We start from the raw sequence: 72,089 nt of genomic DNA, 5'->3' as shown, positions 1-72,089 counted from the left end.
CGTATATCACTGCATTCCGCGTCCGAGCAATGACAGTGCCAGTCCAACTAAAGGGACAGGGGCCTAGGAAGCAGGTTAAATGTAATTCCGCCTTGTACAGTTTCATAAGAACGAAACGTGCTGTTAGTACATTACATGTCTAAGCGACATAGTGTGCATTGTTTTTGCTATAGTAAGAAACTCAATAATACTTATAAACAATAGGAAAATATTACATTTTGAAGATTTGTTGATTCCTACATGTTTATTTTTGTGACTTTATGCTAATAAAGTTCTTCTCGTTTCAACATTAAAAGAAGTCGTGAAGAGGTATTATTACCTCCTGAGGAGTGAAGGGGTTGGTGGTTTTATGATGTGCTATGTAGCAATACCTCTTTATCCTTGAGCCTGGATGAAAATTGTTCCCCTTCATTGTGGCCAACAAAGCAAAACATGTTCACCATATTTCGAAACATTGATTGCAATGACTGAATCTTGTCAACAGAGTTACAGGAAACATGGGGCTTCTCACTTACTCAATCATGTACATTTGAAAATAATCTTGGAACGTTCACAAATGGGAAACTGCATGTTCAATCAAATAGTGCAACAGAGCCACATACAGGGTAACAATGAAGATATGGGATTGTAGGGATACAGTCAGACATCCTCACTCCAAGCTCTGCCCCATGTTGCCTATATGTTGGGAACCAGAGGCATGTGCAGCCCCAGTCAGTATACCAATACCGCAGAGAACCTTCGAGACAAGATATCCATTGAGTAAACCCTACCTAAATGCACAGAGACATAGTATTCTTTTGGATGAAGTACCGGAAGAAAGGTACCTTTAAACAAAGAAAGGAGCCTGATGACGTCATATGAAATAGGAGTTGATGTATCTAGAGGTTGGATGTAGAAAAGGTATGCAACAGTATTCTCTAAGAATTGAAGAACAGATGGCACAGATGAGCAACATTTCGGGCTCCAGATGAAGATGCTCATCCTACAGAAACGCTGAAGATTATGTAAATCAGTTTACACATGTAGAGTGCTGAAATGCAAGTAGGGAAACATATTCATAAGGCTTGCTACATAGTGAATTAGATTTCAGTGATATGCCAATGTATATACATAGTAAAGTATATAACCTGGATGTTTCCACAATGCACTTTAGCAGGCCTGAACCCCAATGAACAAGAAAAAGACTTTCAAAATGAGTGGCACAGATGGAAATTACTGATGGTAAGTTAAGTTTCAGAGAAGATGGGGCTGGCCCAGAACCAAGGAAATAAGACCACAGTGAAACTGATGCCTGTCAAAAAGGCTACAGCAAATGTAAGAAAGGAACACCTTTCTGTTTGAAGCAGTATGAAAAAACACCAAAGGTTTCTACAGTTCATCATTTAATAGGCTTCAATGCTGCAAAAGCTTGAAAAGAGTGGTCTTCATGTCACATGGGTGAGATCGAAATGGCTTGGGTCAGGTTGTACCAAAACTAAAAGACAGATTGAATTTATACACCCTTTATTTCCCAGACAAAGTCAACAGTTACAAGGCCAAGTTCAAAAGCCTAATGTCTGACAAACTGAAGGAGTGTTGATGGATAGTGAGTTAATTGGAGGAGATGCATGATCACATCGAGCTTCCATGCACCTGGGATGGTAGTCTGCATGCTGCTAGCATATGGAAAATTCTAGAGGGGTACAAGGGTGCCAAACCAATCATAGTGGGCCATGCAATGAAGAGCCCTATAGTTTGAAGAAACAACTGATTGTTGTGTATTTAGTGACAACAATGATGACCAGTTATTGGGGGTGGGTTTTGATGCACAACTGACTTAGGTACCCAATTATAACCAGTGGCTACATACGTAAATGTTCACTGAAAGCCAACCACAGGTACTCATAAATTTTGAAGTTTGCCACATAGTGTGACGTCAGCAGTAACACATTTTTGTTATAAAAGAGTTGTTTTTTAATTAAATGTTTCGAGATCGAGCTGTGCGATGTTGGATGATGCGCGTTGTACTCCCTGTTTTAGGTAATTGATCTTAAAACAGAAGTTCACTTTGCCAAACTTCCTAAGTCGTTTTGATTATTGATGTTTGAGTAACATCTGCATCCCCATCCACTTCTGAGTATTGCTACATCATCTTAAAGGGCTCTTAGGAGTAAGAGTTCACTATCTGCCTTTTAATCAACACTAAGATCTTCAGCTGGACCAGGTGGAGGCAGGAATTCAACCACAGCTGAAGTTGAGTATGTCACAATGGCCATAAGAGCATCGCCTCCCCATCCCTTTTCCTTGTCCCTGTCCTTACATTTTTAGGTAAACCCAAGAAATGAACTAATAATTGTACTGCCTATATCACCCTGGGGGGTATAACACTTTCACTTACGTAGAATCTGCTTCTTTTATTTTCTAACTTTGATATAGAGACTCAGTTATCTGCTGGTCAGGTTCACTTAATATGGATTTCCTTTCTCCGTGGGGCATGAGAGGCATACTGTTACAGTGTCCGTCCTGCTCCCCACTGACTTAAACGCCCTTCACACACTGCACTCTGCAACACCAAAATAACCAGAAGGGAGACTAGAAGTAGAATGGCTGGCATTTATTGAAAGTAAGAACCAAACGGTTGGGCGAACTGCTCTTTCACCTAAAGCCAGTTGCATCCTTATATACAAACGAGGTGGCTACCCCAGTCTTCATCACACATGTTACGGTTTGCCTGTGAGCTGAATCCAGGCCCTTGTAAGTCATGCCAAGGAAAGACGGTGACAAATGATAAAAGTGTCCAAGTTCTTAGAATAATGTCTTGAGGAACGAGGAATGAGGGTCTCATATACAATGCTCAAAATGCAAGGAAATAGGGAGAGTGGAGACCATGCTAGGTGAGGGTATCATATGGATCACTCAGAGCACAAATTAGAACAGACGCTGTGGCACTGCACTCCTGCAGGATGAGAGAGGGCAGCAACAAACAAAGGTTGAATAACCTATTACTGGAAGTGTAGGGGAAGGTTTTGGATTAGGTAGGAGCATTCATACCCATGTTTCATTTTTTCTTTTCTTGGTGATATGTGATATAGCCGCAGCTCAGGTAATGGCACATATACCTACTGGGTGATCTTGTGCATTAGTTCAATGTCCTCAAGTTTTCTGTTATGCAGTGCTAGAACAGGTGAACATGAATCAGGTCATTCAAATTGCACATCTAATGTAGGCATGCTCAGTGAGCTTTTCAGGGGATTATAAAATATATTTGAATACTGTGTACAATATCATGAAGAGATATCAGCAGTATGTTTGTTTTCTGCCAGTATGATGAGTGCAGTACAGGAATGGGAGAGTGCATGTTTAAAGAAGCCTGCTGAGAAGGTTTCACCATACTCATTGGCATCTTCCACATCCCCTATCAGAATTAAGAAGAACAAGATTCTTCTTCTTCTTAGAAAAAATATGATATTAATGAGGATCCCAAGATGAACTGTCTGTATAAAAAGACTTGTATTGTGACATCTTGAAAAGTGCATGCTCCCACAAATAAACCCAAAAAACCTTGAGGGCCCAAGATCAGGCAATTGCATCACCCAGTATGCCTGTGGATTCTGCTCATATTACCGGTCAATAATGCAACATTTACACTGAAACCAGTTTCATCACAATTTAAGACATTACATGCGGCTAATGAGATTGGACCTAACTGGGCTGCTACTTGAGAAGGTATGCAACATTAGTTTACATTCCAATTAGGGCTGGCAGTCAGAAAGGTCAGGTCCACCATTCTGATATGGTGGCTTCAATTTTGTATTGTGGGCATATTCGCATTATCTCCAGAAATTCAATCTCCAATCTGAAGATTGGAATATTGATGCGTCCCCAAAGGTTGATGTGCATACATTCCCATTTCAAGTTACAAACCTATTGGGAGAACATATGGAAGAACAATGGCAATAGGTAAGTGTTGTACAGTTTGCCATGGTTATACGGAGTGTTTTCAGGTGACAGGCATTATGTTTCAAAAGCCCCTGGTTGGATTAACAGGCAGACAAGAGTGATTTATTGATGCCAGCAATAAAATGATAGGTGCAGTACTCTTGCAGGCATGGAGTGATGAAAAACGAAGAAATTGTATCTCATGCATCAAGAGTGTTGCGGGGTGCTGGGAAAAGTTATTCCATTTTGGAGAAATAAGCATGTTCCTGGGCTGTTACAAAATTCAGGAATTTTGTGTGGGCTGTTGGTAACTCCACTTTTATAGAGGGTAAGAGTAAGGAGTCTTTTCACACTAAGAGTAAATTGGCTGACAGCATACAAGGAGCATTCTCAATGAGAGTTGCCCATGGGGGTCATGTTTTCTTCACTCCCCGAGACAGAATAATGACAATCATTCACACCAGCTATCTCAAGGGATAAATCCCGAGGTAAATCTTTTCCTGTCTTGGACACTTAAATTGTAACGCTGGATTTTTTATTAACAACGTTAGTCAGTCATAGTGAAAGATCCCACACCATCTTAAATGAACATACCAAACTGCTAAAGGCTATTATTTTTAAAATAATTTTTATTAAACCACCGATTATTGTGTATTGTGACATTAGAATGGAAGTGGAAAAACATCAACAGCAGTTGAGACGTAATTTATGCAACAGTACAAGGCAATGCATACTATTCATTCTTAGCCCACTATTATTATAAAAACATAGGCGACATTTCCTAATAACAACGACTGCAATCCCATCGATGACCAATCGGATTAGCAAACAAATAACTATATCACCAATAGACCCAAGTTAAAGAATAAAAGGTGAAAGAATCTTGTAAACTATAAAAGTAAAGACAAATGAAGATGCATCCACAGAAAAGAGACTGTGGCAGACGGCTTCAAGGACCCTGCTTCATCCACCATTATGCTAATTCCTAGTGGGGCAGATTTATTCTCTCCTGCAGAAAAAGTCAGTCTACTTAAGGGAAAAAAGTCCCTCAAGTTTATAATGACTACCGGTCAGAAAATACATCAGAATCCCAAGAGGGAGTAAGGCAGAGCCGCCCTGGATGATAGGAGAGTAGCAAGGTTTTGAAATGGAGAGAAGGGGACTTGCTAACAATGCCAGCGTTTTTCCCTACTTAAGCACTTAAGCAGCCCTCCAGCCTCTTTTCCTTTGCAGTTGGTGAAAAGGTGCAAGTGGACGTATTTCACATGGTCTAAGCCCCGTCCACCTGTCAATCAGTGCTAAACTGTTGGGGCCTTCCTGTTTTGCCACCCTTTATTTCTACTTAAGCAGCCCTCCAGTCTTTTTTTCCTTTGCAGTTGGTGCGCAGGTGCAAGTGGATCTAGGTTACATGGCCTATGCCCCACCGACATTCTTAGCCCTACCTCTTCCTTTCTGCTCTTAACTCTTAGGTCAAGGGAGTCTATCACCTGGGCGTACAAACTGAAGGGCAGAAGAAGAAAAGGGCAATTCCTGTTGGGACCTGTTTGGACCAGGAGGACAAAGGGACTGACACCCCTCCTGTAAAAAACAGTTAAGCGCACGCTGAAACGTGTTTTCTCCCTCCATCCCCACAGACAAATCGCCACCATCACATGGCAACCCCAGCGTCATTGCCCCTCCTCTAAGTAATTGAATCCGCAATACAGCAACCTCACCCACATACTCCTCAAGCACATCAGCACCCCATCACCATCCACAACACAAAAGCTGATGCTCACCAACTTCCGCTCATCTATTTCCCATGCAGCAGACATCGCCAACCTCATCACTACCTATGACCTTGATGCATAATCATCAATATGACCTGGCTGAAACCCACCTCCACCCACATCCTAGACGTTTTTGTCCCTGAGGCTTACAGCATCCAACACAGAGACTTTGTGTCCCCGCACCAGACTTAACATCAACAACATTTGCTGCTTCAAAGTACTCTCCTGCCAATTCCCCCTCTCGTGATAGACACAGTCACCTTATATCGCATCCATAGACCACCCAAACCCAACACCACCTTCATGGGAGACTGGCCATCATGCCAACAACACCTTCCTAGGTGACTTCAACCTCCCAGGCAAAAAGGACACTAAACTGATGAGAGAAGCTCTCCACAGCCTTCTCGACACCCTCAGCCTCACACAGCACATGAAAGACTCAACGCATGAGATAGGTAACATCCTGGACCTAATCATCATCGCACTACCTTCCCTCCACTACAGCTCTCTTCTCCTGCTTGACTGGTCTGACAAAAAGGCCATCTCTTTCAACATTCTGTACACCACCCCAGGCAAGCACTCCAGCAGAAACCTTCAATAACTTCCCAGTGTAAGGCCTCAAAGAGGACCTTTCCAACCTCCACCTCACATTGACCCAATACCCCGAACCAAACTGCGATTCTCTACTGGAAGTATTCAATGGCACCATCTCAGTCTCCATCAGCCGAAATATGCTTCTGCAACAACGCACCTGCAAATGAAAACCATCAGCACCCTGTTACATGCACTGCACTGGACCACATCTGACCTGGCATTCCTGAAGGAACTATAAGCAACCTGCTGACAACTAATCAACACAGAATTGGACTCCTCCTATCAGAACACCATAGCAAAAGCTAGCTACAAAAGCATAGCCATCTTCAAATCGGTCAAGCACTGCGTCAACCCACTACCCAAATCCTGCCATACCACAACTCCATTGAATAATCCATCGCCATCAACACCTTTTTCCTCGACAAAACAGCATGATTTGCCAGTACATAGACACCAGCACTGCACCCACAGCCCACATCACTTATTACCTTGTGAAATCTCCACACCCTGGACAAAATTCAAGACCCTCTCTGCAGAGGACCTGGTAAAAACCGTTGCCACCCTCAGAGTCACATAAAATACAGACAACATCCTTCCAGAATCCATGCTGAAGACTCTCTCTCTAGAAGATCTCCTTCCCCATCTGGAGATCATAAACAGCTCCCTAGTTCAAGACACCTTGCCATTCACCCTAAAGACAGGACACATCCTCCCTCCACTAAAGAAACCCACTCTGGAACACATCAATCTAGCTAACTATTGCCCATAACCCACCTTCTCTTCCTAGGTAAGATCATTGAGAAAGCGGTAGCTGCGCAACTTCAGCAACACATCAACACCAACAATCTCCTCTAAATCTGCCAATCTGGGTGCAGACCCAGATGCAGCACAGAGACAGCAACCATGCAGGTAGTTGACAATGCCCTCAACATCCATGACAATGGTCACTCCTGACTGCTGTTGGCAGAGTAGACCAGCAGGTGCTCACGGACACACTACATCGGCACATGGGGATCAAGTCTTACCTCCCCGACTGCCAGCAGTTTGTTCAGATGGACTTCTCTAGATTGCCAATGCTACCCATCACCTATGGAGTCCCGCAGGGTCCCATCCTCTCCCCAGTGATCTTTAATCTGTACATGGAGCCACTGGGAGCCCCCATAGCCACACAAAACATCCACATCCACCAATACACCAACAACACACAACTGTACCTCAAGATTGACTCCATCAAGGACTTCCACAGGCTCAATACCTGCCTCTATCCAGACTTGGATGTCCAGTGCATATTGGAAGCTCAACCCCTCCAAGAACAAATTCCTACTCCTCACCAACAACACTGAACACCCAGACGTACAGACATGGCTACTAACAATTAACCCTGAGGGCTTCACACCCACGCTCATCTCCTTTGCCAAGTCCTTTGGGTTCCACATCAAAAAATGCCTCTCCTTCAAAACACAAAAATAGCAAAGCATACTCAGACAGCTTAGTAACAGCTCTCCCTCCTGTGGAAAATATTATGCCCTCCCTCCGGACAACTTTTGATCCACCATTCAAGCACTGCTTCTATCCCACCTGGATGGAGGTAATGCCCTCCTTGAAGGCCTCCTGTTGTCCTCCCTTGTGCCCCTGAGAAGTGTCCTACACGATGATGCATGCCTCATCAAGGATCAACACAGATATGAATACATGACCCGGCCCTCGTTGACCTTCACTGGCTTCCACTGCATGCATGAATAACCTTCGAGTCTTGCTGCATCATCTATAAGGCAGTTACCCTCAAGTCACTCAGCTATTTTTGGGGTGGTTGATAATGGTTTCAATGGTAAAAGGAAGAGTTCATGTTGCGTGCACCATATTGGTGACTGGGGCATATGCGAGGCTAGCACGATGGTGCGATTTAGTCTGTATCTAGTGTAGTTAATGAGAATGGGATACGTGTTACTATTAGTGTTACTTTGTATATAGTTGATACATTTTAGATTTGCACCCATGTAGCAATATAATGACAAGTCTTCCAATACAATATGAACACAATGTAGTTGTGTGGCATGTCAGATTGTGCCTAAAGATGAGAAGCAAGTAGCTTTATATGCTCACTCGCAAAAAGAGTTTTGCGGGTGGAGAAGCCACTGTGAGGGGATGCAGTGGTCTTGAACATGCATGCAAAGACATATATACACACAGGTTTTCATGGAAATGTCTTTGGGACAGTTGGGGAACAAGGGGTCCATGACAAATACATGAACATAAGGAAAGGCTGCATATCATGGGTCCCTCATATTTGGGGTTTGTGTAGGTGGCAGAACCCTGTATTGGCAAGATAAACTCTATGCAACATGGGAAGTTGGTTGATCGAGGACGAAGGATGGGGGAAGGCGGCTAGCTGCGTTCAGGCAGCTGCGACAACAACAATAAACTTGGTTCACAGTGTGCTCAAGGGAAGTGTTGGGAAATGGTTCATGGGTTTCAATCAGGTTCTCAGAAATTACCAGGATGTGGTCAGAGGCCATGCATACTGAAATGGTAGCCATTCTAGATTAGCATGAAATGAGAAACACTTGGGATGACAGCAAGTCTGAGCGGATAAGATGACTATCACAGTTCAAAGGGAACTTGTTTGGTTCTCTCCCTCCTCATATTATTGAAGTGCCCTTGTAAAAGCCAAAAAGCCATGTGCATCACAACCTAGGGTTAAAAGTCCCCGACCAGATGTAACCTGTAATGAATTAGGTACAATATGGTAAGCGTGGTTTCCCTCACCAACCGCGCTCACAACCTGGTATTTAACTGTCCATTAGTAATGCAGAGACATTACTGATTTACAGACAATACAAGTATTTATTCCAGGACTTAAACTGCACACCAATACTATAAGCAACTTATAGTATTGTTGGCCACTTTACATCCTGGAATAATTACTTATGCTTATGGATAAACATGTATTTGAGTAATGTATCTGCCTTACTAATGGACAGGTTGTGAGTGTGGTTAGTGAGGGAAACCATGCCTACCATATTGTACCTATTCAGTTGGTAGTGAGAAACCAATTGTTCCCCACTTCTGCTGCTCCTGATGATTTATCTAAATCACCTCTAAAAAATAGGTTAGTTGCGCACATCCCAAACAAGGTTTCTCACACTCCACTTTCCCTTTAATGAATTAAGTGTGTTGTACATGAATATGTAACTATGTGATGATGTCACAACTGACCATGGAAAGATCCTGAAAAGGGGTGTGCTGTAAAAATTAGTTAATGCAAAAGAAGGTTGAAAGGGGTTGATGATTAAGTGACTGTATCCAATGAGACGTGTGGTAATTCAGGTGGATTATATTTCCTTTTATAGGGTTGACTAATATTGTTTGAGGGAATGACTTTCTAACAGAATATGTGGGAGTGTGTTAAATGTTCCAAATGTATATCACATGTAACTTTTTGTGTGGTTCAGAGAGAATCAGGTTAGTTCTGACACAAAGGTGTCATCTAGCACCTCTCGGCTGTTTAAATACAATAAACTTGCTTCATGGACAAACGTGAGCTTGCTTCTTATGATGTAGGTCTATTTTGGGTAAGGAGATCAGAGGTCCAGCTCCCACACTATCTTGTGGAGAAACTCAGCATCTCCAGCAGACAGTGATCCACCAGAAGCCAGGACACATGCAAACTTGAAATCCACAATTACAAAAAGGAAAGGACCATAAAAAAGCCTTCTCTGCCTACGCCCCAAGACTATTGAACCTCCTCCCAGTCAGCATCAGACTTTTCCCAAAACTCATGCAATTCAGAAAACAACTCAAGACCCACCTCTTGAGGTTGCCATTAATGCAATCCTGCATCAATGGCATCTGCAATGGCCATTTCTCTTTCGCAGGCACCACCATCTCCATCTGGAGGGCCGGGGCAGGAGAACAGGGGCAGAGCTATAGATGAAGATCAGGAGGAAGATGAAGAGGAGGTAGAGGAACTGCCTGGCTCCAGTTCCAGAAGTGAGTCATGGCTGTGGCAGTTTTTCAATACTATTTGGGGGGTACCAAAGGCTTGGGCAGCTGTGGTGAGATGCACTGAGTGCAAGGTCATGGAATACCTCGGCTGTACTCCAATGTGACCACCTCCATGCAGCACCACACCAGATCCAACCACCTGTGTGCTCTGAAGAACACTGTTCCTTTTTCGGGGAGTAGTAGGCTATCTTCCTCTACCCGTTCTTCCTCAACCGCTCCTGCTACCGCACAGGGTATTTCTTTGGGGCAGAGGATCCCACCGTCTGCTTCGCAGTCCATAAAGTACACTGTTGACCCTTACCATTCGAGGATCGCAGTTTTATGTTTGTACTGCGATCCACCAATATGTAGGGAGATCAATTTTGTAGTGCTTTCGAGGCTGCGGTCAAGGAGCAAGAGAATCACTGCCCCATCTAAGGTCTGCCCAACATCTTCATCTGCCCCTCCATCTCTGTGGTTGGTGTCCCTTCCTGTTCTCCCCCACCTTACCTTGCCTCTCCTAAATTCCTTAAAAAAAAAAGCAAAACAAATACAAAAGCAAAAGAAGAAAAGGGAACATTGTCTTTTTAGGAGCCACCTTTCACAGTTGAAAGATAGAACTTCAAAAAAATAATCACAGGCCCCTTTGCAGTCTTTATAGTTTGTGGACCGTGAGGCAGTCCTCAAACATCTGGAAAATTCCAGGTGTGGGGTGGTGGAGAGAAAATCAGTTTCATTGTTTTTCACACAAAAATGGTGGCTCCAAAAAGAACCTTTTTTTCTTTTTACTTTTTACTAGTTTTTATTTTTATTTAATGCAACTTCTAACAAATACTTCAATCCACAGAGTTGACAATATAAAATTCAATGTTTTCATTATGAAAAGATGTCATTCCAACACCTCGCAGAAAAGCACATATAGCTTTATTCACATTGCGCCTTGCGTTTTCCATTTGTGGACAAAATTAATTCAAACGCATCCACATTTTTCTATAAGCAATCCAAGAAAACATAATTTCTGAATGTGGAAACAGTTCCATTAACTTTTTTAAATGAATCCTTCATTGCAAACTGTAATAGAATTCCGGTAACGTAGCCCAAACTATTCCCTCCACAGTGAATAACAATTATTTCCGGATGTTTCAAGCGAACAATATTCTCACAAAACAGGAGGAAATACACCAACTTAATTCCTCGCACCCCATACCACAACACTTGAAATTCATGGAATCCAAGATTTTCAGCCACTCCACAGTGCTCAGAATAGACCTTTAGCCAATGTATTTAATAGTCCCCCAAAATCCATATACTCTGCCTCCTCAAAGACATAGCCATGGTCATCGTCAGTGCTCTCACCAAACAAAACTCCTGCTACCCTCTCTCCCTGTACAACATGCCATGAAACCTTATTGGTGATACCCCATGTGCCTGGACATCCACGACTGTCAGCGGTGTCCACAGTCCCCTTTCCATGCCAGGCATCCTTAAAAGACCCGGATGGTATGCCCGGTGTCTGCAGACTACCACAATCTTGCAGACAGAATGTCCTATTGAAAGGCACCGGGAGGATCACACTTAACTACTGCAGTGTCCACGGATGCCGTAGCCAATCAAAGTGGTGGGGGGAGTTTAAACACAATGGGCCTCATTACGAGTATGGAGGTAGCCATGGTGCTATTAGCGCCATGGCTGCCTCCATACCAAGCTCCAATACTGGGTTCCTTCAATGAGGAATAACCGGGTCATTCCAACATTGGAGGACCCGGTAATTCCTCCTTGAAGGAACCATTCCCCATTCCCATTTGAGCCCCCATAGGGCTCAATGGGAATGGGGAGGGACGTAATAACGGACACGTTACTAACGGCCTGTTATTAGCTCCCTCATCCCCTCGCGGGACCCATAAAGGACTTCTGGTTTTACCAGACGTCTTTTCCGGGTCCCGCAAAGGGAACCTCATAATAGGCGCTCCTGTAATGAAGGGTGTCGGTCCCTTACCGGCATCCTTCATTACGGGAGCTCCAGGGTCGTAATGAGGCCCAATATCACTTATCTAATCTTGAATGGTGGCTATGAAAAGAACCTTTGTTGTTGTTTTTTTTTTTTGGGATTGTTAAGAAACACCTTTTTTCCCTTTTTTTGCTTAGATTTATAGTAGTACTGTACAATGTTCTTACAGGAACTGTTTAAACGCATTCATAACATTGTAAATAAAAATCGCATTTCTGATATCTGTGAAATGAACTCCAATTTAACAAAAAAGATTCACACCATCAGGCCTTATATTGTCATTCTCAAATGATGACCTTCCTGCAGCATATAAAAAAGCAGATACAGTTGTATTCACAAGCCACCTAGATTCTTCCATTTGTGGACTGAAAATGTTTGCACATCTCCATATTTGCCTCTGATTCATTTCCGAAAAAAAAAATAATCTTTGCAGAAGGAAACCGTTCCATTAGGCCTTTCCAAAAATCCTTCAGGAAAAACTGCAAATACATTGCATTTTTAACATACCTCAAAGTGTTCCCTCCACAATGCACATTTAAAATGTCTGGACAATTAAAGTGAGCCATACTGTGACAGAATGAGAACATGCTTGCCCAGTTTACCCCACACACTGCATGCCACAAAACTTACACTTCTTCCTATCCAATAGTTCCAGAGATGCCATGGTTTTCAGCATACACCTTTAATAACTGAATTGAACAATCTCCCAAAATCCACACCCTCTGCCCCCTTATGCCATATCAATAGTCATCTTCACTGCACACAACAAACACAACACTTCCTACCCTCTCTTCCTTTACTCGACACCCAGGAAACCTGATTGGGTAATCCCCACGGACCCCTCCCCAGGGGTGGACTGGGAAACAAAAGAGGCCCCAGAAATACTTTTCAAAGTGGTCCAAATTACACATTTTCAGCGAGCCCAACTCTTTTTCTATGAGAAAAAGTGTAAATATCACACAAAACAGGCCCATGGTGCACAGGCCTACTGGAAAATCTCTGGAGTTCCCGATAGGCCAATCCACCCCTGACCTTTCCATGCCAGGAATTCATAAAATACCCAAATGTGCACGTGCTGTCCGCAGACCTTCACGATGTGTGTGGACCCCGTACCACAGGGCACCCGTTTTACCCTTTCCACTTTCATGTTTGTAACACTCCCTCATTGGCTGATTTCATCCATCCATCCAACAATCGCATTCAAAAACTCAACACGTAACCCTTTCACCTCAGTTCAACACTTCACATGTACACTTGTACATATCTCCTGTTAATCACAGCCATCAGTATCAAAAACTACTGTGAATCTCTCCAACATTTATATTTCCAGATTCATTAACATCTGCATCTGTACAGGTATGCTTGTTTTTTCTCCAACTCTTTTACAAATATATATATATACATATATATATACAGGGCTCCTGCTACTTGCCCTGTAATAAGCTTGTCAATACGCATTCTCTCTTTTTTAACCACTCCACCAAAATCCATGCATTACAGCATTCAGCAACTGCTCACATCAAGCAGCAAATATTTACAATGCTGTGTATTTAAACATGTTTCTTTTTACGACCAATTTGTTCAAAGTTAAACAAATAATATGCCCAATTATAGCAGCACTGTGTGTAACTATTTTCTAACAGAAAGAAAAAGCCGATGCAAAACATGTCTAGAACACTAGGTGTGTGCAAGTTTAATATGTTGGCAGTACATGCCAACATGACCCATTCCAATATGCAGTTTTAATTTATTTCTTGGAATTTTTTGACTTGTAATTCCATTTCAATCATTATAAAACTCAGACTACAAGTCCCACATGCAAAGAAAAAAGCAGGTCTAGAATGGAATATTTGAAAATGGCACATTTATATTGAATGCAAAATATAAAATACAGTGTGTTTAACAATGTTTCTTTTTAGGAGCATGTTCATGTAGGTTAAAACATGCATGTGTTCATTTATAGCCGCACTGTGTGTAACTTTTTCCTAAAAGAAAGAAAAAGCAGATGCAAAACATTTCTACAACATTTTTCAATGGCACTTGGTATGTGGAAGTGTTAGGGAGAATTCTCAAGAATGTGCTAATTTCCCTTACCTTTTGAGACCCCCAGCAACTTTGCTGGATTTCTAGGATTTGATTTTTTTACCTGGAAAGAGTGTGAGCCTTTTTTCCCACTCTTTCATTTCATGTATTTTGATGTGTGTTTTACTTTTGTGTTCTTTAGTTATGGAGTTTTAAGACAACTCTATAGGCATCATCTTTTTCTGTGTGTCACACAGCACCTTCAGTGCAGTGGCACAGGGATGTCTTTCAGACATCCCAAGGTTTGAATACCTTCTCTGGGAAGGACTACTATCTCCCAGAGAATGTAAAGTTAAATTGACTTTACAAGTCTCTTTACATTTACAGACCCAGCACACACTATTTTCCTATAGAGTGCTGGAGGGGTTGCCAAGCTTCCCCTGAGTCAAAACAGTCATGTAACAGTCACATTTTTCCCTTTCCTACTTTAAATGGCTGGTGGCAGTGGTTTAGATCAAACTACCATGATTTTTCCCAACCGCAAACAACGGTAGCTAATAATCGGGTCAGCCATGTTTTTCAATCTTTTTGGCCATTGAGAAAGTTTGTGGAAACTTTCTCAACTTCGAAGGCTTGTCCTTCCCTAAACATTTGTCTAACTCTTCACCTAGTCATATTCTTCTAAACTCTGTGGCAAAGACTTAACCGTTTACTACCAGAACTGTGCTATCCTATAAAAAGACTCTGAACCATTGATATTGGCCCAGGCCTATGAACTGAATTCCTGGTTGTAGTTAAATGAAACCCTCTGCCCTGCCTATGCAAGTATTTTTGCTGTCTATTCTTATAACCTTGTCTTTTTACCCCTTTTTAAAGTATCTGAAGTGCCAATTTGCTCCCACTTCAGGGGAGCTAAACTTGTTCATTTACTTACCGGTTTGGGATTTCTGTTTTATCAGTGTGTGATATTGAGCTGCTCTTGCTAGTGCAATGTTTTCAAACTGAATGTGTAAATAAATGTATATTCTTTTACCAAGAAACCTTGAGTAAGTGTTTGTTTGAATCACTGTGATTGTATGTCCTTTGTGTAACTTGTTCTACTGCTCACTTTACTCTTTAGATACATCTGGCTGCGCAGCCATCGCTGCCATTTTACTGTGTATTACAGGCTTGTACCAAAGGTGAAATTGTATTTACACTTTTAGTATTAATTGTGTGCTGTGTTCTCAAAGGATACTGCAGGTGATTCTACCAAACAGGAATTATGATATCCTGGCAGTACATGAATACTTGCTAACATAATCCATTCCAATCTGTAGGTGCTTATCCAGTCCTGTTTTCTTTTTTCCATTGCAATCTGCATCTTGTAGTCCAAGTTTTATAATGGGAAAAGTGGAACTACAAGTCCCAAAATGCAAACAAGAAAACTAGGTCTACATATTAGAATAGATTATGTTGACAAGTATGTATGTACTGCCAACATATTAAACTTACACAAACCAAGTGCTTCAAATCTTTTCCATCTGCATTTATTGTACGCGGACGATGTAATTTTGATCGATCAGACGAAAGTGGGCCTACAAAGAAAATGACGTAACTTGGAGAACTACATTGCTGAAAACCACCTGGAGCTAAACAAAACAAAGACAAAAATTCTGGTGATGGAGAAAGTTCCCAGTAAATCGACGAAAAAACCAAATTTGTTCCTCGACAACACCAGAATCGAAATAGTAAAACATTTCAAATATCTAGGGATTCAAATGGACAGTTCCAGAACAGAAAAGAGTCTCCAAAACCAACTATGGGAAAAAGCGAAATGCCTGACCGCCCAAATAAGAGCAGTTGATCGCAAGTTCGGAAAATTCACACTGATACGTGCAATAACCTTTTACAAAGCCAAAGTGGTTCCTGCTTTGGCTTATGGAATGGAGGCCTCGCTATACTTCCCACATAACACCTGGAGCAAATTAGAAGGCTATGTTTGGAAAAAGGTGTTGGCCCTTCCTAAATCAACTGCAATGCCGGCTATCAGGAGAGAGCTGGGGCTTGTGTCATTAGCGTCCATGGTAGATCAAAGTGCGATGCGTCTGTATAGAAGAATAATCATGTTGGACATGCTCCCCATCTTTAACATCATAAAGGATGAAATGGAAACAGGCAAATGTGAGGCTCTGAAAAAATGGGTAAAATCTAGAAAGGATGATCTGGCAAAAATTGAATGTACTGAAAAAGAGCTGAAAAAAAATCCAGATCGAATTAAAAGAAAAACGGAAGAAACGGACTGGATTCTAACAACAGAGAAAGCGGTGGCGAATAAACTTCTAAACCACCTGCCTCCAACATTCAATAAGGTGAAAAAAACACTAAACTACTGTGCCAAGTTCCCGGACAAGAACCTGAGAATCTGTATTATGAGAGCAAGACTCAACCTACTGCAAAATAGAGAGATCATAACAATCAGAGGAACTTCAACCGACAAGCGATTCTGCCTTTGCAAAAAGGAATCTTACATCGTAACATTGAAGCACCTTGTGATAGAGTGCGTAAAAATCAACGAAAACAGAAACATCTACCTCCCCTCGCTGGCGGAAAACCTCTGGATATTCCAAATGAACGATCTGTGGAACAGATTAATTTCTGGCGAGAACACAAGATGGACCACAGCTTTGGCCAAACTTATTGAACTTGCTTTTGATCAGATTAACCGTCTACAGCCCGACGGCTGCACTTTGCAGGACTTAGACCCAGGACAAAGACATGAAGAATCAGGAAGTTAAGCAAGCTTAAGTGGCTTGGCCAGCTTTGGGGAGGTTTCTGCAGTTTCTCAGAGAACAAGATCCTGAAGATGTGGAAGTTTTGACAAAACGTACATGGTAATTCATGGAAATTCACACAAAAGTGGCGCAGGCGGCTGGCGCACAGTGTTCACGTGCGATAGACTGTGCCAGCCGTGTGTGATAAAATCCATTTCAGCGAACAGTGTATTAATGAATTTTAGCCTCCAAAACCAGCCGTGGCGCAGAGTGGGGCAGCGACCCTGCAGCAGCGCCAGTTACGCCCCCAAGAACGCCCTTGCGCAAGGAAAAGGCCTCAAAATCCCCAATCCAGCGCAAAGGTCTGTGCCAACCCAAAACCAGTTTACCGGACTGCCAAACAGCAAGCGCCATGCGGGGAACGTGTATTACGGGTTTCGCGGTAACCTTCATACGCGAAAGGGCCTGTGCGAGCGGGGTACGTGTATAACTGGGGTTCGCGGGAAGTTTCACACGCGATTGGCCTGGGTAAGTGTATTTCAGGGGTGCACGGGAAGTTTCACACGCAAATGGGCTAGGTACGTGTATTTCAGGGGTGCGCAGGAAGTTTCACACGCGAATGGGCTGGGTACGTGTATTGCAGGGGTGCACGGGAAGTTTCACACGCGATAGGCCCTGTGCGAGTGGTGTACGTGTATTCCTGGGGTTCGCGTGAAGTTTCACACGCGAATGGGTTGGGTACGTGTATTTCAGGGGTGCACGGGAAGTCTCACACGCAAATGGGCTGGGTACGTGTATTTCAGGGGTGCGCAGGAAGTTTCACACGCGAATGGGCTGGGTACGTGTATTACAGGGGTGCACGGGAAGATTCACACGCGACAGGCCCTGTGCGAGTGGTGTACGTGCATTCCTGGGGTTCGCGTGAAGTTTCACACGCAAATGGGCTGGGTACGTATATTTCAGGGGTGCGCGGGAAGTCTCACACGCGAATGGGCTGGGTATGTGTATTTCAGGGGTGCGCAGGAAGTTCAACACGCGAATGGGCTGGGTACGTGTATTTCAGGGGTGAGCGGGAAGTCTCACATGCGAATGGGCTGGGTACGTGTATTTCAGGGGTGCACGGAAAGTCTTACACGCGAATGGGCTGGGAACGTGTTTTGCAAGGGTGCACGGGAAGATTCACACGTGATAGGTCCTGTGCGAGTGGTGTACGTGTATTCCTGGGGTTCGCGTGAAGTTTCACACGCAAATGGGCTGGGTACGTGTATTTCAGGGGTGCACAGGAAGTCTCACACGCAAATGGGCTGGCTACGTGTATTTCAGGGGTGCGCGGGAAGATTCACACACGAATGGGCTGGGTACTTGTATTTCAGGGGTGCGCGGGAAGTCTCACACAAAAATGGGCTGGGTACGTGTATTTCAGGGGTCCGCGGGAAGATTCACACGCGATTGGCCTGGGTACATGTATTTCAGGGGTGCGCGGGAAGTTTCACATGCGATTGGCCTGGGTACGTGTATTTCAGGGGTGTGCGGGAAGTCTCACACGCAAATGGGCTGGGTACGTGTATTTCACGGGTGCGCGGGAAGTTTCACACGCGATTGGCCTGGGTGCGTGTATTTCAGGGGTGCGCGGGAAGTTACACACGCGATTGGCCTGGGTACTTGTATTTCAGGGGTGCGCGGGAAGTTTCACACGCGAATGGGCTGGGTATGTGTATTTCAGGGGTGCGCGGGAAGTTTCACACGCGAATGGGCTGGGTACGTGTATTTCAGGTGTGCGCGGGAAGTCTCACACGCGAATGGGCTGGGTACGTGTATTTCAGGGGTGCGCGGGAAGTTTCACATGCGAATGGGCTGGGTACGTGTATTGCAGGGGTGCACGGGAAGATTCACACGCGATAGGCCCTGTGCGAGTGGTGTACGTGCATTCCTGGGGTTCGCGCGAAGTTTCACACGCAAATGGGCTGGGTACGTATATTTCAGGGGTGCGCGGGAAGTCTCACACGCGAATGGGCTGGGTATGTGTATTTCAGGGGTGCGCAGGAAGTTCAACACGCGAATGGGCTGGGTACGTGTATTTCAGGGGTGAGCGGGAAGTCTCACATGCGAATGGGCTGGGTACGTGTATTTCAGGGGTGCACGGAAAGTCTTACACGCGAATGGGCTGGGAACGTGTTTTGCAAGGGTGCACGGGAAGATTCACACGTGATAGGTCCTGTGCGAGTGGTGTACGTGTATTCCTGGGGTTCGCGTGAAGTTTCACACGCAAATGGGCTGGGTACGTGTATTTCAGGGGTGCACAGGAAGTCTCACACGCAAATGGGCTGGCTACGTGTATTTCAGGGGTGCGCGGGAAGATTCACACACGAATGGGCTGGGTACTTGTATTTCAGGGGTGCGCGGGAAGTCTCACACAAAAATGGGCTGGGTACGTGTATTTCAGGGGTGCGCGGGAAGATTCACACGCGATTGGCCTGGGTACGTGTATTTCAGGGGTGCGCGGGAAGTTTCACATGCGATTGGCCTGGGTACGTGTATTTCAGGGGTGTGCGGGAAGTCTCACACGCAAATGGGCTGGGTACGTGTGCCGGGGAGTCCTACACGTGAATTGGCAGTGTGGGTCCTCCCAGGTGTTCCCTCTACACCCTCCACGGCCCCTGCAGGCAGCCCACACCACAGGGGACTACCCTGCAGCCCTGGTCATGTCCCGCAGGCAGCCCATCTACCATGGCCATGCCCCCCAGCAAAGCCACATGTGACCTTGCACTACTGGTCACCAACTCATGTCCCCCCGCACCTCCACCCCCCAGCAGTGCGGGGCACCTGCCAGCAGGCCCCCACTCATGTCCCCCTGCACCCCCACCCCCAGCAGTGTGGGGCACCTGCCAGAAGGCCCCCACTCATGTCCCCCTGCACCCCAGCCCCCAGCAGTACAGGGCACCTGCCAGCAGGCCCCCACTCATGTCCCACTCATGTCCCCCTGCACCCCCACCCCCCAGCAGTGCGGGGCACCTGCCAGCAGGCCCCCACTCATGTCCCACTCATGTCCCCCTGCACCCCCACCCCCAGCAGTCAGGGGCACCAGCCAGCAGGCACCCACTCATGTCCCCCTGCACCCCCACCCCCAGCAGTCAGGGGCACTTGCCAGCAGGCCCCCACTCATGTCCCACTCATGTCCCCCTGCACCCCCACCCCCAGCAGTGAGGGGCACCTGCCAGCAGGCCCCCACTCATGTCCCACTCATGTCCCCCTGCACCCCCAGCAGTGAGGGGCACCTGCCAGCAGGCCCCCACTCATGTCCCACTCATGTCCCCCTCCATCCCCACCCCCAGCAGTGAGGGGCACCTGCCAACAGGCCCCCACTCATGTCCCCCCGCACTCCCACCCCCCAGCAGTGCGGGGCACCTGCCAGCAGGCCCCCACTCATGTCCCCCTGCACCCCCACCGCCCAGCAGTGTGGGGCACCTGCCAGCAGGCCCCCACTCATGTCCCCCTGCACCCCCACCCCCCAGCAGTGCGGGGCACCTGCCAGCAGGCCCCCACTCATGTCCCACTCATGTCCCCCTGCATCCCCACCCCCCAGCAGTGCGGGGCACCTGCCAGCAGGCCCCCACTCATGTCCCACTCATGTCCACCTGCACCCCCACCTCCAGCAGTCAGGGGCACCTGCCAGCAGGCACCCACTCATGTCCCCCCTGCACCCCCACCCCCAGCAGTCAGGGGCACCTGCCAGCAGGCCCCCACACATGTCCCACTCATGTCCCCCTGCACCCCCACCCAAACAGTCAGGGGCACCTGCCAGCAGGCCCCCACTCATGTCCCACTCATGCCCCCCTGCACCCCCACCCCCCAGCAGTGAGGGGCACCTGCCAGCAAGCCCCCACTCATGTCCCACTCATGTCCCCCTGCACCCCCACCAGTGAGGGGCACCTGCCAGCAGGCCCCCACTCATGTCCCACTCATGTCCCCCTGCACCCCCACTCCCCAGCAGTGAGGGACACCTGCCAGCAGGCACCCACTCATGTCTCACTCATGTCCCCCTGCACCCCCACCCCCCCAGCAGTCAGGGGCACCTGCCAGCAGGCCCCCACTCATGTCCCACTCATGTCCCCCTGCACCCACCCCCCCAGCAGTCAGGGGCACCTGCCAGCAGACCTCCACACATGTCCCCCAAACACCATGCCATACAGACCCATGGCCCTAATGCCAACCCAAATCCCAACCCTCCACCCCCCAGTGCAAACACCCAACGATCCCCTGCACCCACTCCCTAGTAAATCACCCATTCCATGATAGTCTGAAAAGAACCAGCATGTCCATCAGCAAATGTCCTACAGAGCCACACAGTTGCAACATATGACTGTGCCAATGCTCATGGAGACATGCACCAAACCATCACTGTACACCACATCAATAATGTAGAATAAATAAATGTATTAAAAAGTACAACAAATGTCAAAATGAAAAGCACACATGCAAAAGAAGATATAATTTTTGAAATAAGAAAAAGAAAGTCAAATCCAAGCAAGAAAAGAAATCCAAAAAATTAAAAAATATAAGTGGTGCATCCCCAAAGTCCATAGAACGAAATCCAAAGATAAAAAGCATAAAAAAACATTACTCCATGTGAATATGACTAAAAGAAAGTATATTTATGTCCTGAAAATTGAAAAAGAAAGTCTGAAGGGTCCATTATCCCAAAAGCAAATGAAACCTAACAAAAACCCTATCTAAAATACAACTATATACAAAAAGTGGAGCAAAGTCCTTGGACTCCTAATCATAATAATAAAGAAATGAAACCTAAACCTAAATAACTATATACAAAGGCGGCTGCCAGTCCGACGGCTCACTGGTTGATGTCATGGGCCAGGGCATCATCGAACTCCTGTTCAATGGCTTGGAGGCGGGCATGTTCACTGTCCCCGAGGTCTCGCAGGGGTAATGCAGTATCCAGCTCCAACTCCCTGCAAATACCCTCGAGACACTCAGCCTTCTTCAGTGCCCTCCACATGGAGTTCTCCGTCCTGACCATTGTGAGCCGTTCCTCCTCCGCCCGCCGCCGCTCCGCACCTATCTGCTGGCCCAACCGCTCCCACACGGAAGACACTCCCATTCCATGGTTCTCCTGCCCTCCGGCCGATGCCTGCCCCTCTGATGTTGATGGCCCTGAGCCATGATGCCTCCCATGTCGAGCCTGCTGCTGCCTCTGATGCACCTGCCTCTGCCAGCACAACGGCATCCAGGCTGATGGAATCCACTGACGCCGTCGTGCACGTGCCCTGCCCGATGATGCCGTCACATCCTCCATCTGCTGGGGTCCAGTTGCTAGTGTGTCCACCCCTGCTGGACCTCCGACTCCCGACTGTGGCAGGGATGGGATCCCCACCGAGCTGGCTGCGTTGGTCGGGGCAGGTCCACAGGGGGCCCTGGTGGCATCTGGGCCAGAAGACGGCATGGAGAACGACTGCCGCATAGCCTCCACAGAGGAGGAGAGGGTCGCCAGAGTGCCTGACACATGTAGGAAACCCCTGACCATGGTCGCTCTCAACTGGGCCATGTTGGCACGGTGCTCTTCGTGATGACGTGCGTGCTCCCCCCGGAAAGCACGCACCTCATCATGAATGACACCCGTGCGCAACGAGACACCAATCAGGACCTTCTCCATAAGACCAGGGGTCCCCTCGTCCACAGGTAGAGGAGTGTCAGATAACATGGACATCCCCCCTACCTGCGGACGGGCCTGGAATGGTGCATCCCTGCTGGTGCATGGTGGTGCAGTCAGAGTGTCAGGGACAGTGACATGCACAGGCCCCTCCACGGTGACCTGTGCTGCCTCCTGCCCCTGGACTGCACCACTTGCACCAGCAGGGATGCCCCCAACAGGCCCCATGTGCGGCTCAGTAGCGGCCTCCTCCTCCTCTGTGGAAACCACCAACCTGGATGGCTCCACACCGTCTTCCGCCATTGCAAGCCCCTGTGGGGGCTCACCCACCCCTTCCGCTGCAGCCGTGGGGGCATCCCCGCCGCTTTGCTCCACAGCGCCATCTCCGCCCTCTTCTTCACTTGGCACTGTGTAGAGGGAGACAAAGAACACAAGCATCAGGGTAATGTACAATGGTCCCCTAGACAGGAAGCAATAGCAGATGATTGGCACTGTCAAACATTAGTTCCATCATGTCCCTCCACAACACATGGGTCAGTGCAGGCAAAACACATGCAGTAACAGGCATGGCGCATGCCATGGACATTAGCATACATGCCCAAGGGACTCTTGAAACATATAATGTTGGTTTGAAACTCACATGCATCATGGTTCATGCCTATCACATGCACACACCTCACCGTAGTTTCATCCATCTGGACTCGTACACCCCAGACACAGTGGATATAAAGATAACTAGGCTGCATCAGTGAATCCAAACATTGTCACAGACATGTGTCATGCATCCATGGCATTTACAAGTCACAGACATGCAGGTCAGACACACAGACATAGACACCATACATGTACATGGCATCAGCACCCATCCCTCACCCCCACCCATGTCCAGGAACAGAGACTGGCATGCTTTCATGTGTCCATTCCGCATAGAGCTCCCCATGTTGCATTTCAACACATGCACCAACCATGTGGTTCACACATTACTGGTCACACATGCATGACCATGATGTCCCTGCACACACACATACGTACATGGCCTATGTCACACATACAGGCAAGTATCAGACAACCAGCACACTGCAACATGCCCTGTCTCAAACGGCAATGCGTGGCCACTTACCACTCAACTCTAGGCTGGTCTGCCTCTCAAGGATCTGGGCGTGGAGCACTGGGCATACGCGTTCCAGGACCCTCAGCTGGATGGTACTCATGGTGCCCCGGCCCCCCTCCACGAGGCGCCGGGCCTTCATGAGGGTCCTGGACCTCAAGTCCTCCCAGCGCTTCTTCACTTGCTTGATGTTGCGGGTTGCCACCCCCTCCGTGTTGATGGCAACCACAAAGTCGTCCCAGATCCTGTCTCGTCCTTCCTTGTTGGCGCGTGATGATCCGAAGAGGGCATCATAATGCCCCAGGACAAGCTCCACCAGGACACCAACTTTGGTGGCAGTGAAGCTGGTGCCCCTCTGCCTCTCTGGCTGGGGGTTGCCAGTGCTGCCAGGTGGTGGTGTGCCCGACATGGCAACCCCAGAGGCAGGCGTGGGTGGGCAACTGGGTCCTGGGGCTGGGCTGTAGAGCGATGGTATCCCAGTCGGGAGTCTTCAGTTCCAGTAGGGGTGGACACAGCAAATGGACCCCTGCAGATGGCTGATGTGCAGGCACCAAATAGTAGGGCACGTGGCCAGCAGGCAGTCAGGCAGCAGCAGATGGCAGGTGGGAGGCTGCTCGGGGCTCTGGGGGGCAGTGATTCGGCCTTTTGGGCAGGAGCGTGGTCTTCCATGTGTTTTCGCGTGGTCAGCTTGATATGGAGTGATTTGGCACGTGAAAAAATTGCTCGTCAGCGTGTGATTCGAGGAAAGGCCCTTAGCGCGTAAGCGCGTCAGCACGCATACGCGATTTCATTGGACCAAAGGTCCTTAGCGCGTAAGCGCGTCTGTGACGTACTGTGCACGGGCGTTGCCCTTTCGCGTTTAGAACTTCCCGCGAACCCCGTAATACACGTACCCTGCAGAAATCGCGGGTAAAACTTCCCGCGAACTCCAGTAATACACGTACCCCGCTCCAACAGGGCCCTTTCACATGTGAAACTTCACACGCACCCCAGGAATACACGTACCATGCTCCAACAGGGCCCTTTCGCGTGTGAAACTTCATGCGAACCACAGGAATACATGTACCCCGCTCCAACAGGGCCCTTTTGCATGTAAAACTTCACGCGGACCACAGGAATACACGTACCCCGCTCCAAAGTGCCCTTTTGCATGTAAATCTTCACGCGAACCAGAGGAATACACGTACCCCGCTCTTTGCCCTACTGATCACCAACTCATGTCCCCCTGCACCCCCACCTCCCAGCAGTGAGGGGCACCTGCCAGCAGGCCCCCACTCATGTCCCCCTGCACCCCCACCCCCCAGCAGTGAGGGGCACCTGCCAGCAGGCACCCACTCGTGTCCCACTCATGTCCCCCTGCACCCCCACCCCCCAGCAGTGAGGGGCACCTGCCAGCAGGCCCCCATTCATGTCCCACACATGTCCCCCTGCACCCCCACCCCCCAGCAGTGAGGGGCACCTGCCAGCAGGCCCTAGCTCATGTCCCCTTGCCCCCAGGTCATGACGATCCTAAATCATGTCCCTTATGGCCAGCCTACCCAGCACAAAGACCCAACCAAGTATTGCATCCACTCACATAGAAAAGGCAATTACATGATACAACCCCAATGGCAAGTAGGTAAATGAACACCTGTCCGTGACACACACACAATGGGTGCAAGTGAATCTCAAAACCAAAATCATGACATCCATGAAACCAATGAGATAATACCACAAATGGAAGTATTAAAAACATATATTAAAGATAACATGAACGTAAATCAAATCAAACACACAACAATGGGAATAACAAAAGAAATGGTCCATGTCCGGTAAATAATGAAAAACAAGAAATTATAAGCCAAAGAAATCCAAATAGAAATGGTGTCCAAAGTCACAGTCCAAATAATAAAATGCAAGGTTGAAAACAAAGTAAAAACCATTGCTCCATGGTGAACACAAAAAAAAAAATATAAAAAAAGATGAATCCAATGTAGAACTATGTACAATCGAAGAATTCAGGGTCCATGAGCCCAACTCAATAAATGAAACCTACCAAATACTACTACCTAATAAAAAAACTATATACAAAAATGTGGTTCAGTGTTCAAGTGGTCCAATATAAAGAAAAAACGAAAGGAAACCTAACACTAACTAACTAACTAACTATTTACAAGGGCGGCGGGCAAGTCCAACGGCTCACTCGTTGATGTCCCGGGCCAGGGCATCATCGAACTCCTGCTCAATGTCCTGGAGGCGGTCCTCTTCCATGGCCCTGAGGGTTCGCAGGGACGATGACATCCAGATCTTCAGGTCCCTGCGAATGGCCTCGAGGCACTCGGCCCGCCTCAGGGCCCTCCGCATGGAGTTCTCCACCCTGACCATCATGAGCCGTGCCTCTTCCGCCCGCTGCCGCTCTGCATCTATCGCATGGCCCAACTGCTGCCACACGGAAGATACTTCCCGTCCAGGGTCCTCCTGCCCTCCAGCCGATGCCTGCCCCTCCGATGATGAAGGCCCCGAGCCATCATGGCTCCCACCTTGTTGCTGCTGCTGCTGTGCCGCTGCCTGTGCCCTGGCTCTTGCTGCCTGCACATCCTCCTCCGGCTGGGGTGCAGATGTTGATGTGGCCACCGCTGCTGGACATACGACTCCCGACTGTGGCAGGGATGTGTCCTCCACCAGCCTGGCCACAGGGTCAGAGGCAGCTCCACAGGCTACCCAGGTGATACATGGGTGGGAAGATGGCATGGAGGACGACTGGGGCATAGGGGTTTCAGTTGAGGGGGGGTCGGAACAAGGTCCAGAAAACGGAGGAATCCGGCCCTGGTGAGCTGTCCCAGTGGGTCAACGCGGTCAACGAGCCATGCCAGAAGACGTGCAGTCTTCTCACGAAAAGACTGCAGGTCAGCTCGCATGGCCCGTTGATGCAACGCCACCCCACCCAGGATAGGCTCAACATGGTGCTGGATAGCCACAACCGCAGGGAGAGGAAAGCCAGTTGGTGTAAGCCAATCCCCTCCCTGGGAACGGGTCTGGACGTAGGCATCCCTGCTGGTGCAAGATGATGCAGTGACAGGATCAGGGACAGGATTGCACACAGGCACCTCCGCGGCGGCCTGTGCTGCCTCCTGTCCCTGCCCCTGCACTGCACCACTAGCACCAGTGGAATCCCCACCTCCAGATCCCGTCTCTGTCCCTTGCACGGCCTCCTCCTCCAGCAAACCGCCCACCAACCTGGATGACTCCTTGCCATCTTCCTCCGTCAGACCCTGTGGGGTCTCAGCTGCCCCTTCTGCTGCCAAGGAGCCCAACTCCGACCTCCGCCTCTTGGACCTCCCCTTGGCAGCTGCGACCTGGGATGCGGCACCGGACTCCTCACTCCCCGATGAGATGACAACCTGGGAGGGGAGCCGGGTCTTGCGTCTCCGGCTGGCGGTGCGATCCCTGCCGCTGTGCTCCACAGCACCCTCTCCGCCCTCTTCATCAGTTGACGCTGCAGACAGGGAGATATAGGAGACAGGCATCAGGGCACTGTACAATGGACTCATACACACATGACAGTTGCACACGAGTGTCATTGTCAAACTTCAGACATGGCATCACAATCCCCAACACACATGTCATTTAAACTCACACACATGAGCTATTCCACAGCCATATTGCAACAGCCAGCACCATCCATACACATAGAACAGCATGAACAGCCAAAGGTGACCCTGACATCACATGAAACACAAGGGGTGCACTAGACATGCACACACGCCACCACACTCACATGCATGTGTACACCTCCTACGACTGTCGCAGTGATGAGATTTGCACCCATGTGACATCTGGCAATCAGTCTTCTACACATCAGTGTCCCAGGCATCCATGTTGCATCACTGTTGCACCCTTGTCAAATACACACACATGCACATGCACACGGTGCAGACACATTCAGCTGGAACCGACATCCATGTGTGACACCACAACCATCCCAAATTACATACACAGTCATCCAAACATGTGTGTCCACACATGAGAGGCCTCGCATGTGTCAGCCTCACGGCCCTGTACATACATGGCCCGACAATAACACATGTGCAACCTGCACACTACTGGCACACCACCACATGTACAGCATACAATCAGTATGCATTAACACTTACCGCTCGACTCCAGACGGGTCTGCCTCCCAAGGACCTGGACGTGGAGCTCTGGGGATATGTGTTCCAGGACCCTCATCTGATCTTCCGACAGGTGGCCCCGGTGCCCCTTAGCATCCGCTGCCTTCAAGAGGCGCTGGGCCTTGCTGAGGGTCCTGGACCTGAAGTCCTCCCAGCACTTCTTGACATGATGGAATAGGTGGACTGCCACCCCCTCCGCGTTGATGGCAGACACGATGTCCGTCCAGATCCGGGTCCATCCTTCCTTGTCGGCGCAAGAACTTCCGTAGAGGGCATCATACTGCCCCAGGACTTGCTCCACCAGAACACCAACTTCGGTGGCAGTGAAGCTGGTGGCCCTCTGCCTCTCTGGCTGGGGGTTGCCAGTGGTGCCAGATGGTGTAGTGCCCGACATGGCTACCCCAGAGGCAGGAGTGGCTGGGCAACTGGGTCCTGGGGCTGGGTTGTGGAGAGAGATGGTACTCCAGTCGGGAGTCTTCAGTTCCAGCAGGAGTGGTCACAGCAACTGCACCCCTGGCTGATGTGCGGGCAGCAAATAGCAGGGCACGTGGGCAGCAGACAGGCAGGCAGCAGCAGATGGCAGGTGGGAGCATGCTCGGGGCTCTGGGGGGCAGTAATTCGGCCTTCTGGGCAGGAGCGTGGTCTTCCGTGTGCTTACGCGTGGCCAGCTTGATACAGAGTGATTTGGCACGTGAAAATCTTGCACGTCAGCGTGTAATTCGAGGAAAGGCCCTTAGCGCGTAAGCGTGTCAGCACGCGTACGCGATTTCATTGGACCAAAGGCCCTTAGCACGTAAGCGCGTCTGTGACGTGTGTGCGCAGGCATTTCCCTGTACACGGGTGCATGTTACACGTCCAAGAACAGCACATCCGAGTGTCAGGTCATGTAATTGGAGGATAGGGCCTTAGCGCGTATACGCGGAAGTGACGTGGGACGTGTGGGTTGGTTCAAAAGGCACGTGTAGGACGTAATTTCCTTGTACGTGCTTTTCATGGAGAGCGAGTGGGTGAATTCGTACTCCCTGTTACCTCTGACAGCTTTTTTCTGATTTTCTGTTGGGCCTGTTTCCTCAAACAACGTTCACTTCTTCTTTTGTCCTGTCTCCTCAGACAGTGTACAATTCTTCTTTTGGCGGGGGTGTTGCCAACGCGCACACTTGTGTATTTTTCACGCTCATTTTCCAGGCAGACGGTGAGTCGCGGACGTATTTACCAACTGTGCTTGCCCCGTGTGTCGCGTACCCCTTCAGAGGTCATTGTAGTCTGTGTGTAACATGTATACGTTCATTTTTGTGTTTCTGGGTGCCACAGCATATTGCGGGTTCATGTTTCCACGCATGTGGTCTACGAGAGGTTGCGTGCACGTTATATTCTGTTTTTGGGGTGCCTGTGCGTTGCGTGACCCGTCATCTTTCCCCAGGGGTCACATACAGCCTTGCTAGAGCACTAGGGTACGAATTCCATCTAGTACCCTACCCCTTTGACACCCAATTGCCCAGGACAATAGTTTACTGCAACTCCCATACGCACAACAACATCAGTGCCATGGTTGGGAGGCGACCAAGCGGTAAGGGTGGTAAAGGTGGCTGAGCCTCAAGAGGTGGCCGTGGTGGGTGCGGTAGGGGACGTGGCCGGGATTTGCAGGGTACCCCTAGCCCCCGATGTGTGGAGGACCAGTCAGGGACACCCATGCCCCCCCCATAGAAAAAGAGGAAGAATGCTCGTCAACTACAGGTTGATACCCCAGACACGACTAAGCATTCCGGCACGCAAAGGAAGCCTAGCTTCAATGAAGCCGAAAGTGATGCACTTGTGCAGTATGTGTCCGCACACGACAGCGAAATGTTGATAACTGCAGGGTGCACGACCACACCTGCTCAACGTCAGGCACACTGGCAGACCGTCACAGACATCATAAGTGCCCTTGGATCAGTGAGGCGCACAGCTGGTGAGTGCTACAAGCGCTGGAATGACCTTAAGCGCAAGGCAAAGAAAAAGCTGGCCTCAAGTCATGCCGCTACTCTGGTGACTGGAGGTGGGTCTCCACAAGAGGACATTGAACTCACTGTACATGAGTCTGTTGCAGGGACCTATGTCACAGAGGAACAGATCCAAGGTGTGGGAGATCTGCCATATTACGAGGAATTGTCCGGTGAGTGCACATGCATGTGTGTGTGATCCATGTGTATGTTGTGTGTGTGAGGGGTTCTGATTGAGTGCCAGGTGAGGGTGTGTGTGCCTGAGTGGTTTGGGTCACCCATGTGCTTCATCCATAACATTCTGCGTCCCTGGATTTGGGTATTACAGTATCCCTTCTGCCCACAGTAGACTTTTTGTGCAACATCACGCCAGTTGCCTTTGAAGTGGCATCTTGCAACAACATTGTTCCGTATTTCTCATTGTTCATTCAGGCTGATTGTTTCGATCCCCCCACTTTCACTACACATATCTCAGCCCTATTGTCAAACGATATGTGGCATGCCTATGGTACATGCCATCTGTGTGATGGCATGTGTCATGTATGTGGATTGGACGTGCCACTCACAGGCCAATGTGTGATGGCTCTGCTAGCCAGCATGCAGCTAATGTTTTGCTCTTCCATCTTGGTGTCATCAGTGTCTGACATTTTCCTCCCCTTCAAACTCAGTGACAGTGCATGCATGGGAGGGTTATAGTCATGTGGGACATGTGTCAATCAAGTACTGGTTCTGTACCTCATGAGGCCTAATTGTGTGCCATGGTGCTAATGCCTGTTTCCATTTTTTCTCTTTCATGGTTCTGCAGGGGATGACACACTTGATGCTGTTGAGGGTGAGGAGATGGTGCAGACCCAGGAGGGATCTCAGGCACGACCGGGCACCAGTGGGGGACAGGGTGTGGTGGTGGGTGAGAACCCACTCTTGCTGCAGACCGTTCTCTCCAGGGGGACCTCTGGGTGCACATCACCAGACCTCTTTTCGGGTGTTGATTCGGATGATGAGACCTATGTGGCTTCGCAGGTAGGTGTTTCTGGGAGGGATTCTGTTCTGTCCGACCCACCTGCACCAGGGGTACAGCCCACTATGGGGATGCTGGTGTTGGTAGGTCTGCCTTTGGTGGTTACGGATGCAGGGCCTCACTCCGCAACATCTGATCCTGTTCCTGGGCCAGCAGATCAGATGGGGAAATGCAGTCCTGCAGCCTCAGGCAGTGCCGACACAGCAAGGCACAGTTCGCCTTGCCCCAGACAGGTGTGGTGCCCACAAACGCGGTGGCCATACGCCACCAGGCAATACCGCATGGGAGAGATCCATATACGGTATGGCAAACCAACAGTCAGCAGCATCTGAGATGATGGCTCAAGCTATGGAGAGGGTGGCCACTTCCATTGTCCCCCCAGAGAGGCAGATGGAGCAATTACAGCAGGCAACAAACTCCATTTGCCAATCACTCAGGGAGGACATGTTGGCGTCCAACAGGGACAGACGGGCGGCCCTGGACACTCTATGGGAAGCCATTTCTTTAGAGTCCCAGGGCCAGAGGGAAGCCCTGAGGGTAGAAGTCCGTCACATCAGGCAGACTCTTGTGGAGCTTGAGGCTTCCACTGTCACGAGGACAGAACAGCTGCTGGAGCGTGTCACATGTACGCTCTCAGCAGAGATGCAGGCAACTCACGAGGAGGTCCGGGCATCACGTCAGGTGGTGCATTGGGATCTCCGCACCATAATCCTCCAGAACGAGACTTTCCACACCTGCATGCTTGCTGCCATGGAGGACCAGACTAGGGCTTTGCATGGGCTGCCTCCGATAGCACAACCACCTCCTGTGGCGGCAGCAGCACAGGGTGATGAGAGTGACCACAGCGATTCTGAATCTCTCACAATAGCGTAGCCGTGCAGGCCATGAGCCCATGGAGGTTTTTTTTTTGCAACATCCACACATGTGGTTGCTGGTGTGCACCTTGTCCTCGGACCTCCTGGGGGGCCTCCCCCACCCCCCTGGCCCCCACATGGCCATTTTTGATATTTGATTTTTGATTTTTGTATTTTGGTTTTTGATTTTTGAGTTTTTGTTACAGTGTGTTGCCTTGTGTGGCTCCCGTGGGCATCCACTGTTTTGCGGCTGGGCACATGCAGGCTTGTCCTGAGTTTGGGTTAGATGCTTGGGTTCGTGAAACACACACCCCTCCTGCTTCCCGTTACCATGGGCTTGCAAAGGGTGTGCCCAAATGACAGTAAATTACACAGTGACGTTGGACTCCCATGACATGTGTGGGCAGTCTGTAGTCAATACTGTGTATACATTCCTAGTGCATATTGTTGTAGTATTGTACACTGCATGGTGTATTGATGTGTGCTTTCTGCAGGTGTTCTGGGCAGGTATATGTGCCTGCGTACTGATGGGCATGCAGTCATGATGGCCAAGACCTGGCGTAGGCAGCGTGACTGCATGGCCTGTGACACCCCCCCACTATGGTACTTGTCCGCTGAAATGATCCAGTGGCCAAGAAGTGCAGTACATTAAGGACCTTCACCAGGGGGCTGAGTGCTTGGGAGCAGAGGGTGGGTGATGTGAGGTCATCCTCCCACTCACTGACCAGGTCGAGTATTATGTCAGGTGGAAACCTGTACCTCCCATACACGTGGTCATCAGGCATCCCAAAAAGGTTGGTTCTGGGTGTAAAAATTCTGGCCCTGGCTATCCTCCTCCTCCTCCTGCGCTATCCCACGGCCACTGCTGCTAGGAACGGTATATTCATCCTGGGATCTGAGCTTGTTTGTTGTTTGCGCACACTTTTATGCAGCGCAGGTCGACGTACGCCTGCTTCCTGCTTGCGTACCTGTTTCTGGATTAGCGCGACTTTTTTTGCGTGTGGGCGTTCCGCGCATTTGCCTCCTGTACTTCCACGCCCACCACAGTGATACACGTACCCCGCTCGCCCAGGCCCAATCGCGTGTGAAACTTCCTGCGAGCCCATGCACTACATGTACCCCGCTCGCACAGGCCCAATCGCGTGTGAAACTTCCCGCGAGCACCCGAAATACACGCTATTTTTGACACAGCGGGTGTCCGTGTTTGTTGCGTACCCCTTTGCACGTCATTTGTCTTAGAGGGCCAGAGTATGGGACATTCATCGGAGCTGTATATACGGGTTTTCGTTAGCACACATTTTTTTAATGCGCAGGGACGCTACCGTCTGCCCTCATGTGGCGGACATGTGTTGATGTACATAGTTGACTTTTGGTTTGTGTCGTGGGATCGCTATTTCACTGCTGAGGGGTGGGTGTGCAAGGGGACATGAGTGGGGGCCTGCTGGCAGGTGCCACGCACTGCTGGGGGGTGGGGGTGCAATGGGACATGAGTGGGGGCCTTCTGGAAGGTGCCCCGCACTGGTGGGGGGTCGGGGTGCAGGGGGACATGAGTGGGGGCCTGCTGGCAGGTGCCCCGCACTGCTGGGGGGTGGGAGTGCAGGGGGACATGAGTGGGACATGAGTGGGGGCCTGCTGGCAGGTGTCCCGCACTGCTGGGGGGTGGGGGTGCAAGGGGACATGAGTGGGGGCCTGCTGGCAGGTGCCTCGCACTGGTGGGAGTGCAGGGGGACATGAGTGGGACATGAGTGGGGGCCTGCTGGCAGGTGCCCCGCACTGGTGGGGGCTGGGGGTGCAGGGGGACATGAGTGGGACATGAGTGGGGGCCTGCTGGCAGGTGCCCCGCTCTGCTGGGGGGTGGGGGCGCAGGGGGACATGAGTGGGACATGAGTGGGGGCCTGCTGGCAGGTGCCCCGCACTGCTGGGTGGTGGGTTGCAAGGTGACATGAGTGGGGGCCTGCTGGCAGGTGCCCCGCACTGGTGGGGGGTAGGGGTGCAGGGGGACATGAGTGGGACATGAGTGGGGGCCTGCTGGCAGGTGCCCCGCACTGCTGGGGGGTGGCGGTGCAAGGGGACATGAGTGGGGGCCTGCTGGCAGGTGCCCCGCACTGCTGGGGGTTGGGGTGCAGGGGGACATGAGTGGGACATGAGGGGGGCCTGCTGGCAGGTGCCCCGCACTGCTGGGGGGTGGGGGCACAAGGGGACATGAGTGGGGGCCTGCTGAGAGGTGCCCCGCACCGGTGGGGGGTGGGGGTGCAGGGGGACATGAGTGGGACATGAGTGGGGGCCTGCTGGCAGGTGCCCCAAACTAGTGGGGGGTGGGGGTGCAGGGGGACATGAGTGGGACATGAGTGGGGGCCTGCTGGCAGGTGCCCCGCACTGCTGGGGGTGGGGGTGCAGGGGGACATGAGTGGGGGCCTGCTGGCAGGTGCCCCGCAGTGCTGGGGGGTGGGTGTGCAAGGGGACATGAGTGGGGGCCTGCTGGCAGGTGCCCCACACTGCTGGGGGGTGGGGGTGCAAGGGGACATGAGTGGGACATGAGTGGGGGCCTGCTGGTGGGAGCCCCGCACTGGTGGGGGTGCAGGGGGACATGAGTGGGACATGAGTGGGGGCCTGCTGGCAGCTGACCCGCACTGGTGGGGGTGCAGGGGGACATGAGTGGGACATGAGTGGGGGCCTGCTGGCAGGTGCCCCGCACTGCTGGGGGGTGGGTGTGCAAGGGGACATGAGTGGGGGCCTGCTGGCAGGTGCCCCACACTGCTGGGGGGTGGGGGTGCAAGGGGACATGAGTGGGACATGAGTGGGGGCCTGCTGGCGGGAGCCCCGCACTGGTGGGGGTGCAGGGGGACATGAGTGGGACATGAGTGGGGGCCTGCTGGCAGCTGACCCGCACTGGTGGGGGGTGGGGGTGCAGGGGGACATGAGTGGGGGCCTGCTGGCAGGCGCCCCGCACTGCTGGGGTGTGGGGGTGCAGGGGGACTTGAGTGGGACATGAGTGGGGGCCTGCTGGCAGGTGCCCCGCACTGGTGGGGGGTGTGGTTGGGGGGTGGGGGTGCAGGGGGACATGAGTGGGACATGAGTGGGGGCCTGCTGGCAGGTGCCCCGCACTGCTGGGGGGTGGGGGTGCAGGGGGTCATGCGTTGGTGATCAGTAGTAGTAGCGGTGCAAGCTGACATGTGGCTTGCCTGGGGGGCATGCCCATGGTGGATGGGCTGCCTGCGGAACATGAAGTCCCCTGTGGTGTGGGCTGCCTGCAGGGGCCGTGGAGGGTGTAGAGGGAACACCTGGGGGGACCCACACTGCCAATTCAAGTGTAGGACTCCCCTGCACCCCATATATACACATACCCCAATCGCACAGGGCCTGTCGCGTGTGATAATTCCTGTGCACCCCCGAAATACACGTTCCCCGCTCGACCAAGGCCAGTCGCGTGTGAAACTTCCCATGCACCCCAGATTTACACGTACCCAGCCCAATTACGTGTGAAACTTCACACGAACCCCAGGAATACACGCACCCCACTCGCACAGGGCATATCGCGTTTGAAACTTCCCGCGAACCCCTGGAATACAGGTATCCCGCTCCCCCATGCCCGATCGCATGTGAAACTTCACACGCACACACGAAATACACGCACAAGCTAATTTTTCACACAGCGGGTGTCGCTGTTTGTCGCGTACCCCTTTGCACGTCATTTGTCCTAGGGGGCCACATTATGGGACATTTATCAGAGCTGTTTATTCGTGCTTTTTGTTAGCGCACATTTTGGCGCACATTTTTTTCCAGCGCAGGGACGCTACCGCCTGCCTTCCTGTGGTGGACAGGTTTGGGTCTGTGCGCGTCTTTGCCCTGCGCTGGTTTGCCCTATTCGATTCCATGAATACGTGTTGTAGGCGAGCGTGTGGGCATTCTGCGCTCTTGCCTCCTGTACTTCCCCCGTAACGCCCACATATTCACGAGTTGTTCCCCATTCCGAGTGTTCCACCCGGTGTTCCGCCTACTTTTGTTATGTGCGCCGCGCTATGTGCGCTTTCGCTGTGGCCTTAGTGCACGCCGTTAGATGACCTTTGCGGCGGCGTACGCCGCGCACTTTTTCAGCGCACATCCCTGATTTTACTCGCACACGGACTTCCATGAATAGATGTGCCATGGTTTTCCTGCGATATTTGCACTTGCACTGCGATTTTCGCTTTTTCACTGCGAATCGCACGTTTTTGCACGCTTGCGCCAAAATTTTCGACGCACATTGATTCCATGAATAGGCCTGTTGGTTGTAACTGAGTAAAGTTAAAATAAATAAAAAAAAAATACATTTCTTTTACAAAAGAGTTGCATACAGAGCTCCTACAAACTCATATATGCATTTCTTAACTTTCTTGAAAATACTCCTAAAAACAAGCATTGTTAAACAATCCGCATTTTCCATTTTTCATTCAATATAAATGTCACACTTTCCAATCTCACTAATTAGATCCCTTCAACTATCATAGTTCTCCATCTGCTCACAAATATCTGTATACCGTAAACGTATCTATATACAACACTTCACCTTACATTTAAAGTGCACTACTTTCCCAATCTCTACTATAAAATACCAAACACTGTTGCAACAATAATCAGCCATTGTATTACCACTAGGCCAATGTTCCTATTCTTTAAAAACAGTGCAACACAATACAAATACATTACACAACAAACAGAGCACTTCTTTTATTGAAACCAGCAGCACAAAAATAACCTAGCTATGCAACCTTTCATCACGTGAATGTTTTCCCTGTTACTTCCAAGGTCCAAAACACAAATACTTATGCTCCAATTCTTCTTACAGCATAGTTCATACGTTTTAGTACACCATCCATGACACAACTGCATTTTCTCTTTGTCCCAATAACTCCTCCTACCTTCATAAATAACAACCTGGCTTACTAAAAGTAATTCAACATTACCACATATACCCACACACTTTCTTTTACAATAACAGGAAAGAAGAAGATTGTCAAAACCAGCTGCATGAAAAAGAATAGGCTTCACATCCTACAAAGTAAGAACATTAACGTACCATGTATACTTCTGTAATTCTAACAACATACTTCCACTATATATTAGCCTAGATTATTATGTTCCAATCAGAATTGATTTCACTTTAACTCATTACATTGCACCATTCACACTCGTTCTATTCCCATCTCAACACCTCCATTACAACACCCACTGTTTTCCTTAAAACATCACAATGGGCCTAATTATGAGGTCGGCGGTAAGGGGTTAACGGCACCGGTAAGGATGCCGGTGTCGTTAACCCCTTACCGCCGCATTCCGAGATCCCTTAGCGGGTCCCACTAAGGTCGGCTGGTTTTACCAGCCGCCCTTAGCGGGAGCCGCTAAAGGACCAGGGAACTAATAACGGGCCTGCTATTTGCGCGTTATTAGCTCCTTCCCCATTCCCATTGAGCCCTATAGGGGCTCAATGGGAATGGGGAATGGTTTCCAGAATGGGGATTTACCGGGACCTCCAAGGTTGGAATGACCCGGTATGTCCCCATACTGAGAAGCCAGGCCCGGTATGTGGTATGGGGTTAGCCATGGCGCTAATAGCGCCATGGCTACCTCCAACCTCATAATGAGGCCCAATGTCCCTACTTATTTAATCACAACACCACTCCCGTTCTCACTAACCCAAGCCCATCACACCTCTGCAGACTCTTACTCTTCCAACCTTTCCACCCACACCTATAATGCCACTTCACAATCAAACACCAATCTATTCATCTGTACTATCACACCCACACACCCATGCACCATACATACATATACATTGCATAACTTTCAAACCCAAACATGGATGGATTTGTAGGAAACTTGTCTGAGGAGTATTGCAAGGACATTGCAATGAACCGAAAGCATGCTTTCACAAATGTGTTAGTGTTTTAGTTTTTAAAAAGTGTCAAAATTTACGCACACAATATAGTGATATAACTTAGCGCCCACTTGACAAAATCCATTTGAACTTTGCCCAAACAAAGTTGGGTCTACAATCTTTTGCAAACTTATGTACAGACTTGTTAAACGGCACCAAAGTTATAAGCCATCTGAAAATATTGAGATGCCCTTCTAATGTTGCTTCCTCTTGACCAAATCCACCAAACTTTGCCAAACCATTCAAAGTTGGGTCTACAATCTTTTTGCAAACGTATACGCAGGTTTGTCAAGCGGCATCAAATGTACATGACAGAATCTTGGAAAAACAGCACCAAACTTTGCAGAAACATTCAAAGTTTGGTCTAGCATTATGACGCCAAATTTGTAAGCCTTCCAAAAACTGCTTTTCACCAACCCAACAATGCAGAAATATGCATGAATGTCCACACACTTTTGTCAAGTTCGTGAACATCATAGCAATGTCCTTAAACATCTGAGATGTTTGTGGATTTAGGAGGAGAAAATACACCACATTGTTGGCTTTTTATGACCATTTTATGGCCATATCCCATGCCATCTTCATCACCCCTCACCTCCTCAGAGATAGTTTCATTAGTTTTACAAGTGTAAGGTTGTGTTTTGTAATATATTTTTACTGCATGGTTCGAGGACTATGGTCGCAGTTTGTGAAGCCAACATGGTGTCTGTTTCAAAAGTTTTGACCCACCACACATTTTTAAATGACCAATCAGTGTGTGCATTTGATGTCCGCAAACACCACGCCATCCTCTGATGGGTCCAGAGGTGTCTGCGGACACCGAAATAGGAAATAAGCACGTGTACCCGACGCAGATATCAATATTTTTTTTACCTACTTTTTGGCCATTTTGAAAAGAAAGACTGGATGGATTTACACCAAAATTGCAAAATTACGCTTTCAGGACAAGCCGCCGCCCCTCTTGCAAGTTTTGTGCAAATCTGTCCTACAGTTTGGGCTGTAGGTATGAGCAAATCATTTTTTCCATTATGCCTACGAGGATTTTAAAAGTTTTGGGACCCCCCTATAACTTTGCTCTCCACCTTGAAGAAACCTCACCAGACTTTGCAAAATCATTCAGAGGGGGCCATATACATTTTTTGAAAAGGTTGGTGGGGATTCATCACACGGCACAAAAGTTATAAACTGCCCAAAAACTGCTCTTTCTATGAGTTGAGCAACTTAACCATAGCTACACGGCCGCTACCACAGGCTGTGTAATGTTTAGGTATGTTTTTTCCATTTTCTTAGTTATCCAAACATAAAAGCAAACCCTGATTATATAATTGTGGCCTAACATATGTAAGTCAACCTATTTTATTACAATGGGCCTCATTACAAGTTTGGCGGTAGCCTAGCCGTTAAAACCGGCACCCGGGAATTGGCAATTACTGGGGTATTACAACCCCAGCGGACCTGGTTATTGTTCATACCCGGGCCCCAGAAAATATTCTGTCCCATTCCCATTTGAGCCCCATAGGGCTCAATGGGAATGTGGAAGCCGGATGCATCGGCACCATTTGTGAATGGTGCCGGTGCATCCGACATGGTCTGCTCGCGGGTGCCGGTCCCTCCACCAGGTCAGACCTGGTGGGTGAAAAGGCACCCATAAACAGACCTCATAGTTTGCCGGTCCGGTAACAATGGTGCTGGTACCTTACCGGCACCGTTGTTACCGGACCAGAAAACTTGTAATGAGGCCCAATGTATTAGTGACATTATATTCCTGTCACTCTGTTCAGTTCTCCATCATGACCTGCACACAAAGCATGCCAGAATAGGTCTGGACTAGAGAATAGGAGATCAGTAAGGGAAATAGACACAATTTCCAAATGTGTCAAGTACACTGATGTGGAAGAGAGAGCAGCCAATAATCAGACAAGGAAAACGAAAATCCTCTTTTTGTCAGGGATCTAAACTCCCATGTCCACAAATCGTTCTACCATTAGACCCGACAGGGACAGCCTATCCTCTGTAAATTCCAATTGGCAGAAACCTCTTTCTAGTGGCAGAAACATACATAAAATACCACTTGTTCTTGTTGAGTTTTAAACCCCTAGATGTCAATAAATATATTTGTCAGCCAACAGTTGTAACAATGCTAGTGTTCTAGCTAGGAGTACTGTGTCATCTGCATAACTACAGACAGGCAGTTCACTGTTTCTACACCTGGGAAAATCTGACACAATGGCCCTCATTACGAGTTTGGCGGTAGCCATGCCGCTATTGGCGGCATAGCTGCCGCCGAATTCGCGTCCGGGTCCTCAGAATGAGGAATAACCAGGACATTCCGAGTTTGGAAGGCCCGGTAATTCCTCCCTCCAAAGACCCGGACCCGGTCCTTCCCCATTCCCATTTAATCCCCCATAGGGCTGAATGGGAATGGGAATGGGAGAGGGAGCAAACAACGGGCCATTACGAGTTGGCCCGTTGTTTGCTCCCTCTTCCCCTCGCGGGACCCGGTAAGAACTCCTGGTTTGACCAGGTGTTGCTTCCTGTGTCCCGCGAGGGGACCTCGTAATGAGGCGGTACGGGGTAAATGGTGCCGGCACCTTTTACGGCGCCGTTTACCCCATACCGCCAGGGTTGTAATGAGGCCCAATAGCTTTTGAACTGGTTATGAGGGGGAGTTAAAAAGATTAAATAATAAAAGGGGGCAAGCAGCCCACCTGGTGTGACCCCCTTCCCAACCAATATCATTTCATACAATTCCCCCTCAATGCCATACCAAACACATATTTTCAATTGCACATGTAAAGCCTCAAACATGTGTAGCAAAGGTTTGGGGACCCCCATATTTGGTAGGGTTACCAAAAAGGTTCTCCTGTCCATGCGGTAAAAAGACATAATTGTCAAGAAGGCAGGAAAATCCAGTGCCTTCCCAAACTTGGCCAAAATAAAATATAGATGTATGCCCAGGTGGAAGGTACCTGTGCCAGCCCTAAAAAGAAATAAGTGTCAGATAAAATATAATGTTCCTGCACCCTTTCCTACAGCCTTTCGAATATCATCCAAGCAAATAACTGGATCTCTCCAGCAGTGCAAACAGATTATATGATTTTGAGGAAGATGTTTTGCCCTTTTATACATTGGAACTTGTATCCCGATTTTCCAACCCTGCAAAGTGTGATTTGTCAAAATAATGATATTGAATACTTGCACCAGGAATGGGTTCCATAAATTAATTTGAAAACAAAAGAATATCATTTGAAATCCCTTAAATCACTAGTGATGTTATGATGTCTTTGCATGCATATGACATATTCCATCGATTTCATTGTAAATGTAGTCAGTTGTTCCACCCCAGCCATTCCTACATTGTTAAAAGAGGCCCTGGAAATAATTACTGGGGACCAAAAGAGGCCCTGGAAATAAAGTTCAAAGTGGCCCTATATGACACATTTTCAGCAAGCCCAATGCTTTTCCTATGAGAAAAATTGAACATACCACAGAAAAGAGGCCCAGGGTGCAGAGGCCCACTGGGAAATCTCCAGAATTCCCTAAAGGCCAGTCCACCCCTGATTGTTTCCAGGAACCACATCCTTAGTATTGCTACTCTCTCCAAATAAAGCCACACAATTGTTGATTCTGACCTTCTCTGAGATGTGGACTTCTGTGACTTCAGAAAACCCAAGGTCAAGCACATTGTTATTCCTAGCCACAATACTCCAAACGGATGTCTCATCTGCATTTTAATCCGGGCATGTACATAGGGTGAGGATTTGTATTCTGCTTGTCTACATGTTTGGCTGCATGAGTGGAATGCACGGAATAAATATTAGTGTGGAATGTTTGGGAATCTCTAGGTGAGTGTTTTGAGGAATGTTTTATTTATTTATTTATTTGAATGTATAAAGCGCACAACAGCCCTTGGGCATCGTGGTGCTGTTACAGAAGTCTTAGTTAGTTTCATAAGTGCTTGCAAAAACATAAATGTTGCCTAACCCTATGTTGCAGGGCAGCTTACTTAGTTATGCAAGTACTTGCAAAAACATACATTTTGCCCAACCCCATGTTTCAGGACGGCAGCAACACAGAAATACAGAAAGTCAATTCAGGTGGCACAAACATGGTGCACAACGCCATGTTGCAGGGCGGCAGCAGCATACAAATGTAGACAGTCAGTTTAGGCGGGCATGGCTTGAAAGACAGGGAGAGGGTGAGGACAATGAGATGGAGGGTGGGGGTCACATACAACATCACAGGCAACCATGTGGAGGGTGGAGGGCACACACAACATCACAGGTGACCATGGGGGTTGTGGGGGGCACACACTCCATCACAGGTGACAATGGGAGTTGCGGGAGACACACAGCATCACAGGTGACCATGGAGGGGTGGGAGGACACACAGCATCATAGGCAACCATGTCCCAACCAATCAGATCAAGCCAGCCGGAGCCGAGGCCCAGGCAGTCAGGGGACAGGAGTGGGCCTTTGGTTGGAGGGCCAGCCAAGCCTGCCGGCTCTCCCATAGGCCTTTAACACGAAAGTCCCAACCAATCAGATCAAGCCAGCCGGACCCAGATGCCCAGGCAGTCTGTAACACACAGTGTGGGCGGCCATGATGTAAAGTCCGAAGAGACATAGTTATTCAGAACACCAATACAGTAAACTCAGGCAAGGGCCGGCATTTAAGCAAAGAAAAATGCAAACTTTGCAAATGGGCAGAGGAGCAGTGCTGTTTGGCAAAATGTAGGTGTTGATTGTAGATAAAGTTCTGAAACTCAATCTCGGTCGCAGGTGTATTTGTAATAAGCCAGAATGCTTACCCTGCTTCGTAATGTTGATCAGAGCAGCTCCTTCCAATGGAGGAGGGAGAAGAAAGAATCACTTGCATCCTGCAGCTCATGGAGAATGACAGTTGGAAGTGGTTTGCGCATTATGTATCTTATAGGGAGCTAACAACAACTGTACTGAGGACTTACCTGTACAATGGAATAAAGTTCTTACCTATAAAACTGGAGCCTGGTTTGAAGGTTCACTACCAAATGAGCCCATGAGACCGTGACCATAAAACCTAGGGCATAGCCTTTAGACATGTTCCAGAATTCAGTAAGTATCTCAGAGTAGACATTGGAATTTGCGCCAGGTTGGGCTCAAAGCCAACTTGAATCCCGGAGATGATGCCCCATCACCATAGCCAGTTAACAGATTGATAATTTCAGGAACCCTGTTGCACTGTTCCCCATTGATTAGAACATTCACAACTGTCCACAGCTTGCATCCATGGACAATTGCTACAATCTCTGGGTCGTGGCCTTTAGCCATTTTGCAGACCCAACTAAGCATCTCAAAGTAGACATTGGCCTTTGCAGCAGGCCAGGTCCAATGTCAACTTCAATCACATATATGATCACTCATGGCCATGGCCTTACTGTTTGAGGCAAATATTGGCTTTGGCCACAGGCCGACTTAATCTGGCCATATAGACAGGCTGAGTGGGTGCCCCTTTCCCATCCAACAAAAAATCTGACTACTGCCCATGGCCACAAGGCATATATGCACCCTCCTATAAAAAATGTGCCTCACACTCACTTTTTCCCATCTGTAATATAACCCACCTCAACATATATACAATCAATGTACGTTAAATAAATCATCAAATATCTTGCATCAGACTACCACCATAGTTAATGCAGTGATGTCCGCAGACAGCAAAATAGCCCTGAACGCATACCGAGACCCCAAACACTGCACAAAGCCTACCATAATTTTTGTGCAATAATAAAGCTCCTCATGGACATTTTCATGAGCAACACAGTGTAAATATGAGTCTTCACATACCCAAAATGGAGCCCATTCAAAAACATTGTCATAATGCTTGCATTAATTAGTTTGCCAGTGGGTACGCTTTTGCAGTGCATGCAGACATTAAGTGGCTCCCTGATTGGTCCAGGTGTGTTCCTGGGCACCGAATCAGGATGTGAGTCAACGGATCGGACACAGATATTACTATTTTTTTTACATATTCTTTCTACATTAATAAAGAATGAGCTGGACAAATGGATTAACACCCAATTTACAAAAACACTCGTTGGGATCCGGAACTTGATTTATTTTCTTTGTGCAAGGTTTTGTGGAATGGTGCCAAAGTTATAAGCCTCCCAAAAAAGGATCTTCCTATAGGAAATCCAACTTAACCATGTACACCTCTGTCCAGCTGCATCAGTTGCCTGATCTGCAGCACCTGCTCTCCAGTCGCTCAAAGAAGGTTCAGTGGTCACAACTGTCCTCTTGACAGCTGTGGTGACATTTATGTGGTTTAAAATATGCACCCATGTTCCAAAAACTAAATAACTAAGAGAATGCGGGTCAGGTGCCAATTTAAACTGTACATATAATCCACACCTGAGTTTAGAATATGCAGGCCAGCATCTATCATAATTATTCATGACACATCAAATTGATATCACATATGTGTCAGCCCTGTCAGCCCAGTTCAGCTCTGGAAGTGTTTAGTGTATTCCCCTGGCCAGACTGTCCTTGCTGCAGCCAGCAGGACAATAGCCCTGTGGCTTGCTTCTCTTTTTTCCTATTTGAGGGCAGGTAACAAGCTCCCCAGAAAAACAGACTATCCAATTGAAGCTTCCCTCAGAACAAGAAGCAAGTGGCACACTGATTTGCAAAAGGAATAGACTCAAACCCGAGTGATGCATACCATAGGAGCCATTGATTTTATAGGCAAGGGAAGGGGAAGAGATTAGTGCAGACAGAGGGAGCTCTTTACAGAAGGAGGAAGGTTTTACCATCTTGTGTCGCTCTATCTCTCCTTCCTCTCCCCTCCACTACCTGTAGCACAAATCCCATAGGCCGTGTGTGTTGTTAGTGATGACTCGTTCGATCATTGAAGCCCCACTTCTGCTTGTCTCTTGTCCTGGTGAGTAATCCCTGGCCTAGCAGGTATTTGTTGGTGAATTTGTTGTCTGAATTCTATTTTGTGCAAAGAAATATGTGAATTCTGCCCCTGATTCCCCCACATCCCATGCTCCCTGCTCTCTTCCTGGTTCCCCACTTCCCGCCTCCTGACCCGTCCACTGTGCCCTGATTGGCCCATAGGCCACTCTACCCAAGCTATCACTAACCTCCCAGGGCAGCCCTCTGCCCATGCAGCTCTGCGACGAAAAGTCAAAGACAAAGGGCGGCTCCAACAAGGCAGGACCACATCGTATCTGCAGGTATCCGCAGGAGAAGCAGGAAGCTAGTAGCCTCCCGTCAACAAGCACCAACCAAAAAGTAAGTGTGGCAAGGGTGGGGACTGAAGCAATTACTTCATGGCAAACAACCATACCCTGTGAATAATATCATCCTGTGGTACAGTGGAATTTAGAAAGCGTGAATAGCATCAGCCTGTAGCACAGTTGAATTTAGAAAGTGTGAATAAAATCAGCCTGTGGCATAGTTGAATTTAGAAAGTGTGAATAATATCATCCCGTGGTATCGTTGATTCTAGAAAGTGTGACTAACAGTGGTATAGTTAAACCTAGAAACTGTGAATAATATCATCCGGTGATATAGCTGAACTTAGCCATACCATGAGTCTGTCCCACCCAGCGAGGTCCAGAGAAGGAGCCTCACTCTGGCGCGGATCCCTCCCCACTCACTCTAATTCCCTTCCCCCCTCCCGATACCATGTCATCCTCCACCATACTCCCAGCCCACTCCCTATCCAACCCTCAACCCAGAAGAACGCCCCCAAACCAACCAACCATCCACCGCGACCTCACCCCAACCCCTAACACTTTCTAACATCAAGCCAGAGGAGCCCGATGGTGAGCCAACCATCCTAAAACCCTGTTCCTCCCATCCCTTCCACCCACCCACCAACCATCACGCCTGCACCGCCAGTCCCTCCAATTAACCAATGACACATCTAGCGCCTCCATCCCTTCAACCCACCCACCAACCATCACGCCCGCACTCCTGGCCCCTCCAATGAACCAAACACCCACCCTACCTAGCACCTCCACAATCCCCCCTTACCTCACATCGACTCCCTCCAACAACCTCCACCAATCCCATACCTTCCCCTGCCTAAAAACTGCATGACTTGCCCTGGTAAAAACAGTGGCTGCATCGCCTTCACCCTCCGACCCCCATACCTTCTCACACACCAACTGTGACAAAAACCCTCAAAGAAAGGAAACAGACCTGGCCTCCTTCAATCTCTCATTACTCCTCACTCCTCCTGTCTCGATCCACCACCTCAATCTCTCAATCTCAAACATCACCACCCTCCTCCCCTTCCTCACCCTGCTTCGAACCCCTATCCCTTGAATTTTCACCAACCACAACTAGAACGCCTAACCCCCTACACATCACCCTCGAAACCCCAGATCAAATTCCCTCTTACCATCCTACCAACCTCACACAGCCGTCCAACCCCACCCTCCCCACACCCACCTCCTCGGCCTCACGCCTGCTCTTCCCAACTGCCGTCGACCAACCCACCCTCCTCACAACCCAGATTCAACTCACTCCCTGCTCTCCCCTCCCCTACCAACACGCCCAGCCACTCACCCACTCCTCCCAACCCAACCCACCTACAACCTCCACAACAACCCCCTGTGCCGAAGTAAGATACATCCTTTTCAACAACCGATCTGTAGCAAAAAATAGACACAGCATCTTTGACCTCCTCGCCTCAGACAAACCAGACCCAGTCTTTATCACGGAAACCTGGTTCTCCGACGACTTTGCCCCTATCGCCAATGAAGCCTTCCCTCCAGACTACTCCCTCATCCCACTCAACCGACCCTCTAGAGGAAGAGGAGTAGCAATTGTTTTCAAGACACACTTCTCCGCCTCAATCATCGACTGCCAGACAATCATCCCTTCCTGCAAATCGCTTCTCGTCAAACTATCCCTCCCCCCAATGTTCTCCCACGGCTTCCTAATCATCTACAGACCTAGCGGGCATGACAGACAATTCTCAAGCAACCTCTGCGATGCGGTAGCCACCATCCAAATATACCATCCCGCTCCCACTCTTCTAGGAGACTTCAATATCTGGCTAGACATGCCCTCTAACCCTATGACCCACTCAATGGTCGACTGCCTAGATGCACTTAACCTCTGCCTCCACATAAATGGCCCAACTCACTCTAAAGGACACACCCTTGATACCATCTTTAGCTCCCACGACCAGATACATCTAAACCCCCCCCACACCTATCATCTGGTCCGATCACTTCATTGTGCCTTTCAACATTTGCACACCCGCCCCCTCCCCATACTCGAACCAGAATCCCCAAATCAACGCAAACGCTGGAAGAAACTAAAAATCCTCCCAGACCTAGATGACATGCTCTCTCAATCTCCTCCCCCAAACACCCCAAGCAATGAACGCCTAACCACTGACGCCTTTGACTCATTGCTCAATCTCCCATTAATCCCGCTCACCCCCACTTGCCAATCTTCCACTCACTGTGGCCCTTTTCCAAGATGGTTTACACTAGAACTGAAACTGCAAAGCAACTGTATAAATCCCTTGAACGCAAATGTCAGAAAGATAAAACCATCTTGAATAGATCCACCCTAGCCCGGCACCATCGCCAGCCACTACTAAGCCGAAATCTGAAAAGCAAAAAAAGTCCACTATAACTCTCAAATTCTCAACTGTGAAAACCCCAGCAAAGAACTCCACAAAATCATCTCTGAATTCACCAAACCAACCTGTACCACCACCCAATCAATCCCTTCTCAGTCACTCTGTGACTCTCCCACGTCTACACCACTGCTCTCGAAAGGTCAAATTCTCTAAACAACAAACTGGCCCTCATGCCCCCGCCACCTAACCCACCCACCTTACCTGTCACCCCCCCGTCTTCCCCACCAACTGCAACCCAAGCCACCTTCAACTCGCTCACACCAATTTCAACAGACCAATTTCTCAAACTACTCTCCGCCCGGAAACTATCCGGTTCCCCCCTTGCCCCCTGCCCAGCCTCAACCCTCAAAGAAATATTTTCATCTACCTGTGCAAGAAAGTATGCAAGAACCATCATAAACGACTCCCTCTCCTTGGGAATTTTCCCCGACGCCTTCAAAACTGCTCATGTCAAGCCTCTTCTAAAAAAACTTCCCTCAGCCCTCTCGACCCCCAAAACTACTGCCCCATCCCAAACACCAGGTACCTTGCTAAACGTATCGATCGTACCGCATATTCCCAAAAAAATGCCTTTATTGAAGCCAATAATCTTCTAGACTCCGCACAATCAGGATTCAGACCTTGACACAGAACCAAAACCACTCTGACCTCAATCTGGGACGACCTTAAAATCACTGCAGACTCTGCGGGATGTGCTGCACTATTCCTTCTAGACCTATCTGCCACCTTTGACACAATCAACTACTCAACAGCCTCCACTCCCTAGGAATCCGTGGAAACACTCTCAAGTGGATACAAACAGGAACCAAATAACCCTCCTATCGTCATTCGCTTCCGCCGCCCGACCAGTCTTTACATGCGATCCACAAGGAGCGTGCCTATCAGCCCTCCTGTTCAACCTCTATATGTCCACCTTCCCAGGAATAATCCTCCCACACAATATTCTGTGCTATAACTACGGCGATAACACCCAATTAATCCTAAAACTCCTCAACTCAAACCCCAACTGTAAGCCCAACCTTGCAGCCTGCTTCCTTGACATTGATCGCTGGATGGCCACGAACCACCTCCTCTTAAACCCCACCAAAACTGAAATCATGGCATGTGGCAACTCCGAACTTCTCCCCACCCTCTACCCTGGCCATCATACATGGGCAATCCCGACCACCTCAACCTCTGTAAAAATCTTGGATGCACTCTCGACTCTGACCTAACCCTCTCTCGCCAAATCAACACAATTTCTAAGTCCTGTCACTACCACCTCAAAATATTTAGATGCATTTTTCCGTACCTCTCCTTTCCCAACAGACTCGCCGCTGTCCAATCTATTGTAATGTCAAGACTGGACTGTGCCAACTCCCTCTACCTCGGAGTCCAAGCTTACCAGCTCATAAAACTACAAAGAGCACAAAACGCTGCAGCCAAATTGTTTCTAGCACTTGGACCAAGAGATCACACCTCTCCAGCTCTCAGAATTCTCCACTGGCTCCTGGTTGCACAAAGTGTGACCTGGAAAAACCTTATGCATCTCCCACCGAGCATTGCATAAAACCAGACCTCTTTACCTACAGGACAAACTAAAACCCTACCACCCACCGCACACGCTAAGATCAAGCTCTGCCCTCCTCCTAGTGATACCAAAAACCAACTCAGTCAGGTTAGGAGGATTATCATTCTCAGCCTTGGCCCCCACTCTGTAGAACTCGCTTCTACCCCACATTTGACAAACCGAAGACAACATGTCCTTCCGCAAACTAATGAAAACGTGGCTCTTCCCTTAAAGAATCGACGCTTAGAACAAACTGAATATATAGCCACAATAAACCAGAAACCCAATGTTGTTGAACAAAGAAAACAATAGAGCAAAGGGACCCAATCAAACAAATAGAAAAACTAAAACGGATAGACAGAGTAGAACAAACAAAGTGGATGAAACGGATGAAGTGGATGGAACGGCTGAAGTGGAAGGAACGGATGAAACGTAAGGAACTGTTGAAGTAGAAGGAACGGATGAACTGGATGGAACCAACAAAGTGGATGGAACGGTCGAAGTGGAAGGAACAGATCGAAGGGATGAAGTGGATGGAACAAATGAAGTGGATGGAACAGATGAAGTAGATAGAACGGATGAAGTAGATAGAACGGATGTAGTGGACGAAACAGATGAAGTGGAATGGAACGGATGAAGTGGATGGAACAGATGAAGTGGATGGAATGGATGAAATGGATGGAACGGATGAAATGGATGGAACAGATGAAATGGATGCAATGGATGAAGTCGATCGAACGGATGGGAAGGATGGAGTGGATGGATGGAGTGGATCAAATCTAAGGAGTGGATGGAGGTGATGGATAAATAGAACAGATGAGCGGATGGAGTAGATGGAACAGATGGAGTGAATGGAACGGATGGAACGGATTAAACAGATTGCACGGATGGAACAGAGTGAACGGATGGAACAGATTGAATGGATGGAACAGATTGAACGGATATAACGGATTGAATGGATGGAATGGATGAGTAGATGGAATGGATGAGTGGCTGGAACGGATGAGTGGTTGAAACAGATGAAGTGGAAAGAATGGGTGAAGTGGATCGAATGGATGAAATGGATGGAACGGATGAAGTGGATGGAATGGACGAAATGGATGAAACAGATGGAGTGGATCATATTGATGAAGTAGATCGAACAGATGGGAAGGATGGAATGGAGGGATAGAGAGGATCAAATGCATGGAGTGGATGGAGGCAATGAATGATTAGAACAGATGAGCGGGTGGAGTAGATGAGTGGGTGGAACGGATGGAACAGATGGAGTGGATGGAATGGATGAAACAGAATAGACAGAAAGAAAGAGTGGATGGAACAGATGCAGTTGACAGAACGGATGGAGTGGACAGAATGGATAGAGTGAACGGAATGGATGAGTGGATAGAACGTATGGAGTAGATAGAACCGGGTGGAACGGATGAAGTAGATGGAATGGATTGAGTAGATGGAACGGATTGAGTAGCTGGAACAGATGAAATAAACGGAAGAGATGAAGTGGATGAACGGATGAAGTAGATGGAACGGATGAAGTGGGCTGAACCGAGGCAGTGCATGGTGATGCTCTACGTAATGATTCTCAATATCTTGGTTTGCTTGTTCACATGTTCTCTCACTGGGATAAGTATGATGAATCCAGTAATAATTCTCACTCTCTTGGTCACTTGTTGTATTACTGGGACGAGTAGGGAGAGCCCAGTAATGATTCTTACTTTCGGGGTCACTTTCTGTCTGACTGGAACAAGAAGGATTGTACCAGTAATGATCCACAGTCTCGTGACTTTTCACTCTCCCACTGGGACGAGTAGGATGTGCAGGCAAATTGTTATATTTGTTCCTAGCGGTCTTGTGAGTTTTGTCACACCGTTCATCAAAGCTGTCTTTCTTACTGAGCCGAATATGAATGTGCCAGTAATGATTCACTTCTGAACTCCATGTATCATAATTACTGTGATTGTTTCAGTGAAGATCTGTACTTGACTTTCTTGCTTCAATATTACGTGAATGAGTATGATTCTGGAGCTTGTATTCATGCTGCTTCCCGGGTCTTCCTCCATGCATTTTAGCTTTTCTTCTAGGGATTGACATCACCAGGCCTTCTTGCAGGAAGGTGATCCCTCTTGTTTCTACTAAGGCAGAAGTCTCATACTCTCTCAGCTTCTCATCATATGCTCTGCAGTGCCAAAATCGTGGTGGGTTCAAACTGCACAGTCTACCACACCTGGGTCATACCACCACTCACAATTAGCATATTTCTATTGGGTTTCCTGCACCTGTTCTCTCCTACTTCCAGCTCTCTAGTGCTTCCCTCACACACCAGCAGGTTGCTTCTTCAGCTTGCAGGAAATTCCTGGGCTTACTACTCCATGATAACGTTCCCTCTTCTCTGTTTATGACACATGGTTGGCCCCTCCCCAGCAGAGGAGTATAGTCCTCTATATCTTTCAGATGAGCACTCTCCATCAATTGCTTATTCTTCTTCTTCACAGTATTGCTATTTTCAGATCTGTATCACTCGCTCACTTTTTTTCTGCATAGTATTATTACAATGCATTTCTTCAGGTTGAATCTTGGGTCCTATGGCACAGTAGCAAACAGTGGCTTGCTCTTCTTGGATCTTCTGAATCCTTGTTGTTATTGATGGTCCAAAAGTGAGTAACGTAAGGGGTTCCTCTGCGAAATGGGAGTCCTTTTTTTGTTTTTGAGTTGTTTTCATTATAACTCTATTGATTCTCTTCATTCCAGTATATTTCCAAGTGGTATTAATTATGACTCCATGGGTTTTCTTCGTCTTAGTACCAGGCAGGTACTGGTCTTTTTCCAAAGTATCACAATAGCAGATATACAGTGATTCTTCTTGTTTTTTCCCAACAGAAGTCACATTGTTGTGATAGAGTTGCTGAATGGGTTGGGCAGGGACTGCCTCATCAGAAGGGGTGTCCTTATCTCCCTGGAGACATTCTCTCCCAGTGAGATCCAGCTTACCTCTACCCCTAGGCAGCTCGGCTTACCCCAGAAAGAAGTGACTGAATCCCACGCTTTGTCACAGGTGCCTGTTAAAGTAATAAAATCCCAGGAATTCACCAGGTATCGGATGCTACGCCACCTGAACAACAAGCTGACCTATTGGTCACCCCATGAAGACACTATTGTCACCACTGATAACATTTTTGAAACCTAGAAAACACCAATGAAATGACAAATTACAGCAATTATGACATCACTGAAAGGTAAATGTCAGTATAATCATTTAAGGTCCTGTATTTAACCTTAACTGTTTCTTAACTAAAGTTCTATCACTGAATAGATAGAAAGGTAGATACACTTAGAAATATAAATAAAATGGAACAATAAAGAAAATAGAAAACTACATTTGTGGTAAGAAACAAATGGGGTGTATATACAATTTGTCGCTTCATTCTGCTTTTTTTAATTTTTAAATTTCTATTCTTTATATATTCTCCAAATAGTTGTGTTATTTTGCATACTTTAACTGATCTCTTGGGCCTATGAGTTGTCAGCTAGTGGAATGCCTGATGGAACATGGAATTGAAGGGGCTCTAGATTCCATGAGTGATTATTTGGACGACCTGTTTAAGTGAATCTACACTTTTGCACAAATGTATTTATTTTTCATTTGGTTTGTGATTCATTTATTGCTCAATTTTGGCAAATTTGTTAATGTACTGAACATTCTGTTTGTGTTTCATTCAACTGTTTAAATTCTGATGCTTCAATTTTTACATGCACCTTGCTTTCATCGTATCTGAATGTCAACTTGTTATTATGATTTTATGAGAAATCATGTTCCTTTTTCTTGTCAAATAAACACTTAAAAATGTGTTTTTATAACATTAGCTATATATTATTTCCGATACCCTCAGATTATCTTTAGTTGCTTCAAGGAAGAACTTTTGGATATCTTAGATACCATGATCACTGACCATGTAAATTAAGACTAGAACATGATTATTTGGACGGGACAGATTCTGGACAGATTACGAAATAATTCCGACAGATTTTTCGAGAAACTAAATATTAACATGACCTTAGTTTGAGAGATTTTACAAATAAATTATTTGGATTGTGTGATATGCCGTGGCTCAAGGTTTTTTTCAAAACCGTTCAGTCTGAAATGTACAGAATACCCAGACATGCTAATTCATTGTGGAGGCAATGATGTGGTTAATATAGGAGGTGTGTCCCTTACTTTAATGATGAAACAAGGCTTGGAAAAATGAATGGAACTCACACCCTGTTTTTCTTTTCCAATCTGACTCTTGGAGATGGACGACCAAATGTAATGGTAAAATCGAAAATTCACAGCGAAATGTTAATACAGTAGTTTCAGCATTTATGACTGACCACAACAGATTATGGATTTCAAAAAACAACATACAGTTCTACATGGCCAATTTCATTAGACTTGATGGAGTACACCTAACTCATGAAGGAAATATGGTGTTCCTTCATAACATCAAAACAGTTCTCCAAATGTCCTTTTAAGGACTATTTATCACATATAAATCCACAAATACAATAAAACAATACTCCAAAACATTTATTTTAATTTAACCACGGTTCGAGTTCATTGACTTTTTTTATAACCACGGTTGCAAATTGTTAGTTAAAGGGGGTGGGGCTCACTTCAGGTTTTATAATACAATAGAAGTTAATAGATCAATACTAGTAAAACATAGTTCACATACATATGTAATGTAGATGAAGATAAAGAAAGCACAGTATAAAATATGACAGTAAACTAGGTGGGAATACATTTAATAGGTACAATTACACAATATAAAACAGCATGGGTGACAAAAGACATGCTTAAACACAGTCTAGGTTGCATCTAATAGTAGAGTAGGTTGGCTCATTTTGTACTGAGTTTTTTAAAAACATTTTTCTTATGTTTTTCTCCACAGTCTCACATGTAAGAAAGTCTGAAAACACATAGCCAAAATAGATAAGTCTCCCAAATACCTACCGTGATATTAACCATGGCCAGTCATTTTTTACCCCTGGCATTGCTATACCTATAAAAAGTACTTTTAAAAAGAAACAAAACACAGACACCCCAAAATGTACAACCATGGGCACAGTGGCGTAACACAAAATGTGGGGGCCCCCCTGCGAGCCATGCTGAGGGGGCCCCCCAACTCGGCAACAAATCACGGGTTGCGCCACACTCTGGGCCGGCCTAGACTGTCACACTTGCACAATACGCATGAACGTGCTGCTGAAGGGGTATGCCACACACTGCGCTAGGAAAAAGATATAAATATGTGTTTTAATGCAATATACAGCACACTTTCTGAGATAAATTGGCTATAAAGCCAGAGTGTTTGCAATTGTTTTGTAGGGTAACACAATCCAATACATGCAAGTCACCAACATTGCACAGGAACATTAATGCTTCCAACTGGCTGCACAATGTAGACCAGTGTAAACACGTAATAACATTATAGTACAGAATGCCAGGCCACATTTAGACATACCTAGACTGTTTTCAGCAAAATGCCAGTCAAAGCAATAACACTCATCAAGAAGAGAGCACACAATAAAGCATGTGTCTCCATGGCCTCGAACAACACGGCCAAACTCTTTAAAATCTGCAAGGAACTGGTCAATCCTGTTGTGGTCTATACCTCTTCTGTTCCCTCCCATGCCCTCTGTACAGCTCTGGCCTCTCATTTCTCTGCTAAATCTCAGGACATCCTGTCCTCTATGTCCTCTTCCTCTCTCGGCCCATTTTGGCCATCTCTTCTCTCCTCCTCCTTTTTCCTCTTTCTCTCTGACAACACCTGACGAGGTTTCTAGACAAGTCCGATCTATGAAAGTGTCGTCCAAACAGGTGCTCCGCTGCTCCTCCAGAACCATCAAAGCCCATATTGACACCCTCGCTCCAGCCTTGGCCGATTTCTGTAATCACTCTTTGGCCACTGCAATGTTCCCCTCTCCCTTTGAGCACTCCCTTGTGCACCCACTCCTCAAGAAGCAGTCTGCTGATCCTACCTGCTGGAAAACTATCGCTCAATCTCCACCTTTCCTGAGCAAACTCTTGGAAAAGCTTGCCATCTCCCAGCTTACTCTCCACACTGAATCTGTTGGTTGTCTCCATGACCATCAGTCTGGCTTCAGAGCTGCCAGAGGCATGGAAACTGCTCTCCTAAACACCTGTGCTGCTCTCTAACCTTGATTCCAGCATTCCTTCTATTCTCATCCTTCATCTTTCCTCTGCTTTCGACAGGGTCAACATCGCCATCCTGATCAATCGACTCTGTGAGAACCTGGGCATCACAGATCAGACCCTAGAGTGACTGACCTACTTCCACTTGGACCGCCACTCCGCTCCCAGGTCGATCGTGGTCCCATTCTCTCAGCCACCTCTCTCTATCTGTGGCATTCCCCAGGGCTCTATCCTCTCATGCTGGTTTTTCAACCTCTACTTGGCCACTTTGGCCTCCCTGATCTCTACCTTATCCTCTAACTTTCAGTGTTGTGCGGATGACTCAGCTTTCCTTCAGGCTCCCCTCATCCTCCTCTCCTCTCTTGCTCATTCCTGACTGTCTATCCACGATTCAGGATTGGTGCGCCTCAAACAATCTCTGCCTTAATGCCAGTAAGACAGAGATCCTTCTCATTGGGACCCTTGCCACTGTGTTTCCTCTCTCACTATAGCAGACCACCTTGGGCCCTCTTCCTGTGCCTTCCTGCGAGGCAAAAAACCTTGGTGTCATCTTCAACGCCACACTCTCTTTCTCTCCTAACATCTCGGACATCACCAAGAAGTCCCACTACCAGCTGCTCCTCCTCAAAGGGACTCTTCCCTTTCTCACTCTCCACCAGAAGCTCACTGTCTCTAAACTGGACTACTGCAACAGCCACTTTCTCAATCTGTCTTCCTCTAGTCTCCTTCATCTGCAAATAATCCAGAACAGGACTGCAAGACTTTGCCTTGGCCTCAAGCCCTGGGATTGTATTTCTCCAGCACTGAAATCTCTCCACTGGCTGCAAGGATCAAGTTCAAGAACCTTTGCATTGCCCACAAGGCTTTCTGGGGCCAGTGCCAACACTAAATCCAATGCTCTCTTCCAAAATACCTTCTTTCTCTAGCCCTTCACTCAGCTACCTCCAACTCTCTAAGGCTTAGACATTTCTCCAGGCAGAGAGTGGGGGTAGACCTTTCTCCTCTGCTGTTGCCTCCAACTGGAATGGCCTCCCTGCCCCTCTCAAACTTGAGACGGACAACCTGAAGTTTCGGAAGCAGCTAAAAGCTTTCCTCTTCTCTGCTGCTTTCGCTCTCTCTCCCCCCCTGCTGACCTATCTGACCTACATGTCTGCTGTACTGACTGGCTGCTTGGCTACCCTCAGAGTCTCTCTGAGTCCAGGCTCTTTCTTGATTGGTCACCCTTGCACTGCCTCCGGGCCTACCATGCACTTAGGGGCTGTAACTGTAACCCTGCAGTCCATTGTTCTCCTTGCACAACCAATAGCTGCTCTGCCCTGGCTGCACTTACCGAGAGCATTGCTGCCCTGTTTTCCCCTCCCCTCTCACTTGCACTTCCCTGCTCCCTTTTCCCTTGCACTTCTCGTTCTCACAATGACACAAGGCCTAGTGAGATTGTTTGTCTTATCCTCCCTCTATCATCCCTCCCTTGTGTACACTTGTGTACAGGCGCATTATAAATGACTTGAATCACATCATATCATTTTATCACAGATGCCCAGAAAAATATACAATGCCGCAGTAAGAAATGGCTAGACTGGCAGCACCCAAATGCCAATCTAGCCAGGTAATTAAAGTTAGCAGGACTACTTTATCAGAAATGTCCAGTTAAAAGAAAGTCATACCAAACTGAGGAATGACTAGACTGGCTAAATCAAAATGCCTCTCTAGCCACTAATACCACATATCATGCCTGCTTAGCCTGGACATGGACAACCATTATGATTTATCACACAATCCTGCCCCCCCACACATCCACTCTCACTCCCACCCACCACCCCAACCTCCACAATCAGCTCCTTGGCCCAGAATTACCTCTGCGTCCCTCTTCCTTGTCCCAGAGCTTTCGTATGAGGCTCCTTGCCTCATAGGTAAGTACTGGGATGAGGAAAAGTGGGACTAGGAGTGATGAAGATTACAGGTAGCTAAATCAGGCATTACATCCATGTACCTCTACCTCTTCCCAGTACTTTTGTATGAGGCACAGTACCTCAAACACACGTACTGCCTCGTATATAAGTACTGGGACGAGGAAGAATAGGGCTAGGAGTAAGCAAGGCATTAAACACAAGTAGTAGCGCAACACCATTGAGTTGACTGGGCTTCAGCACTACCCCCCCTGACATTTTGGGCTATATTGACTCAACTTGGCTAACCTTTAGAGCAGTTGCCAGACCGAACAGGACACAGATTTTAAACGGCACCTGGTTTTTGCTGTTAACAAGAACCCAGCAATTACCAACGTAAAGCATTTCACTGTTAGTACCTGCATTCAAATTCCACATTGTTTAGGCGATTGAAATCGTGATGTGGGTTTAGTACTTGCATGCCAGGGGAGTGATTGGAAGGGTAGAGAGGGAACAGGAGACTTATAGGAGAGAGTTAACTGCTTGTAACATTGAATCTGCACTAGAATAGTCTCATTAAAATGCGTAAATAATTTGGATGCGCCCACACAAATAAGTTTCCCCCTCCCCACCGCATGTGAAGTTAGCGCCTCTCCCAACATTTGAAGGGTTAGCCCCCCCGAAATGAAGGTTTTCTTGTGCCCCTGTACACAAGCACACACACCATTCACCTTATACACACCCAGTCATCCACACATTTAAGTGTGCACCCTTTCACCATACACACACAGGCAGCCGGCTATACATTTGAGTGTGCACCCTTTCACCATAGACTCATACACGCACACCTCATGGAGTTGAGGGGGGGCCCTATTACTTAAAAAAGAAATTGGGGCTCATTACGGGTCCAGCGGTAACCGTGCCGGTGCTACCGGCGGGTTGCCGCCAGACCCATAAAAAATTACTATGGCCTGACTTCCCGGTGCCACCGTGCTATTTCAAGTACGGCGGCTGGGAAATCAGGTGCCGGTAATTTCGTTAAACCCCAGACTCCACGGGAATGGGGACACAGAAGCACCTGCACCATTGTTAACGGTGCCGGTGCTTCCGTGACAGGTCTGCCTACCGTGGCTGCTGTGCCTGGCAGGGTCAGACCTGTCGGCCACGGCAGCCCCACCAGGCAGACCTGTAATATGCCGGTCCGGAAACAACAGTGCCTGTAAGCTTACCAGCACCGTTGTTTCCGGACCGGCATGGTCAGAATGAGCCCCATTGTTTCTTTTTTAAGTCACTATAACTTCATTAAGAAATTATTTCAGTTAAGGACCGAACCATAATCAAAATAATTTCTTTATGATGGCTGAGTGGCTTCAAAAACAAACAATTTCTTTTTGAAGGCATAGGGTTCCCCACCCCATGACATGGAGGCCTCCAGCCTAGGGTCTTCCATGTCACGGGGTACGGGGGCCCTCAGACTTCAAAAAGAAAGTTTCTTTTTGTAGTCACTCTGCCTTCATAAAGAAATTATTTCTGTTACAGAAATGTTCTTTATGAATGCAGAGTGAATTTCAAAAGAAACTTTTTTTTTTTAGAATTTTTTTTTTTTTTTTTTTTACTGGGGCCCCTTCCCAGCCATGTGCTGGTGGGGCCCCCCACACCGCGGGCCCCCCCGCACCGCGGGGGCTGCAGGGGCCCCTGTTACGCCAGTGCATGGGCACAGAACTACTTTTACCAATGATTATCTGTAGTCCTGTCTAGCCTCGGATATTGCTGCGAATATATCGGGAAAACGGCCGAAAAAATTAATGCTTTCCTGCCACACCAGCCCCACACAGAGTGCCCTCCTCATCTGTGCCAACTCCCATACTCCCAGATGGCCTCCTCACCTCGCCTGCCCTCTCCCTTTCCCCCAAAAACACATGCTGTTTATGTGACGTTTGCTTTGAGATGTCAGCTATTCGAGGTTATGGCCGCGGCTACAGAAAGCTTTGTGTTGCAAACTTAGTCCCTGAACCTCCTGTAACTCTATAATTTGATTTGGTGTACTCCAGTAATCTCCCCACCTCTAGAATAAAGTCATTTGCAGTTATTTTAACCTGCAAATAGCTTTTTAACTACTTTTCTTTTCCCATTATCCACGGCTATAACCGTGGTTATCTATCGCATCGAGGGAAAAACAAGATGGCGGCTGTTTCATTTCTAAAAACACCCGTTTTTGGGTAAATCCCCAAGATATAGATATATTTTTTGAGAAAGGCGCACCCCATTCTTTGTCAAATATTTAAATAACTACTTCAGGGAATAACCCCAAACTATGCATGGGTCTCGAGTCAATGCTTCGTGGCCAAGTTGTTTTGGACCTGGTCCTAATCTGTTCAGCGGTTTGGGCTGTGCGCTTTTGCTAAAATTGAACTTGTTCGTCTATGAGGTAATGAATGGGAAGTAGGCCGCACTTTAAGAAAACAAAAATGTTGTTTGTCTTCTTAATAACTTTTTTAATTTTTAACAATTCTTTACAAAACGTTGCCTTCTGGGGGGCACATGAGTCTTTAATCACTTTTGAAAATTTGGGTTAAATCGTTACTCAAATCAAAAGTTATTAACAATAGAATTTTGAGAGGTTCCTATGGGAGTCCGAATCACCTTAACTATAAATAATATTCAATGAAAAAACTTGGTTAAATGGACATTATGCTTAAGTTGCACTAATAAAAACCTATGAAATTCAATGAAAGTCAACTGTACGCCTAACAGTATCACCTCAGTGCAAACTTCCTTACACACTAAGAAGCAGCTGGCAGTTATTCAGGGATGTCATTTAACCAAAATGCCAGGGGTAGCGGAAGTGACATCACACAACCCTTGACCCCTGATGACATCACAGGAAGTGATGTCATTTGACCCACCCCAAAGTTATATTGCGGGAAGCTATGGAACATGACCTTTCACCCGTTGACAAAACAGGGAGTGGCATCACATAACATTGTACACTACGAAAAATATGGTTACGATATCACTATATTGTGATGTACATTTCCTACAGGAATGAATCGCCATATGTATCGTTAAGATCAGTGTGTATAGGCCCATATTACCAAATTACTGTGAATGCAAGCAGACGTCCATGACCAAATGATAATGATGTGTTATTATATAGCACTTACGCTTAAGCGCTTTACATAGAAGAAATATACACCCAATATCACCCAACCTGTGTTGGTACTCATTTATCAACCTCAGAAGGATGAAAGGCTGAGTTGAGGTGTTTAAGAACAGACTAAATCGGTGACTCACCGCATGAAGTGTGCCTGAAATAAACCTTTAATGAGTCTAGCAATTATTGTATAGAATTCCAGAAAGACACATTATTTTGTATTCCTATTCTTTCTTGTTTAGGGCCAGTGCTGAAAGTGTTAGACTTGTGGCACTCCTGTTCTTATTTTTTTTTTGTTAAGGGGCCTGAAAAAGAAAGCCAGCCACTCCAGAAGTAAAGAGCCAAATGGTGCTGGCCACAGCCCAGGAGGCTGCATTACAAAAAACTAAAAATAAAAAGATTATCTTTTTTTTTAACCGAGGTCGCAAGGGAGACCACAGAGGTCGCAAGGGAGACCTCAGAGGTTGCAGTTGCGACCTCTGGCGACCCCTAATTGATGTCCCTGCAGTTATTCCAGAATAAACCCTTTGAAAAATAGTAAGTGCACTATATTTCTTTCAGTACCATTACAATTTGTTATTTATACATAATTTATGAGAAATAGCAGTATTGTTTCCTTTCCACAGAAATGGCAAGCACACAGGAGTGGTTGGAGGTACATTTCCTGCTTGACGAAATTAGTGAAGGAAACGCTAATGGTATAGAATACAATTTTTAAACCGAAAAATTGATGTCATTTGTTGACATGTCGCTAAACATGGTTTTCTTTTTAAGAGTACATAGTGCAAATGAAGATTTGCTATTAAATGACCCAGAAGATGGCCACAGGCAGCCCCAAACTCCAAATGCAGAAAATGAACTGCTAAACCTAGCTGCCAAAATGGATCAATTAAATAATAATTTTGTACAGTTGATGACATTTGTTAAAAATCATGTCAAAGAAAATATCTGATACCACTACCCAATGTGTACCTGTGCCCATTCACCCTGTCCCAAGTAATCATCCCCATCAAATTCCCTAAATCAAAGACTCTGCAATGAAGCCTTAATCCCTTCTTCCCCTCATGAACAGTCTGTAGAACACCCCAATCCCCCCATATATGTTTCCCATTCTGCTACCCCATCTCTTTCCTAATTCCTTGTATTTCTTTGTTTTAATAAATATGTATCTGTGTATTGTTGGTGCCTGTGTTTTTCTTTTAAAAACCCAGACTGTGTGACTTTCCAGGCTATCTGTAACCAAAATGGAAGTGCCCCCAACATTGCGCTTGTCCAGAGATGTCTACCAGGTTGTGTTGCACTTTTAATTAGTTTGGGGACTCCGCCCCTGTCCTGTGGGCACCTGGACATATGCGTACCTGATATCGCTATGCCCCTGAAAACCACGCCTGTCTGGACTCGTCCGGCCGCACATGTCACACTTTTAATTAGTTTTGGGACTCAGCCCCTGTCCTGCAGACCCCCAGGCACATGTGTACCTGATCTTGGTGTGCCCCAAACACAGCTCCCAACAGCCAGGACATTTTGAAAAAACAATTTATTAGATACATACTACCCAAAACAGAAGTATTGCTTTTGAAAACATGTGCCTGTACCACATAGCCCAACATTTACCCTACAAGAATAATGTTAAACTAGATAAAAAATGTGGAAAATACAAGGCCTCAGCTTGTGAAGGGAGCCTCATCAAACTTAACAAAACCCAGCCTAATTAATCATATGAAGTTATAATTTAAAACTCCTCAGCATAGAGAAATGTACTAAATGGCCTAACTGCAACTTGTTAAACCATGAAGAAAAGAAGATAATGTATTAGACATCCATGACACATTTGAAGCTGCATTCAATGCAAATGAAAGCAGCATAACAAATGTCAATGTCAAGCAATACAAAAACATGTTGGACAATGGACGCCAACAAGAGGAAAAGGTTCAAGCACAACTAAATGAAGACACTCCTGAGGGCAGTCAAACTTCTGTTACAGGAAGCCAAGAACCACTTGGAGAGCCATTCATAGTCAATAAAGCGGAATTAGCCATGACAAAAGTAGAGAACACTGCTGAATCACAACTAAATGACAAGCAATTTAGCATATCCCTAGAAGTGAGCAAAGCAATTGAACATGATTTGCAGCATGAAAGTAAAACGTTATGTTGTCAAATTATAAACCTTTACTCCTCTATGTAAGTGGTGAAGCTGGCTCTGGAAAACATTCTTAATAAAAAATCATCATCAAATTACTACAAAAGTTAACAAACAGCAATCTTTCAGCTGTTGTAACAGCCCCCAGCAGGTTTAGCAGCCAACAACATAGGAGGTGAAGGATGCAGAATTCTGAAACAAATGAAAATGTTCCTAATAGATGAGGTAAGCATGATCTCCAACCTAATGTTGGCTTTAATTCACCTCAGATTACAAGAAGTCCTTAAAACGGATTACGAAGAACTCTTTGGAGGAAAACACATTATTGTTTTTGGAGATCTCCTGCAAAATAACACCAGTGAAAGGTCAACCTATTTTTAAAACTTTAGGACACAAAAGGCGCCATAACACACTTGGCAGCATAGGAAATGTAAATCTCTGGCAACAAGTCCAATAAAGAGAACAAACTCAAAACATCTGTCAGTCTGCAGACTTCACCTACGCTAACATTTTAAAAAGCATTAGAACTGGTCTTCTTTGTAAATATCCACAATCTATCTTAAATAGTACACTCATACATGAGCTATATGGCATAACACATCTGGTCCTGATGTCATGGAACAATTAGCAGAAAACAATGTAAACATGTATGTCCTTAATCCCAACACTAGCAAGCTGTATGCAATTCAATGAGACAGTGTTAAAAAAAATGCAACCAATAGTGCTTATTAACTCCACAGACAAACTGGATTTGCACTGCACTGTGTCACGGCACCAGTTTGATAGCACAGCGAGTAGAGCGCTCACTTTGACATCTGTGCAGAGCCTGCTGACGCATGTTCGAATCCCGGTAGGGCCAAACTCAGCCTTTCATCCGTCCGAGGTCAATAAATGAGTGCCACACACCATGGGTAATAATAAGCAGCATTCAGATGCCTGAGGGTTCGTAGCACTATATAAATGCTAATTTATATTTATATTATGACACCTCCACAAGCAACAGTACAACTAAATAGCTTAGGAAAATGTATCTCCAAGACAGGTGGTTTGAGAAAATGTTAACATTGTGTTTAAACTGCAGAGTAATTATGAAATGAAACCTTGACATGGAGCAAGGTTTAGTCAATGGAGCAACTGGTACAGTTGTTGACTTCCAGGCGTATCCACATGACAACAACATTCAGTTTGTCAACAATCACTTTTGCAAACTTTCCGTAGTTTAAAGGATAGCACGCTCAACAGCACAATTCCTTCTTGTCAAAGACATGCATGTACACAGAGAGCAAGTCTCTGTCTCTTGCATATGCAGTCACTTTTCACAAATCACAAGGCCTAAAGCTAGATCAGTCACTAGTTGACATTGGCAGCACAGTCTTTAAAGAAGGAATGAGTTATGTAGCACTGTCACATCTACGTACACTCAAAGGACTATTTATAGTCAATCATGATGCAAACAAAGTCAAGGCTGACATTCCTTGCATCATAGAGTACTACAGACTATGTGCACTCTATACACTCCATCTTGATATGTACCCTGTCCTGTAAAGGGTTAACTTTTTAAAAGAAAATTAATGCAAACAGAACTTATAAGAGATCTTCCAACAATACCACCAAATAAACTAAAAACAACTGCAGACCCTATACCTATTACCTGCTGTGTGCCCCAGGGCTAATGCGTCTCACCCACTCTGTACAACACCTTTATGAAGCACCTTTTTGATGATCTAGATGGCCTGGGTATCACCTACACTAACTATGCGGATGATACACAAATCCTCATCCGGTTGACGGGAGACTACAACAAGGATTTGGCCTTTGTAAATAGAGTGTACCTCATCATCCAGGCATGGATGGCATCCCATGGTCTATGCCTGACTGATGACAAAACGGAACTCCTCATTGTTTGCACCACAGCAAATCTTAACAAATTAGGCCATCTCTATTCTAACTTCATTATAGACAACAACATTACAGTAGCCAAGGAAGTTAAAACTCTTGGTTTCTACCTAGATTCCACTCTCACCTTCAAAAAACAAGTAAACTCCATGGCCTCGGCTACCGCCTACACTTGTAAGCTAATTAGAACACCTAAGCCATTCCTTACACCCAATAATTGTATCACTCTAGCAAGAGCTCTGGTATTATCCAAATGGATTATTGTAATGCCCTATACGTATGAAGGAACAAATACATCACTAATAAGATCCAGATCCTGCAAAATAATGCTTTGAGAGCAGCTCTCAACATTCCTAAGAAAGCCCACATATCTGACCTCAGAAGATTCAACAATCAGCTCTCCATCAAAGATAAAATCTTCCTTAAATCAGCATCCCTGACTCATAAACGTTTACAACTGGCCGCCCCACATTACCGCACCTCTAGATTCTTGACACAATCTACCAATCGCCCCTCTAGAACAGCCACAGCCAACCTACTTCGAGTGCCTAGATTCAAACGCATGAAGAAGGGCGGCAGTAGCTTCCCGGTCAAAGCTGCTCAAAATTGGAATTCACTGCCATCCACTTTAAGGGAAGACATGTCCTACCTACGCTTCAGATCCAAAGTAATCCACTGGATTAAGGAACAATGCATCTGACTCCTCACCACACCTTGTTCACACTACTTTCCGCTATCTCTGTATATACTTGTTGTCTGATGCTTCCGGCCTCCACATGTTCATTTGTGTGAAATTTTTGGTACTGTTTATCAATGTATTGTAATGTAATGCACACCAATGTAACCTAAGCTGAACAATCCTCTTTATGCTTTCTGCGCCCTAATACCATTGGGTCTGGTGCACGTTATAAATAAATAATCAAACAAACAAACAAACAAACTGCTACTCCATGAACTAGTGTGGGATGTTTTTACCCATGCATCCGAGCCCTACCTCAAAACTGTGCAGTACTGACATGGAAAACATCATGATGGCCAGAGCTTCCCAGAAAATGCACAGGGAAATGCATGAAGAATAGGCTGCCACTCATTTTTGCCGATGTTATGGGCACAGAAGGGCACTGCCTAAAATCACCATTGGACTACCCACACAGTAGTCTGAAACCATTGGGAATGGCAATGCTGATTGTCAAAAGCAACCTAGAATTGTGGGGAATTCATTTTCTTAAATCCCAAAAATGGGTGCATTACCAGTACTCACCACTATCAGAAAGCCGGCGTTTTAAAACAACCCCAGACTTTTTTTTTGTGTAAAACTGAATAAATGTACCCAAAGCAGGCCAAACAAAGACTTACTGAGAGGTGGATACAATCTAAAGTTATATTCTGAAGTGACTTGAAGGTTTATAACAAGACTGGCTGAGTTGTGGATTTCAGCAGTTTAAGTAAATTTGGACTGAAAGACACTAAAAATCTAAATGTTTAAAAGAAATGAGTGACCTACTTTTGAGTGTCACATAGGTTGCAATTGTTTAAATGTCATAGTTTTAAACTTAGAATCAGCATTCTAGCTGCATATGTAAAAACGGTTGATTTTATTTGAATGCAGAAAACTGGGTAACTAAAAGTGACATTAGCTGGGGCCTGGTTTAAGGAACTGAATTCTGCCCACCAGCTACCCCCGACAGGAGGTGAGACTTGCACAACAGCTGTGTTCCCAGGCCTATCTGCCTTTTGCTGCTCCTACCAAAAGGGATATGACACTTCCCTGATTGAATTACCTGGGCTCTGCACTCTGCAGGAAATTGAACAAAGCCCTGTCCTGACTCAGGCAAATGTTTTATTATGGGGGCCATAAAAAGTGGCTTCCTCCTGGAAGGAAAGGGGAGGAGCACTGCCTGTGAGAGCAAGCTGGCTTGGCAGAACTGGAAAAACCAGAAATTCAACCTTGTGCTAGGGGGAAACCACACCCCTGTAGCCAGAATATGGTTTTAGAAAAAGATGAATAACTCATAGTACGGACTTGTCATAATTATTTAAATGATACCATAATTCTTGTGATTTTTCTGCCCACATTTTAAGAGGTTTTTAGAACCGGTGGCATGATCTGAGGGCAAGCTAGCAGTTAAGAGGGTATTACTTAAAATGTATGCATGTTAAAAATCTGACACTTCATCAAGTAATGTCCATACTCCTTGCGCACATGTGTGTAAATTTGGGGTAATGTCCGATATTACGAAACCAGTTAAAAAGTGCAAATGTTGCCATTTCTGAATGCAAGCTCCCAGGAAGAGCAGATTTGGACAGGGTATACCTCCTGTGATATGTGATGGGTGCATGTAATTTTAAACAAATGTGTACCTGTGCAAATATGTCTTTTGGGTCAAAATATAGATTGTGTGTAATTTGACAGGGGTGGGTTCTCTGTACCATAAACAGACCTCATCATGATGACACTTCATTTCATTCCCCCAATCAAGGGGAAGAGGATGAAGTGGCCAATGACAGTGGAGAGGCGTAGAGCCTAGTGATGCTGCACACATACCCATTTTCAAAACACATAAAAGCAGACAGTCAGGACAGATAGGGACATTCAATTCCATTTGCTGCGGAGCATGCTGCCGGACCATACCACATCCAGAGATCCAGACTTCAAATCCATCAATCTCCAGAGAAAGCTGTGCAGAAAGATCCAGAAGCAGTGCTGTGCCCAGAGAGAGCAGAGCTGACCCAGACCACTGTTAGCATAACCAGAGAGCTGACCCAGATCACTGTGAAGTGCAGAGACCAGACCAGAGTCCAGTCTAAAACCTGACCAGATCCGTCGCAAGGCCCATTCATTTCAAAAATATATTGTGAGTACCTAGCAGACTGTGCAGAACCAATCTCTTAGTTAAAATAATATAATTCAATCTATTTTAATCTAAGTAGAACTGCCTCCTAACTGTCACCTGTCATTTTCTAGTTGCTAGCTGTCACTTGTCACTTTGAACTTTAAAATTTAAAATCTGAAAAACGACCTTTACCATATCGCTCATATCTCCGTGACCGTTTGTCTTAGAGACTTGCAGTAACTTTCCTCTGAAAGCTGGGAATCTTGGCTTTTCAAAGAACCTAGAACCGCATTCTACCCCTGATACTTTTGCCGCAATCGCGAAAAACGGACGCGCGAATGTTACTGCTATTTGAAAATTCCGCCACGGTTGAAAACAGCAGCTTCTTGCTAGAACTGTTAGAAAGTCGTTTGCAACCTGCCAATCATTCCTAGAACATTGCTAAAGTAAGCCTGAACTAATTTAAACCAACTAATCCTCAACCTGAACCTCTAGAGGGAATTAAAAGCATTTTAGCATATTTTTCACTTCATTGCCAGCACATATAAAAGCATTTTGGGCCTGTGTTTCGAACTTCTGTAGTCTAAGCTTGCTGGGGTGAACTGAATTACATTTGATTGCATTTCTGAGAACTGTGTGCTTTTCTTCCATTTCCTTGCATTGCATAAAGGGGGTAGGGGATTGCCAGAGAAAAGTGATTACATTGTTTTGTTGAAATCATATTGAGTATTTTCTGTATTGCATTTTCATTCAACATTACATCCATCTGAACTTATATAAAGCATTCTCTACCACCTTATTCTTCTGTTCCTATTCACAAGTGTGCCAGTGCCAGACTATCCATTATTGATTCCTGCTCATATTAAGTGTCATATTCAATTATTAAATTATTATAAAGTGTGATATATATATATATCTATTGTTTAAATTATCTAATAAACCTTTTAACTTGCAAAACAGAACTACTTCTTGGCTCAGTGTGGTCAGGGGGATTCCAAGAGAGGGGTGTTATATAGGGGTAGTCATCCAGAACGCATGAACTGGACATAAAGATATATCAATAAGGGTTTCCATTCAGTATCCCAGACTAGGCATTGACTTAGCTGTAGTGTTGAATTGAATCCTCTTACACTAGTAACACCATAAAACTATCTAGTGCAAATACAAATGCACATGCATCAGCACAAAAAAATAGAAATATGTTTTCTGAAAAAAAGTGGAGGCCCAGCAACAGAGACAGAACTCTCTGGTCCATTTACATTTTCCAACACTACTGGTGTAATTTCCTCTGCTAATGTAGCAATCAATTGTCTGTTCCAATTCCTTCCAATTGTTCAAAACATTTACTTGAATGGCTCAGACCAGCTCTGTTTTCAAATGCTCGTCCTTCATAGAAATGCAACAAATAATCCTGACAACACTTACAGTGTCTCAAGAATAAGGCAAGCATTGGACTACTGTGCAGGAATGGTAAAATTCACCATAAACACACAGGAAGATCCACAAGAATTTCTAATGTACTTACTGCAAGTACTGGAAAGCAAAAATATACCTAAAAAGAAAATTATCGAGATGTCATACACGTGGAAGCATACATGCAATCTCTGCAACCATGTTGCACAAGAGCACATCCCTAATGAACGATTTGTGTATGTATCTAAACCTAATTTTGAATCCATTCCATTTCATCAGCTGGTGCAAAATACAAATCATGCCACATTATGCACTGTTTGCAATTCAGACAATCGTTCCACCTTACACATAAACTCACATAGCCAATATGTAATAGTAAAGCTTTTAAGGTAAAACATAGATGGTACCAGAGACAACTGCAAGCGTACTAGCTTCACACACGGGCAAGTATCTTTTGGCAAAAAAACTTTGACAACAGTAGGCATAATATACCACACTGGTGCCACGACCGCTGCAGGTCACTATAATGCATACGCCAAAAAAAGATGTGGTTGGTTTGAATGCAATGAAACTTCCATTATTCTAAAACATAGATTACCAGCTAATCTACCAAATGCCTACTTAATATTCCGTAAACGTAAATTTAGTCACTGGCCTGTGAAACTATCATGAGTTAGTGCACTTTAGACATTCCTTAAGTACTGCACAATTCAAACAAACATAGTGTGAAAGTTAAATTCACATAAATGTAGTCAATTTTTTGTAATGCTGTACACTTTTTTCCCAATGACCCAATGATTATGCAAACAGAAACAATAACTCTGCAAAACACACAGTAATGTTGTTTCAACCATAGTATTTAGAACTTACTGATTACGAGGGTCTACAAAGTTTAGTCACTGACCGGTAGAACTATCAACAGTTAAAATTTGCCACCTGGTATCTAACTGCAGCCATATTACTCCAATGATACTTTTGAATAGCAACATAGCTGGTATCAATAGTATCAAATAGCTTCAAGAAATATCCTTCAGAACTATAAAACTATCAACAGTTAGAATACATTATATGGTATCTAACTGCTTTAAAAAAAAACTTCAGAACTGTATAATTATAAACAGTTAGAATAGGCCAACTGGAATCCAACTATATCCATAGTCCTGCAATGCTGTTTTTGAAATGGAAAACAATTTCAATATGCCAACAGATGTAAATGTAGTGCATTTTTGGTAATGCTTTATAGATTTCTTCCCAATGATTATGCAAACAGAAACAACAACTGTACAAAACACAAAATAATGGTGTTTCAACCATAATACTTAGAATGTACTGATTATGAGGGTCTACAAAGTTTAGTCACAACTGTGCAAACAAACACTAATGGTGTTTCAACCATAGTACTTAGAATGTACTGATTATGAGGGTCTACAAAGTTTAGTCACTAACCTGTAGAACTATCAACTGTTAGAATACACCACTTGGACAACAGTTAAGATGTTTAAACTGGAATTGAGACCTAATGATTTGTGTTGGTGTTGTGATGTTGATAGGGGTACTTTATTGCATTTGTTGTGGGATTGCCCGAGAGTACGGGCGTTTTAGAAGGAGGTAATTGATAGGATTGATTTGATTTTTGGTATTGTTTTGCGGAGATCAGCGATAAATATAATGTTGCTTTCCCATAAGGATAGGTGTGGCAGAGCTAGGAGACATTCTTGCTGGATTGATCCGGCCATAATGTTAGCGATTAAGTTGATACTCCGAATCTGGAAAATGAGAAAAAAGCCTAATGTGGATGATTGGTTGGCAGAGTTGCATATTTTGGCACAATTTGATAAGGTTTCATTTCGTAATAAGGATAAGGAGGAGGATTACATGAAGCTATGTGGTCCGTTTATGATTAATGCGATATTGGATTGCTTTGATGGCAATGGTATTTATAGTACGGTTGGTGGGGTTCCTTTTTTTCTTTTTTTTTCTTTGATTTTTTTTCTCTACCTCTCTTCTTTCCATTTGTGGTGTCCGTTGTGTTGTCTTTTGTGTTTGTGTTGTCTTTTGTATATTCATGTTAATTTGTTGAATTTGTTTCACTAGGATTGGTCATTTATTGGTAGGAACTGTTTCAGATGCTTATATTATTTTGTAAATGTGTTCTCTCTGATTATTGTGAGACATTGTTACTTTTACTGATGTACTGATGTTATTTGTGTTATGTGTGGAAATTTAATAAATTGTTTTTGAAAAAATAAAAATACACCACTTGCTTCCTAACTGTAGCCATACTACTCCAATACTACTTTTAAATAGCAAAATAGCTAGAATACACCAACAGGAATCAAAGTGCTTCAAAACATATCCTTCAAAACAGTAAATCTATCAAAAGTAAGAATACGCCAACTGGTATCTAACTGCACCCATAATACAGCAATACTACTTTTGAATAGCAAAATAGCTAGAATACACCAACAATAATCAAAGATCTTCAAAACAGACCCTTCAAAATGGCAAAACTATCAACAGTCAGAATATGCCAACTGGTATCATACTATTGCAATGCTACTTTTGAGTCACAAAATACTTGGACTACACCAACAACTATGGAACTGCTTCAAAAAATACCCTTCACAACTACAAAGTATCAATGGTTAGAATATGCCAACTGGTATCTAACTACATCTATGGTACTGCAATTCTCCTTTTCAAATAAAAAACTGTTTCAATACGTCAACAGATATCTAAATACTTCAAAAATTCCTTAAAAAACCAGCCCAACAGCACTGTCGAAAAGCAAAACACTTATAGCATTACAATTCTTCCTACTGCATCACTGCTTGTAACAACAAATACACTTATTTCTGCACCTTAAACATTCATTTAAGTACTGCACACTTCAAACATAGTGTGCCACATAATGTCACATAAATGTAGTTGTTTTTTAAAATCCCATATGAATTTTTTTCCCAATGACCCAATGATTATGCAAACAAAAACAGAAACTGTGTAAAACGCACAGTGATGTTGCTTGAAACATAGTACTTGGAATGTACTAATTATGACGGTTTAAAAAGTACATGAATATGTGAGATTGTAAGCAATGTGCCATTGTTAACTGTCCTACCTAACATATTATGCTATGTTTTTTTTTCACAGAAAAAGAAGCTGAGATTTCTGTTGCATTACCATGTACAACAAAGTCAACCTGTACACCCAATGGTACATCAATCATAATTACCACTTCAATAGTATTGTGTCACCTAGTTACAAAAACTATACACTGCCCACACACTATGTATAATTGCTATACACATACTATTATAATGGTTGTTTCCGATGGCCAAATTCCATTTCTGTACACATGATATTACAATGGTTGTAGCCAATGGCCAGATTCTTGGGTGCAAAGCCATACTATGCTGTTGTGGGTATTATCTAGAGACCACTCCCCTACTCTCACAAGCCCTCTTGTAGTCACCAAATACCCCAAAAGTGTTTCTCCAAATGCCCAACGAAGACTTATTATTACAATGGTTGTGGCCAGATACTTGGTTGCATGGCCGTATTATGCTGTGGTGGTTTTGCCAGTGCCTAGATTCTCGGTGGCATGGCCTATTTTTCACCTATGCAAACATCCCCATATCAT

The sequence above is a fragment of the Ambystoma mexicanum genome, chromosome 7q (genome assembly GCF_040938575.1).
Source record: "Ambystoma mexicanum isolate Mex_15411 chromosome 7q, UKY_AmexF1_1, whole genome shotgun sequence".
Lineage (NCBI taxonomy): Eukaryota > Metazoa > Chordata > Amphibia > Caudata > Ambystomatidae > Ambystoma > Ambystoma mexicanum.
This window is presented reverse-complemented; position numbering follows the sequence as displayed.